General features: G+C 38.8%; 4 protein-coding genes across 7 annotated transcripts; 3 read left to right on the top strand and 1 right to left on the bottom strand.

The window, feature by feature from the left end:
* Window positions 1-13,222: 13,222 nt before the first annotated feature.
* psmg3 (proteasome (prosome, macropain) assembly chaperone 3) lies at window positions 13,223-15,773 on the top strand. Its single transcript, XM_083931643.1, is given in 4 exon segments — window positions 13,223-13,328; window positions 13,911-14,139; window positions 15,278-15,415; window positions 15,417-15,773. Coding segments are annotated over 4 exon segments (492 nt in total). The 5' UTR covers window positions 13,223-13,239; the 3' UTR covers window positions 15,453-15,773.
* Window positions 15,774-16,673: 900 nt separating this feature from the next.
* On the top strand, window positions 16,674-33,742 carry tmem184a (transmembrane protein 184a). Its single transcript, XM_083931618.1, has 9 exons — window positions 16,674-17,017; window positions 17,389-17,610; window positions 21,701-21,866; window positions 23,210-23,300; window positions 24,855-24,930; window positions 28,489-28,580; window positions 29,929-30,098; window positions 30,175-30,372; window positions 32,265-33,742. Exons 2-9 carry the CDS (start codon window positions 17,389-17,391, stop codon window positions 32,492-32,494), a joined length of 1,245 nt encoding a protein of 414 aa, XP_083787744.1. The 5' UTR covers window positions 16,674-17,017; the 3' UTR covers window positions 32,495-33,742.
* Window positions 33,743-33,864: 122 nt separating this feature from the next.
* mafk (v-maf avian musculoaponeurotic fibrosarcoma oncogene homolog K) lies at window positions 33,865-45,239 on the bottom strand. The gene is made up of 3 exons (XM_083931619.1): window positions 45,123-45,239; window positions 38,596-38,674; window positions 33,865-38,511 (listed from the first exon to the last, which is right to left on the bottom strand). The coding sequence occupies exons 2-3, from the start codon at window positions 38,638-38,640 to the stop codon at window positions 38,065-38,067; spliced, it is 492 nt and encodes a 163-aa protein (XP_083787745.1). The 5' UTR covers window positions 38,641-38,674; window positions 45,123-45,239; the 3' UTR covers window positions 33,865-38,064.
* A 5,956-nt stretch (window positions 45,240-51,195) lies between these two features.
* Window positions 51,196-68,787, top strand: ints1 (integrator complex subunit 1). 4 transcript variants are annotated; one of them, XM_083931633.1, is made up of 48 exons: window positions 51,196-51,332; window positions 51,824-51,944; window positions 52,049-52,339; window positions 52,462-52,658; window positions 52,771-52,908; window positions 53,018-53,177; window positions 53,286-53,391; window positions 53,615-53,801; window positions 54,185-54,330; window positions 54,413-54,554; window positions 54,685-54,861; window positions 54,955-55,063; window positions 55,142-55,262; window positions 55,360-55,437; window positions 55,543-55,700; window positions 55,994-56,090; window positions 56,171-56,262; window positions 56,358-56,418; window positions 56,502-56,699; window positions 56,977-57,106; window positions 57,446-57,625; window positions 57,830-57,979; window positions 58,062-58,241; window positions 58,361-58,465; window positions 58,579-58,746; window positions 59,147-59,258; window positions 59,343-59,501; window positions 59,592-59,738; window positions 59,833-59,931; window positions 60,171-60,295; window positions 60,442-60,696; window positions 60,783-60,942; window positions 61,027-61,158; window positions 61,611-61,779; window positions 62,373-62,496; window positions 62,605-62,720; window positions 62,845-62,932; window positions 63,054-63,304; window positions 65,233-65,362; window positions 65,809-65,942; window positions 66,026-66,218; window positions 66,350-66,474; window positions 66,784-66,893; window positions 67,032-67,145; window positions 67,234-67,304; window positions 67,398-67,489; window positions 67,634-67,743; window positions 67,923-68,787. In XM_083931633.1, the coding sequence occupies exons 2-48, from the start codon at window positions 51,890-51,892 to the stop codon at window positions 68,033-68,035; spliced, it is 6,555 nt and encodes a 2,184-aa protein (XP_083787759.1). In that variant the 5' UTR covers window positions 51,196-51,332; window positions 51,824-51,889; the 3' UTR covers window positions 68,036-68,787. The 4 variants fall into 4 exon arrangements, with proteins under 4 accessions (XP_083787759.1, XP_083787758.1, XP_083787757.1 ...); XM_083931632.1 differs by having other exon boundaries at window positions 62,370-62,496; XM_083931631.1 differs by having other exon boundaries at window positions 55,970-56,090.
* Window positions 68,788-72,089: the final 3,302 nt, after the last annotated feature.

The raw sequence follows: 72,089 nt of genomic DNA, 5'->3' as shown, positions 1-72,089 counted from the left end.
TACCCAATCTTAAACAATTAATCAGTTGGTCAATAAACAGAAAATTAATCAAAAAGTAAGCATCAGGAACATGCATCATTTTCGATGCCATAAAAGAAATCTGCAGTTAGACAATGCGTTGAGTTATAGAAGCTAGTGGACTAGAGGCTAACCTGGAGGTGACGTCAGGACTTTGACTGTCTATACAGAAACAGAATTACAAGTAAACATGTCATACATTCTGATCTGAGCCACTGAGCAGTGATTGCAAAATCTTGTGAATCATTTAGAACTCTTCTTTTTTCATCAAGGACTTCACCATCATTCCAGAGCAAAAACCAATAAAATCATGAATTTCACTTCAAGCATTATAAATTATCAATAAAATGAATTAGTAATAGAGTTGAACCGTGGTGTTATGTGATCACAAATGTACTTTCCTTCTATTAATTACACTGAGGAGGTAAAACAAAGAATTCGTTTAAACATGGAAAACAACCCAGACCAGATTAATGTAACATCATCAATATTCTTGGCCTAAATCAGAGCCTATAGTTCACAACAGCCCTCCAGTGTGTCAGACTGGGTAACATATTGTGGTAACAAAGACCGGTAATAGGATAGAGAGGCAATTTGCCACAGTTCTCCATTTTTCTCTGTGACCTTTTCTCAGGTGTTTGCAATGTATCTGTGTGCCTCCTGCTGTTCTAAACAATGCCCAGGCAGAATCACAGACTTGCCTCCATACCTTCACTCTGGCTTCGCAAAATGCCACCAAGACATCCAACACACTGACCCAGATTGATGAATAAATTTAGGGTGGTCCGCCTCCAAAGACATTGCCCTGTCACTGTAAAATATTGTGTCCATTATGTCTCATGAAAAACAATAGCCAAATGGTCCCATGTTTTCATCAAAGTAAGTGAATACCAGCCAAATGTGGGCAAAACGTAAAAGGCGAAATAAAGGCTGGTATTTGGAAATCAGAATATTTATTTAAAATTAGCATCAATGTCACATATTGAAGGAGTAAGCCCATTTCAGTTCATTTTTCCTTAGCATGTTTTCAGTCAAGTCCTGGCACCATTTTCAGTGTGTGTAAGTAGTCATCTCACTGGTGATAAATCATGCAAAAATGACACACGAGCAGCACTGACACACCCACCACAACTGCAAAAATGGAAACCAGCTCTCAAAGCAAGGTCTGCACTAACATGAAGAATGCATTTTGCGACTGCTTGTAGATTACAGATTTAATTTCCCTTGCTCAGCCCAAAATCTATTCAGAGTTTTCCCACCTTTAAGAATATTACATGAGGACATGCAGCGACCCAAACGTTATGAACCATGCTGCTATTGCTCTCGATTGAGACCACATCTGTGATTAAAAGGTTTCTTTGTCTGCTGACAAAACCTTTCGCAGTTGCTCTCCCATCAAACACAAAGACAGGCAACAGACAACAGAGCTCCCCGTGACAAGCGTCCTCCCAGGCAGCAATATGTTACTGGAAAACAAAGTGCTGTGCAGAGGCTGATCTGGGCTCGAAAATTAAAAGCCCCCATTCTCACAGAAGCCACGAGTGCTGTTTTATTCATTGATTGTTTTGAGGTTCAACTCATGCTGGCTGAACCTTCGGGCTGCATCAAGCTAAAAGTACATTGGACTCACAAATAGGATCACCTCATCACATGACATATTCAAATGTAAATTACCTCTCAACTGTAATGCATGAGTGACAGCTTTCAGCTCTCTAAAGTATGTGTATCATATATGTGTTGATTCGACATTAAAATACTACCCCTTCCCCATGCCTAAATGAGAGATCTTACAAACTACAGTATCTTGTATTATGTGCTTTATCACCTGAATAATGCTTCTTTTTTGTGTTTGTTTGCAGGGAGTTAAGTGAATTAATCACAAGGAATTATCCTTTCTAGTGTTAGAGGAGAAAGTAGAGAGTTTCACACCACTCTACAATTTAAAGCTCCTCTTTGGAGACTTGAAACTGCGACCAAGTCATTAAATATGTAGTTACATCCGTACTGTACTGCTCTACTGAGCTGCTTTGGATTCACTTGGCGTTTCAGTGGACAACTCAAAGCACTTAGTTCCTTAATTCAGAGATCCAGAATCTAAAACAGTTTTGACAAAACTATTACAAGTAAATTAGCCTTTGGATAATTGTGCCTCTGCTTAGAAATGTAGACTAGGAAGTTCTAGCAGTCACAACTAAATCAACAAAAATAGAATATAATGTGTTCAATACCTTAAGGATAATTCTAAGAAAGCATCATGGGTATACTACTATTCTAGACTTTTTCACTGCTCTAGGCATTCAAACAAAGTAAAAACCTGGTGTCAAAGGTAAAGCATGCTCTGAAATCCTCCAATCGAAGGTGAGAAAGTCACCACAGCTTTCAAGCAAGTTTTCTCTGTGACCATTGACTTCCAACATCACCAAAGAGGTATTTTGTAATGCCACATACAGAGAGAGCACAATATAACTGCAAAATATTCATCAAAGCTTCAACATTGACCATTAATTTTAGTTTATTTAGTTTATTTAGTATTTATTGCATTTATTTATTCACATTATTTCCCAAGTTATGGCATTGTTTTAAAAAACAATGTTGTGTTCAGTTTAAACGTCCATCCATTGACCTTAAGTGACAGCCAGGGTTTAGAAAGACAACACAACTGAATATAATAAAACCTCCTCCTCAATTGTACTCCTTAAGAAGATAGTTGTTATTGGGTGACTTTTGGTGTTTGAAACAGTTAACTCAGATTCACCAAGTCACACAATAACACAGAGAGCAGAAACTCCTGTGTGCTGTGAGGTAAAATGTTTTTGTCAAAGGAGTCTGGTGGCCTTGAAGAGACCATATAGCAGCTTTAGTTCCTTGTCAGAAAGGATATTCAGTGAAAATATTCTAAATGTAGCATACACTTAAACTGATACTGATTTTTTTTTTTTAGGCAAGCCTTTTCTTTGTTTTGCTGTGTGGCCCCATTTACAGCAGTAAAAATATTTAGCTTCTGTAACGGTACTCCTGCTTCTCCAAACCGGAGCGTACTGATGGCCATCTACTGTAGCTAATACACTGTACACTATGAATAAGTACTGTACCTCATACAGCCCCACTTTGGAAAATCCAAACTATCCATTCAAAGTAGATATTTGCTGATTTTAATCCTGGTCCGTGTCACGGCAATGTGTTCAGCAGAGTGTGATGACACACAATGATGCATTTCAGCAGATTTCCAATGCTCTGTTCCGCAGGCAAGTCATTAAAATTAAAGTCTTACTTATAATGGCAGCTTGACAATAGGCAAATCCTCTTGAGGATGTAAAAGGTAGGGGCTAAAGAAAAAAGTGCATGTTTGCAACATGCATGTATAATGTGTATAATGAAAAATTCATTAGAATAATAAGGTATGTGTTGGTCTTAACCATTATGGCTTAAAAACAATTTCTAGTATATTTTCTACTCAGCCCTCCCTGATGCATGTTGTGAAGAGTTGGCAGCAGTGTGTACATATTCTCACAAGTAGAGTTTGTTTTTCAAACTGCAGACAGATGCACTCCATTCTTTGCATACTGTTTTACCAGGAGGCCTTGAGTGTCTTGGTATCAATGGAGTTTGAAGGTGTGCGGTGAATTCTTCTTGGGAATACTCAGAGACAGTGTAGAAAACAAATGGATGCCATTTGAGGCCAGTTCCTGAGCCTTCAAGGAAAAGTCTTTCCCGTTACCATCTGTGAAAATAAATTTGATGTATTCATACCCTGAATTTGTCTTTGCAGCTTCACCATTTTCATTCAAGAAGTGCACTGAACTTAATTTTTACATTTGATAATTGCATTAGGGATTATATTTTTGCACATCATGCTGTTGAATATCAATAATAGTTTGGAATATATAATTTCTCAGCTAGACTGCTATGAATGCCTTCTGGCTGTACTGATCTAATGAGGTGCTGCATCACAGACCAGGCAGATAATCAGTGGCACAAATTAACAAAGTTATTTGAATTAATCAGGTGATACATTTGTGGGAAAATTTAAACAACACTAAAGGGCAAACTACTCATGTTTCATTTACATGCACGTGTCAAGAGGCATTTGAAACTGATTACCGTTAATGAACTCATCAACCAAATAAATTCAACTATTTAGACGTGTTGGAGAAAGCCATCAATATCTCCTGACCGGTGACGTTAATTTCATCTTGTATTAACTATTATATTTTCATAATTGGCTAAGTCTGGCTCTCAGTTTGCACAGCAAACATGCATGGACATAGATAAACAAAGTTAGGACCTAATGGAGGTCATTAGTAATGATTAATGGCCACAAATACAAGATTGAGGACCAAATATTGCTGCTTAATGTGTGAGAAAAAATTTAAATGCGAAGTACTTAATATCTTAAGTACCACTGAGATGAGAGCAATTTGTTTAAAGCAAGTATTCTTTGCTTCTAATTATTCAAATATTCTTGCTGAAAAGGTCTTTCCACTCTAAATATAACAATATTGCAGAGGAGACTAACAAGGAGGTTCTGAAGTGTGTTCTAAACACAAGGACGAGCAAAGTAAACATCCACAGCTGATCTGAATACTGAGGAATCTGAAGGTTATCACTTATATAACACTTTGCAACTTGCATCCGAAGGACAAGGTTTCACTTTCAAGATGAAAATATTAATAGTGCACATTTTGCAGAGTAGGATATATTCTGGCCTTCCTTTCAATTTGGATATTTCATAAGCTGATCCCACAAACAGTTATATTCACTGCATGGAACAGATATTATTCAGTAATTATTGTATAGGCCTATACATTCTATCATCAAATCAGCATTTTTGTTCCAGGGCCTTTGCTTTACTGTACATTGGAGATCAAAATTAGAGAACGACTAATGAATACTTGATTTATTCTGAAATACAGTTATTTTTTTAGTGTTCAGAATTTAATAAGGATATCCGCTGTGTCTATATCACTGCTGTACCAGTATGTTTTTTTTTTTTTTAAATAACCAGCACTTCAACAAAAACCTTAATTTTGTGAAAAAAGCAGTGGGCAAAATTAGAAAACAGTAACCATTGTGTCAGAAGAGAAGATTTCAACGATGTTTTCTTAGGGCTATAGGATTCAAAAATGGCTATAGGGCTATATGATTGTTATATTGCCTTAAAAACATGCTAGTACAGCAGGGGTATAGCCACAGCTGATATTCTATCAAATTATGGACAGTAAAAACCAACAGTATTTCAGAATAAATCAAGTATTTTGTTAGTTGTTCTCTAATTTTTATCTCCAATGTATATTTCATGGAGTTAACAGGATAATGATATGCTATCTCTCCCATTTCCACATCTCCATTACAGATTACACTAAAAATCCTATTTAAGAAACACAAATATATATATAAACTTTTATCCTTTCTTTAAAACAAGAGTTGGTATGTACCGTCTCAGAACTTAACAAAATCCTCATGAAATGGGGCCATTGTTGGTTCCATTTAGAAAAGTTGTCTGTATATTGTACTACTACATTAAACTTCTTGACCATATATATTATACTGTACATATGAATACATATATAGTATATACATATATGTATATATACAGTGTATCGGTCCCAAACTGTAATTGGATCCTAGTTGGATTAAAAGATTATCTCAGCGTGTTACATTTGTTTCTTTCAATGACTTAACATTATTACACCCTGAAGTACTTATGGCTGCCTCTGCATCAGTCCACTATGATAAACCAAGTTGAACACATGACCCTTAACTATACAAAACACATTGAAAGAAAATAAAAGAAAGAAATTTCTGACTCTCTTATGCTATGAATGGACATTAAGATTGCAAAGACACTTAAATCAGATATTAGTTATATAGAATTGATTTGAGGGGCATGGATTCATTTTTCAAAGCATTCAAACATGAAGCCAAAAACCTTCCCTGTCTGAAATGTGTGATGTTCCAGTCACGATTTTGTGCATTTCTGAAACACTGTGAAGAGCTGAGAGGAGACAGGGCGGGGCGTGTCTCTGCTGCTTCTCTGATTTCTGTTTTCCTCTCTCAAAATATTTGGCTGCCTTCTGTCAGTCACAAAGTATTCAAGCCAGCAGACAATGGAAACATGGGGCCTCTGACTATGGTTTGTGAAACACAAGAAATTGGTAACCTCTTCTGCTGTGTATTATTCTGGAATAAAAGGGCTTTGTCATGTGCATTTGGGGCATGAAATGTCTTACATTTTCTCAGCACTTGCTTGTTTTAACATCCTCCATTGTTGAGAAGTTGAAAATAAATGGAAAGTAGATAGGAGAATGGTTAAGCATTATGCAGATTATGATCATACTCTGATTCTACACGGATTACAAATTGTCGGTTATTCATACTGATTTATTTTTTTTATCATTTGATTTAATACCTCAAACTGACTTAATATACCAAATTCAAAGAAATCATAAAACCATACTAAAAGCAATATTGTAACACGGTGGTCTGCAGGCAGAAAAGCTAAATCACAGTCTATCAGGGCTTTCTAACAAATGCCCTGAACATGTTTTTCCCCCCTTTGGCTGTCTTTGCCCGCATTTCAAAAAACACTTAATGGAAACTAACCCCAGGGTTAATCCCATGTGAGTGCAACTTTCAAATGTCAAGTCGCTTTTGGACTCTATCTGTAATACAGCACAGCACTCTAGTGGCCACAAGGGTAATAATTGTCTATGTGTGCGTATGTGTGTGAGTGTGACAATGTGTTACTATGGAATATACCGAGGTATGAAGATGCCATTTTCCCCAATCCACCAAAGTGGGCATCTCTGATTTTACAAAAGTAGGTGTAAGGAAAATGTTTTAATACCACTTTGGCAGATGTTATCACTGATGACTTCATACGGAGGTAGTTATTATTCAAAAGGTGTAAGGAGACAAAAAATAGCTTGCATGATAGGTATTCAGTGCGTACCAAAGAGACTTGATGAGACAAATAAATTTGAATGTGAAGGTGAAATGCAGCACGCTGATGGGCACAAAAGGCCTCTCCTGGAAAATTTGTTATTTTTATGTAAATGACATTTTGACACAGAAGTTCGTGTGTGAGGCAAAAAGAGACAGGGAAAATGCTTGACTAGTCATACAGACACAGAGACAGGATTTTGTAAAATTGAGAACCCTTAAGCACCATCACCTCTTTTGCAAATATGTGACAGTCAACATCTCTCTTAACTTTTGAGATACAGCTGGCATTTGTAGCATTTTTATAGCCCAAAGAAAGATCATGCAACACTTTAAGATGTCTTCCAAGACAGTTTAAAAGTGCATCTTGTTTTCTAGATTTGACATGTCGAAGTGTCATCCAGAGTGGATGCTGATGAGTACAAATCTATTTACATAACCAACAACTAAAATTAAAGTCCTGCGCTCCTTTGATATGTTATTATTTTGATTTCAAGGCCATCAAATCCATGTGCATTTACTGTAGCTTCAAGGTTGCTATTGCTAACAATTGTTGTCATTCCTATGTTTATTGCTCTTTCTTGTGAAACACTTTGGTGCGGCTCAGCTGTCTGTAAATGTGCTATAGAAATAAAATTTGACTTGCCTTGACTAACACGTCAAATGATTTGGAAAAGGTTGGGGTAGCAGGAAAAGGATTGGAAAGAAGGAAAATTACAAATCCTCTGATTTGAAACACATCAAAAACAAATCTAAAATATAATACTGTGGTAGACTGATGTGTAAGGTAAAACAGGTAATAAAAAAAAGTAGTATGAAGGTAAAGTATACAGAGCAGTGTTAATGTATTTGAGAGCTCAAGAGTTAAAAAGTTGTATGGCCTGCGGGATGAAGCTGTCCCTGAGCCTGGTTGTGCGGGACCCGGTGCTGCAGTACCATCTGCCAGACAGCAGCAGGAAGAACAGTCTGTGGCTGGGGGGGATTTGGGTCTCTGATGATCCTTTTGGGTAAGAGGTCCTCAATGGATGGCGGCTCTGTCCTGGTGATGTGCTGAACAGTTTTCACCACCCTCTTGAGAGCCTCAAAGTGAGGCCTGTGCTACTGCTGTACCGGCATACTCTCGATGGTGCACCTGTAGGAGTTTCAAAGTGTCCCAGAACCTCAAGAGGAAGAGTTTGCTGTCTTGGTGATGGTATCTTTGAGTCCAGTCTCTTCACACATTTACAGCACAGCATTCTTCACACATTTACAGCACAGCATTCTTCACACATTTACAGCACAGCATTCTTCACATATTTACATTAGCTTTCAATTTTTTTTTTCTTCTATTCAGTTTTTCACTTATAATTCAGATGTGTTTAAGTGTATGTATTTCAAATATGGACAACAATATTGATAAAACATTTGCTTAATGTATACCATGACAGTCTGTGAACCTCCAGTACAAAAATGGTGACATTCTTCAGCTTCTTCCCTGGAGTTGTTTGTGTTTTGTCGTCTCGCAGGTCTCTGATCAGACGTGGTCCTGCATGACCCTACCTGCTTCTATTATTACTATTACGCATATATACTCTCATTACTTTTATAAATTCTAAAATTTGTAGCCATAAAAACATAATCAGTAATATATTCATTGTATCACAGCTGTTATTACCACTACTTATCATTGATCATATTTACCACCATAATTATTATCATTGTCATATTCTGTCACCTTAGTTGTAGTTGTTTCTACTATTCTACTTTATTAACTGTCATAACATATAAGTCATACTCACATTACTATAGATATTATTATAGTTATTGTTACTTTTGTTGTTGCTTGCATCTCTGGGACTGTCTCTCTGTCTGTCTTTGTGTCTGTTTGTCTCTCTCTGTCCATCCGTCCGGCTTTTCTCTCTTTCTCTCTCCTTTTCTTCCTCCCCAACCGGTCAAGACAGATGTCCGGTCTCCATAGAGCTGGATCTGTTCCATGTTCATGTCTGTTAAAGGGAAGGTTTCTGTTGCCACTGTGTGCTCATGAGGGAATTGTTGGGTCTATGTAAACCATAAATAAGTCATAGAGTGTGGTCTTTACCTACTCTGTATGGTGTCTTGAGATAACTTTTGTTATGAATTGGCACTGTTAATAAAGTTGAATTGAATTGAATTGATCAGTGTTTCCAGACATACGATCACGCAGATACTGTCCTTTTCGGAGAAGCCAACATTTTCACCATTTTAGATCCAAACGTCTACCAAATGAACTAATTGTGCAGTAAAATATTTCTGTACAACCATCGAGACAAAAACATGATTGTAGTTCTCGGGTTGGGGTTACTTTTGTGAGCCTTAGTTCCTCTTCTTCATCTGCATATCACATAATCACATAATTCATTAAACTACTTTACATTTTTCCTGGAAACAGCTCAAGGACCCATGAACCCCTGAAACTGCTACTGTGACCATTATTGTGAACTACTGTAATGCATTATGCAAAACAAGTCCTTAGTAATTCACAAAGCAATATTACACATAATGTGTAATATGGAACTAATTACATATTCTCTACCGTAAACCCCTACTCATGACCCACTGGATAAACCTGGTATGAGCTATGTTTCTGAGTTCCTGTACAGCAGCTGCCATTTTGTGAATTTGGCGATGTTCAGCCAAAAGCAGATATATGGAAAACGAAGAAAAGAAAACAGCTTTATTATGTGTCTGTGTTCAACTTTTTATGCCATAGCTGATGATAATGAATAACAAAGGCCATGAGGGCATTTGATAGGGAGAGGTACTGGTGAGGTATTTCCTTCACTTAACTGTAAAGTGTCAATACTTCCACAGAGGAAACAAATGTATCTGTGGTGTAAATGATCTTATCGTGATCGAAGTCGGTTTTTGATTAGTCGTTTGCCTGTAGTTTCTTTGGCAACTGTCAAACATTTGCTCCCAAATGTGTGGTTTCAATGATTTTCCTTATCCTATAGTAAACTAATATGACAGTACATTTTGGGTTTTGCCTTTGGGCTCTCTGTGTGTGTGTGTGTTTGTGTGTGTGTGTGTGTGACCTTTTATAGTCAAAAGTACTAATCAAATAAATTCTGAATCTTTTTATGCCATAGCTGCTGATAATGAATAACAAAGGCCATGAGGGCATTTGATACCAATTGGTACGAACAAAATCTCCATGACTATGTCTTTTAACTTTTATGAAACTGTTCTGGTGTTTTGAATTATAGTGCTTTCTATTTGTACGTGACAATTTTTTTTGCGAGGCTTACAATGTCATCATCACTGAACATCTGTGCTGTGGACTTTTTCTTTGCATTGCCATCTCGCATGAACATCCTATCACATGTTCAGTGACAGTGCATTACACAAGCAGTGCTGAAATATTGTGTATTGATGTTTGCATTACAATTTTGTTTACGTCAAAATGATCAGTCAAGGACACAGATGGTCATCCAGGGAGTATAGGGAGCGGTCCAACCAATTTCATACCTACTGCTGCCTACTCAGAGTGCATAACAATTCCGCTGAGCCGACTCTATTTGACATTGTCAGTGTGTCATGTTCATAGGGATGGCTCCTTTTGGATCAGCCTGATGCAGCACTTGCAGACTTCAGTGTAGCCTCACATCCACCTGACAAAAAAAATGTATTGCAAGCACTTTTGCTTACAGTGAAAATTCTTCCACTGCTCGCCTCTTTTGTGGGTGTAAATGCAGATGTGACTTCACGATGTAGTTGGCCATGTGTAGCCAAAATGGAAAAGTTCTAGTAAACTGGCGTTGCATGGCCTACACATGGGTCAAAAACCACTGCTGGGCTGCACTATTCAACAAGACACCCTTCTTTCTATTCTTTCTAAGTCACATTTTACAATTCTCAGTAAACATAGAATTTATTTATTCTGGGGTAAATTGCTTCTGTTTAATAAAACTCACTGCCAAAAACTAAAAAAGAATAAAAATGAAAAGCAAGACTTTATCTACTCCTAAAAAGTAAAGCTCCATTGACAGTTAATTAAAAAGCATCTTTCCTCTGTGGTTTCTTGTTTTGGAAGAGTTGTTTCTGTTACTTAATATTGATTGAAATGTACCAGGGCAGAGAATCGGCTTAATTTTAAACTTTAAAAAAATGTACTCTTGATGATACTTCATTAAAGTTCAGTTAAATCATCCGCATCACAGTAATTTCTGGGAAAATCACTATGCAGATTAAGTATAATCATGCTTTGTGAAATTGCTGGAACCTTGAATATTATTTATTTGAAAAACAAAGAGAAACACAAAGTGCATTTAAATCTGTTGCTCTTCAAGTTTTCCGGCAAATGTCTGGCAAAACTTCCTCTCCTAATGAATTTTATTCCTGTGAATTTGTGGTGTAAGTAATGGTTATTGTGAGGACAATGCCAAGGACAAAAAACAACAATGAAAAGATTATGCAAAACAATTAGCAAATCCTTAAGGGATAGTTTTATTGTTTTTTCAACTTAACAAAGACCATGTTTTTGTTCTGAGACCCACTCTACAGCACGTCCCTCAGGGATTTTAACATTTATTATTTGTGCAGAACTTTCAAAATAGATCATTATGAAAATATGAATGATATAGGCTAACCATTGTTGCTATGATTTTGGAAGGCCAACAATTATTTTCAACTTTCATTCCATATTCTTATTTTTTCATTCATCCAGACATAAGTCTACTTACTGCAGGGTGTCACTGTGACTGTAGGTCATTATACATTCATCATCACAAAGCCCTTTGCATAAATCTGGAAAAAATGATTGCAAAACTATTTGCCAAGTTATCAGTTGCTAAATGAGTCAGATTTAGTCAAAAACAATACAGTCTTAACCACCTAAAAGCCTCATGGGAGCTGTAGTTGGATCTTAACATATTAATCTGAAACACATTTAAATTATTTGCCAATCATGTCGACACATGCAACCCCAAATAGTTTTCGTGATGAAAGAATGATTCATTCTAAATCCATTTTAAACCATGGTTGTTTTTTTATTAACTTTATTGCACAAAAAAATTCAAAAATGCATACATCTTATTCAAGACCATACAAGTTGTATACAACATAAACAACCAAGCGAGTGACATAGATATAAGATAAATAAAATAAAAATAAATAAAATCCTAGACAAAACTGAAAAATAACAAACAGGTAAAAAACAAGAGGTCAGTCGGAAAATAAGTGCTTATATATGGCTTTTGCAACTTTACAACATTTTATATAGTTTTTGTAGAATTTCATCTAATTTATAAATACATCAAAAATAGGCGACAGTTTGAATCGAGAAAGCCAGAAACTACCCCCTTTTTTTATTTAACAATTTAAATGTACAAAAATACAAGGTATACAATAAACAGCACATTGGCGACATAATTAATAAATAAATCAAAGAGAGAACAACAAAACAGACAATTAAATGAATAACACTAACTAAAAATAAATAAATATAAAATAGATGGTTCAAACAGGGGCTTCAGGGGAAAACTTTCCATAATGACTCAGTAAGGTATTACTATTTTTTGTTATTACCAAGATCAGAGATTTAAACAAAGAGGTCACTTCTAGAAGGAAAGTAGCAATTTAGGTACAGATTTTACAATTTTTTGTTTGTGAATAAAGAATTTAGCGTATAGGATAACAAAGTTCATCAGGTGTTCAAGAGTATTATCTTCTGGGTTAACACGGAGAGTAGACAGAGTCAGCAGCATCAAAAAAATGAGATTCAACATCACTCCAAAACGTCTTAGATATACCACGATGAAAAAACAGATGTGGCATTGTTTCTATATTAATTTCACAAAAAGTGCAGGAATCATCAACATCTATAAACTTAGCAATGATACTACTAACTGGGTATAGTATGGTATGCGGTATTTTAAAATGTACTTCTTTAGCCTTGTTAGATATACAATATTTGTAGTGTAGAAGCCGAACTCTAATTAAATTTAATTAAATTAAATTCAATTCAATTTTATTTATAGTGCCAAATCATAATAAAAGTTATCTCAGGACACTTTACAAAGACCACACTCTATGACTTATTTATGATTTACAAATGTGTATGTATATGCTATGTCCTCTATTAAGGTAAAACTTTCCTCTCAGGACAACTCTATTCATCCTTTGAAAACACTGGCGTATGTGTTTATTAATACACTTTCTATCTGAAACCAACTACCTCGAAGTCAGGCGTGACTTCAGCTACGTCATCACGTAAGGATCGCTTACGCTCGTCCAAACTGCGCACGCACGCTGGATTTGTGAATGGTGACCGAGAGCGCTACTGAAGTTGCTCAAAGTGAAGTGTCTCAGCGCAGAAGAAGCTTTACTCTTTGCACAGACGAAGACACGGGGTGAGGGTTATTTCATTTTAAACAGACGTTGAAGATTCTGTTTATTGTAAACGTCAACTGTGAAAATTAAAAACTGGAGCTAGCAGTAGCTGTTAAGCTAACGTTAGCCTCTGCATGTCAGTCACTTCCCCGTAGCCGAGCATCACCTGCGCGGAGCCTTTCTTTCTCGACCGACCAGCTGGAAAGTAACGGTATAAAACGTCTCTGCAGATGTTGAGATGGGAGGACGACAGTCTCAAATACTTCAGTCGTTTGCTTTCTGCCGCTAACAATGTGCTAAATCCGAGTCAGAAACCCCCCTCTTGTTTGAATCTTATCATCTTTGAAGACTATTTCCACCTGTTTTTACAAATAACAGAGGTTTTTATGTGTAAATGCAACGTATTATATTGTGTGTGTGTGTGTGTGTGTGTCTGTGTGTGTGTCTGTGTGTGTGTGACCTTTTTATAGTCAAAAGTACTAATCAAATAAATTATGAATCGAGAAAATAATTGGCAGAATAACCGATAGTGAAAAACCTCTTAAACTGCAGCCTTACAAATCCTTTCCATGTACCATTTCCTGTTTCTTTTTCTTCCCCAGGATTAACAAAATGTCATCGATGGAGCCCGTCATCAAATCGAGACAGGCAGAGAAAGAAGTTGATGGAATTTCAACACAGGTCGTCTGTACGGAGTTCAGCAATTACATATTCGTCGTTCTCACTCAGTATGGCAAAATGGGGACATTGATATCTGTCACACCTGACTCCACATCTAATGATATCACCACCCCAACGTTCTCCACCAAAGTACTGCTGGGCAAAGACGAGGTACACTGGATGAAATTGCTCAGATTAATATTGTATCAGCGTGTTATAGACTTGTTCCCAGGACATCAGACAGACTTGTTGCAACACAGGGTAACTAATTTCATGCTGCAAAAGGGCAGATACGATTGGTTGTGGTAGATGGGGAGAAATTAGATGTGTGCAGGCGGAGTTCAGTGATCTGTTAACATTTCATAAGAAAACCTATTCCAGCTCTGCATTGGCATGCAATTTTCTAACTACATACCGGGCAAGACATGGATCGTCAATAGAGAAATGGAGTATAATAATGTTTACTTGGGGAGTTGACGAGAGTTTTTGTTTTTCACTCCTGTGGTCTTTTTAAAAAGACAATACTTACAATTCTTGTAAAGTATGAGATTTTCGAGTCACATAGAAATGCAGTGTTGAAGCACAGTCACACAGACTGAATGAATGACTGTGATTGAATACTGGTATGTAATGAAGTTAAGCATTATGTCAACAGCCGAGTCTCCATCTCTGTTATTGTCAAGTTTACTGGATTACACAGCAGCCAGATAACCTGCTACGACCACATCAGGGGTTTCATTAAAATAGAATCAAGTCATATAGTGAGACCTGCAAATGCTTACTCTGGGAGAACTTCACAGAAATAAAATACTTTTCTTATGGCGTGTGTGGAATATAGTTCAATCAATAATGGCGCTAAAGGCAAGTTATAACTAGTTACCACATATTCAATGACAACAGCAGAATAGAATGTGATTGGAAACAAGTCGTCTTTTTTTTTCCTGGCGAACTTGTTCACAGTGTGAAATCATTTGGAAACTGCGTTAATTTGACACCTCAGTGTTTGGAGATATGGAAAAATTAATTTCTATACAAAAGAAACCCATTTTTTGTATTTAATAGAAATGATTATTGATAACTATGATATAAAACATATATTAAAGTGATAGATGTGTGTGTGTGAGGAAAGTTCTACAGATGTTATTTCTCAATTTTTATCAGTGAGGTTTCACAAGCCAGGCTGTTCTACTTACAAGGATTATTGAAGTCATTCATTTCCATTAATTCATGTTCTGCTGACATTGACATGTTACATTGCAACATTGCTGTGTGCAATGATCTGAGACCTGATTTCTGTTTCTATTTTCAGCCACTGACTCATGTCTGTGGGAAAAACTTGGCAACTTTTGTGTCGCAAGAAGCCGGCAACAGGCCTGTCTTACTGGGACTGTCACTCAAGGATTCCTCCATAGATGCAATAAAACAAATGAAAGAGATGATCAAAAGTTGTCAAGTCTGGTAGGAAGTCATCACAATGGACCTGAGCCCTGAAAGCTTGTTGAGATACAGGCCTTTTGGATGCACCCAATGTCACACTTTTCTTCTGCATCTTTTCAAACTGAAAGGATTCCACTATTTACTCAGTAATTAAATTATTAAAATAACAGGCGTGGGCTGAAAGACAAATGTGTAAATCAAATTTCAGTGACTGATCTATCTGACTTGTTAAAACGGTGAAGAATGACTTCTGGAAAAGAAGGATTTTCTGCAGTCCACTGCTCCAAAAAACGGAAGAATGTCCATTGACTAAAGTTGTAGTTTCCAAAATGATTTCAGTTCAGTTTCATCACTGTATGAAAAATGTATTGACCTTATTGTTTTTGTTGGTTTTGAACTGGTAATAGTTTATTTTTGTATTTTAGAATGAAAATGTTCTAAATTGTTTCATGAAGACAATTCCAAAATAAAACTACTAAAATGTTTTTCCTGTCTTTGAATCAAATGTAACTTTGATATCTCAGTTCCAGTCAAATATAGTTTATGCTTAGCACTGGATAAACATCCCCATCACACTGGACATTTGGGCTATGCCCCATGTAAGCTTTGCTATATTTATCAATCTTGGCTGTGTTAAACTGGTGAAAATGCAGAAAAACAGAATATTTGTGTGTGTGTGTGTGTGTATAAACAGTATATAGACAGTATATAAAATCGATCTTCATTTCCATGCTGGACTGTGTTGGAGAGGCGTTTATTCAACATTGTGCTTGGTTTTCTATTATTTCTGAGTTTTTTGAAGATTGGATTAGATTGCAGTAACCTAAATATGGAAATAAAAATATTAGATTTGCTATATTATAATATAGGTCACGCTGTACCTTTGGCTTAAAACATCTTTTAAACTTACAGAAAAAAACATACAAACGATGCAGACGTGCTCAACATAATGGTACAGAGAAAAAAATGATCTAAAAGAAAGTACACTTATATATATATATATATATATATATATGTTTGTGTGTGTATGTAAAGGTATGTATGTATGTCAATTTAAAATTGAATTAACTCTAAATATATTTGTAGTTGTACACAATATGATATATTAAATTCGATGTCAAATAGCAAGGCCTAAACTTAATATTTCCAAGATAGAGACAACGTGATGACGTCACACATGGATTTGTGGACACGTGACCCGTTCACCTGTGCCCAACCTGTTTATCTCTGCTGCTCCTCAGACTCGCGGCTCAGGGCTACATTCAAATCCTCGTCGTTTATAGGGGAAATCGGACTTTTCCGCAGGCTTCACAGAGTAAACGCTTCAGGCTACCGCAGTGTTTGTAATTTTCTGATTTACAAGTTTGAGTTTCTGAGTTTTTTACTCGCCGACTGTGGACTTCAACCTCGGCGAGGCACCTGTCTCAAACAAGGAAGTCCTGTCTGTTGAACCCGTCGTTGACAAAAGTCGACGGGCCGTTTTCTGAGTCAGTAAACGAGGCCGGTCGGTTGTTCTGAAAGTCGGTTTCGTTCTCCATGTTGATCCTATAACTTTGGCTTTGTGGACAGTACCATCCAAACAGGATAAAGCTTCCACCCTCCCCCGGACAAGGTGAGCTGTTTGTTGACGGTAAAGAAGGGGAATACCAATGCTCATTTGTCTTCCGCCTAACTCCTGCAGTTTATTTCTAATGCATTCATTCTTCTAGTCTCATAACAATACTTTCTATGTTCTGTTGTATTCACAGCAGGTGGCATGAAGTAATTGGGCAATATTCAGTCAAACCTAAAGGGCAGATTTGTGCTTATCTGTGTTTTTATGCTCATTGTTTAAAAAAAAGTGGTTTCTGCTATTCTTGACCATATTTCACTTGTAAAGAATTCTTAGATCCCAATGGAACAAATCTGGTAAAATAAGAAAAAAAAAATCTATGTTCTTACATCATTTTAGCCTTACACTGACTTTGCATCACTCCTTTTCAGATGAACATTTCTTTGGAAGCCATGGATTCATCAGCCGACAATATTTCTGTTATTCACCTGGACGCACCAATCCTCCCAGACAAGGCGCACATCTCCAATATGACCATTATTCAAACGAGCAACGGGACAATCATAGAAAACGATATGTTTTTAAACACAGTGACTGCTCAGGCCCTCACAGGGATATTTGTCTGGTCCGCCTTGCTCATAACATGCCACCAGGTGAGTTTGGGTCATTTCACAGAATGCCTTGACAAATAATATTCGATATACAAAAGCTAGGGGGAAAAAATCACTGCACCACATAACACCAGTGAGTAATGGAGCCTTAAAGCATTGCGCACTCTGTGATGTAAATGTGTAATCAGAGACGGTTGCAGAGTGACACATTGCACCACCCTTGCCAGAGGACAGAAACAAATTCTTATATCCATAAAGAATTATTACCTTACAGCACAGTGTCATGAATTCCGTGTCTCGGCTCACACCGCTTATTTTCATACTTACACCGGCACTTTGTCTTATCTAGTCATAAAGTATTCCAGGCAGGCAGGTATTATTCTTTCTTTGTCGTGCTTGCACTCTCTGTCTCGCTGCATTGTGGGAATGTTTTGCTTACTATCAGATTAAATGGATGAAAATCCTTTAGCTGATTAAAGCACAATAGATGCACGGCGCGCTCTCTCTATGTGGGATGGGGTGGTGGGGGGATCGGGAAGAACGAAATGGCTCAACACAGGGCACCTTTACCCAGAAACCCTTTCAGTACTGTTGTAAACATAATTGTGTGGGTGAGTACCCACTGTGCGCACATGATAGCTTATCATTATGGTTTTATCATTGGGAGAGAATGCAGTGGAGTGCAGTGTATTATCAGCAGGGAAATCAATTGATATTGAGATAACATTTACGGCGTTATTAAGGATGAGGGTGCTGTTTTCTTGTTCACTGGTTTTAATGTTGTGCAGCTGTAATAGTTCCCAGATTTAGTTGAGGATTATATAAGCCATGTCTTGAATATGCATCTACCGATATCCTCAGGCCGAAAGTCATACGCCTGTATCATATTTATTTTAACACGCATACATGTATATCCATAACAATAGCTGTTTTTAAGTGCTATTAATCTGATAGTTATTGTTTTTTAGCGACATTTCTTTGTAACATCCTCATGAAGCATCATCATGTTGCATCCTTTGGAAACAATCTTTGTTTAGGGATTTGTGATTCAATATCCAGCAAATTGCTTTCGAACTTTTTTTTTTAATATACTATTTGTTTGGCCAAACACAAGCCACAAGATTTTAATTGAACAAATAAATAGCAAGCGTACCGCAGGGAGAATGGAGCAGGTTTGCAACAAGCATCCCTTCTGTCACATAGGGAAAATAAAATGGTCTGCAGAACTAGCAATGCTGGTGGTGTTTCATCTGACTTGGCTCCAGAGGATTGCTATAGACTTCTAAACTCACATTCTGAATACTAAACACAGAAAGACAATGACCTTAGATCCTCTTTGCTGTAAAGTTGCCAATGCTTTTCAGGCTGGTAATCGGTGGAGTGTGGTTCCTTTTTCCTCTGTTGGCTTATTGGTCCGTTTGCAACGTGCAGCATTTGGGATTAAGAGCAGCAGACTGCACTTTAAGTGTGCTGTATGCCTGCGTCATGCTTTGCACATGTACTTCTAATTTAGTTACAGTATGTGCCACTTCTGTGCTAGGTTATATGTTTTACAAATGATGGTTCCCCTGCCCCTTACTCTATTGTCAGAAATACTTTCGAGCTTCACACATTATTCGGCATACAATAATGCATTACTGTCAGGTCAGGTAGGACAGGGTTTTCTGTCTTTTCAGGTAGGACAGGGTTTTCTGTCTTTTCAGGTAGGACAGGGTTTTCTGTCTTTTCAGGGAGATGGAAGACATCAGTCTACAGTTTGCTTCACTTTCAACATGTAGAGATGATGACCAAATGCATCACACCCCTACCCTCACTTTAATCAGGCTTTAATGTGCAGCCGCTAATGGACATTTAATCAAGCTGACTGTGTTGAGCAGAGTGAGATTTGGATGTTGCCTAGCATGCTCCTACACATGGAAGCTTTTAGAATTTAAAGTGTTCAGACCCACTGATGGCACATTTTGAATCAAAACAGTACAAAAAAATGTGAAGAAAATATTATTCAGCAAGTGAGCCCAAGTATGAGTGAAAATACTGTAGAGCTAAGTAGATGAATCGATTAGTAGATAGACAGAAAATAAATTGGCCATTATTTTCTAAATCAATTCATCTTTCAAGCAAAAATAAGCTGGTTAAAGCTTCTCAAATGTATGATTGATTTGCTGCTTTTCCGGGACATATCTGATTGTAAACTGAATATTTTTGTGTTGACTGTTGGTCAAATGAAACAGGCCATTTGAATACATCATCTTGGGCCTTGGGGAATCACTATTTTCTGACATTTTAATGACAAACTGATCAATTTAGAAGAACATCTGCAGCTGAATCAATAATAAGTTAGCTGCAGCCTTAAACTACTGTATGTGGTTATAATTTCAAAATGTAGACATCTTCCAAAGGTTTTAATTCAATAATTGTCACTTCCTTTTTCTCAGTGCACAGTGACATGCCTTCAAACATGCCCATTACTAAATACCAAAACGAAAATGATCAGAAACTAATGATAATTAATAATGATAATTAGTATATCAGATATTTTATAATACGTAGAAAGATTTTTCAGCATATCGCTGGTGTTTCCAACCTTATTGGTAATATCATTTTATAGACATTAGCAGCACTATTGTCATCTTTCTTTGTAAGATGAAGCCAATCTTTGGACCATTTCTTCCTCTCTGCCATGACTCTTTCTTGTGGCAAGTTTCCAGCAGCATAGAAGCATGAGTTTGATGTCATTGTTTTGCAATGTGCAACTGTCAGAAAACGTGCCAGCATTATTAAAAAAGGAATTGATAAGCTTGGAGGCATGAAATCTGGTCTCCACCGCCATCCCTACACATGGATATGGTAGTGGTGATGTGTTGGTTTTCTTTCCCTAGAGAGTTATTAGTTATTAATGGGTCATTAGAATCTTGGTCGCCTGAGAAAATTTTAGTTGGTTAGTCATTTTTTTTAAATGGTGTCTTTATGAAGAATGACTCATTAGTCATTACTAGAAACCAATTTCCTCATATGTGGTATTACACACACATTCCCTAATATGCTTTGCTCTGTAATAACATTTTAAGAGCTCTTTCTGCATGACTGCAGTCATTTGCAGAGGGACAATGATACTGGAGAAACCATATCTCCTATTAAATATGCTTATTGTTAAGATAAAGAAGTACTATGAGTATTAGTCGGATACAAATTCCTTTGTTTGAGGTTCAATCAAATTTGCAGTATTTTAAACTGTTGATGTAGTTGTATTCCATATTGTTTGTTGGTTCAGAGATGTTGATTGTTTTTGATTTGCCAACATTGGTGAGATTAGCCAACCTGCAGTCATCAGCCTGCATTACCTGAGAGCCCTGAGAGGGGTAGTTTAACTGCAATTTAATTACACTGTTGAAAACAAATACCTCCCTCTGCTGACATACAGATCATAAAGTGCTGTATTTGCTTGGGATCAGAATGGATAAGCCAACACTTAACTCACTACAGTGGCAAATTAGGCATTTCAGTAGGGATTCAAAAATGTAATTCATCATTTGGATGTGGCTCATGAGTGAAAAAAAGTATCAAATTAAAGGTCACTGGAAATGATGATAATCAGATTGTCTGCCATATGCTGCGTGTATTCCCATAAAACTTTTCCGCTGCACTAGATTATCTTTATGGAGGCCATATGGAGCTGTGGGTGTGTGTGTGTGTTTAAAAAGTAAAGGTTAAGACCTTTTATCAGCTCAGAAAAAAAAGTTTTATTCCCTGATCATATTGTCTGCTTCTGTATGTGAAGGTGTGGCCACTAAGTTCAAAGCTGGAATGTTTTGGGAGTTGGGTGATCTCTCTTTACTGTAGTCAACTGTAGTGGTGTTTCATAGTGACAGATATTATTTCTAGCTACATTTGTATCTTGCATTGACTGCTTTGTCCATGTAAAGATCATAGTTGCCTGTTTTTTCTGACAGCTCTCTGGTTGTTGACATATCACGTTGATCACATATGTGGTTAATATTGTTTATATATCACGCGTGGTTCATATTGCGTCAGGGTTAGTGCTTTGGGCAAACAATTTCATTTCATTTCAAACATAACCTTTTCTAGATTACTAATGTTTTTCATATGCTTTGTTTTTGCATTTCCGTTGTAGATCTATACACACCTTCGATCCTACACTGTCCCAAATGAACAGCGCTACATCATCCGCATCCTGTTTATCGTGCCAGTTTATGCCTTTGACTCTTGGCTCAGCCTGCTCTTTATCAGCAACGACCAGTACTATGTCTACTTCGATTCTGTTCGAGATTGCTACGAAGGTAAGTATCACAAGCACTCCCCTTTTTAAATGATCTGCCTGATAACATCCTTTCTGTACAGTCAGGTGTGCTCCCCTCCCTCATTTTTTAAATTGCCAGCCAGGAAAGGAAAGACGATGAACTGACCAAACTAGTTTTACACGACACCAGTCATTGTTCTCATGTAGATAGACCTCATTATTTGAGGTGTTACCTTTCTAGGAGGAGTAAGTAAAGGAGCATCCTTTTTTGTGAACTGGTTTCAGTGTTTGTAGATTAAAAACTACAGTGTACTTTTTTTTTAAGGTAGAATTATTTTTTTTTCAAATTTTTTTTTCAAATTTTGTTCTGCAGTGATTTCTTATTTTGCTGCTGTTGTATTCAAATATATAAACCCTGTTCTGTATATTGGAATTGACTTTTGTACAACTGTATTTGTTTTATAAGTTGAAAGAGCAAAGGTGAATCATATGCAAGATGGATTACAAGTAATTTAGGAAAGGGAAAAGTAGGAAATGCATTATTTAGGAGATTAGTTTCCAGTTTGCAGGCCAATTTTGTGGCTGACTGATAGTGTAGTGCATCAGAAAGCAGGGAGAAATACCACCAGCAGCTACGGCTAAAACATAATGAACCTTCTCTTGACTGGACACCATCTGCATTAGCTTCGTTTAATCCCTCCTTAAATAGCAACAAAGGATTAGGAAGGGATTTCCAAGACACTGAACCCTTGGAAGCTTCTTAATGTAAGGACTGAAACATTTATTGTTCCAAAATGAAGGACTAATTATTTTTTTTATCATGTGGCGCTTTTCTCTGCTAAAATGAATTGACCTTTTTAAATTAAGTTATACTTGAAGGTGATGAGAAATTGTTTTCCAGTTAAAATCATGCCATGTATGGTACAAGGTTATAAAGGTCTAATATTGTAAAAATGGAGGTTTCTGTCATTAGAAATCCGGTCAGAGTACTGTATAAATACTGTAAGTATCAAAACACACACTCAATCCATAGAGAAATGCACACAGCCCATATTCAAAAATTGTACCTTTCAACGTGTTTTCAGGACTTCTGTATGGTTCTAATGCTGCAATGATGGTGCAGAGACTCAGAGAGTGCAGTTGTGAAAAACGCAGAAACTCTGACCAATCAGAGTAGACTGGGCTTTTTTTTGGAGGGGGGCTTACATAGAGGCACCAAAGCAGAGTGTTTAAGTCAGAGGGCGAATACAGGTATAATCAGACAGACAGTAAAAATAATCAAAGCATGTTCCCATGTTCTAGTAGAAACCCAAAATACAATAATGAACCTGAAAATGAGCCATGTGGAACCTTAAAAAAGTAACTCTTCTCTTTCTCTTATAGCATTTGTCATTTACAATTTCCTGAGCCTGTCCTTCGAGTATCTGGGAGGAGAGAGTGCAATCATGTCAGAGATCCGAGGGAAGCCCATACAGTGAGTGTTCTCATTTCAATGACCTACATGTACAGACCGGTTTGTTTTGTTACTAGTTTGAAGATTTTTAAAATATTTTTCAAGTTGACGGAAGTATCACCTTCTTTTCAGCTCGACTTGGGTTATAGTCACAAAAAGGTACAATGTGCATGTTTCTGTCCTTGAATTAGCATTTAGTTTGAACAGCACAGTGAAAGAGCAGGTAATAAACTGCATTGGTAATCTGTGACACTTTGGTTTATCAAAAGCTCTGAGATAAAGGATAACACAGGCTGTGTTTTATAGCTGACTCAGCCACAGGGCAGCAGCTCTCTGCCAGGTTCTTAAGACAGTGGAGACACCAATGTTGAGCCCTGATAAATGGTTGCATTGCTCAACACCAGCCACTGAAAACAAAACATTTATTCTGTATCTTGTTCTGGAACAATTCACTGCACGTCCTTTTCGGATTTCCATGATGGTCAACAGATATTGTGGATAATACTGTTGCATGTTAAAATTTGAGTTGATTATGTTTTAATCATCAGCATGGCAGATTAATTAAGCACATCACATCATTTATGTATACACGCTATTACTGTACTATGCTCACAATCTATTTTTGCGTTAGCATTTTAGAAACTATTCTTATTAGTATTTTACATCAATATAAGATTCAGTTTTTTATGCAATGTCATTAATATACTATATTAGGTGTGAAGTGCTTAGATAATACACCTCAGATGTACACAGGTTCTGTGGGAATCAACACAGAGAGCAACAAATACTTGGACTACTTTCGCTCTGCAGGGAAATTCCAATTTGTTTCTCAAATTCAATTTGAATATCCATGCTCTCATTTGCAAGTGGTGACGATGCATTGAAGTATTTGGGCATCAGTAACTCATCTTCAAAGTGACAGATTAAAATAATTAAACAGTCTTTGAACAGTCCGATGGTTAGGAGCATGAAAAGCACCTAAAGCGCTCTGAGCAGCTATTCCAATGAAGCTGCAGAGCACCATGATTGTGAGCTCTTGTTTAAGGTGAGGCTGAGCTCAGACCTAGCCTTTCTCTCTGCTGCTTCCGGCCTCAGTCCTTCATCAGTCAGTTCCATCTCGCTCCCCACCTCCTAAACTACGCCCCAAACACCCCTGACTCACAGTAATAATACATTAAACTAAGAATAGTTACAAGAAATACAAGAAAACAACAATTATTATTATAATATTGATTGATCTGACATTTATTTTCTTAATGGATTGATTAGTCGTTTTGTCTATAAAAATATGCCCCTCATACTTTCCCAGAGCCCAATGTGATGTAATGATTTAAAGGTCCCGTTTTTGTCCACCAAACATCCAAAACTTAAAGATGTTCTGTTTACAGTTGCATAAAACCGATAAAAATCAGGTAATCCCAGCTCACATTAAAGAAACGTTACTCAAACGATAAATCAATTAGCTTTTGTATTACATGGTACATGTTTCTCTTTTACATGTCACTCTATCCATACTTTAACTTGTTCTTGTTGCTGGATGCTAAATATATGGTCATTTTCTTGCCATCTCCACAGGTCAAGTTGTCTGTATGGTACCTGCTGCCTCGGTGGAATGAGCTACTCCATCGGCTTTTTAAGATTCTGCAAACAGGTGAGCTTCAATCATCCCCTTATCTCTGCTCTTGAGATGCTCCTTTTGCACACATAGAAAATAAGAATACATCAGATTGAAAAAAGTAAACGTCCTTAAAATATACTAAGCAGTAAATTACCACTCTGCCCACATCTCCAGACTGCCTAAAAATGACAGCTGTTATAATTGGCTGTGTGCTTTTCAGAAGATAACATCCACTGATTAAAAAAAGAAGGAAACAAAAGCAATTGAGGCCAGGTGAAAGCAGCTTGATAATAAACACTGAGAGATGATATGAGCTGTCAGCACAGCGCTCCCTCAGTGTCTTCCCATGCTGCACAAGCTCCTAGCCTAACGCTGATGAAAATTGGAGCTGAGAGTTATGCCTTCAAAATAAAACATGTGGTTAAAGTGTGTTTTTTTGTTTTTTTACAAGGGGCAAGTGATGAACACTCAGTGTGCCTTCACAGGAATCCTTCGTGGGCGTTTTAATAGAAAATCTTGAAAATTTTCTCTCTGGTGAAATTAATCTGAATTAAATAATATTTCTCTGTGTGAGACCACAATTAAAGATCAGCACGGTAGCATTGTGCGAAATCACCCATCAGTTTTGTAGGAATTTGCTGGGTGTCAGTGCAGTGAAAGTATTGGCCTTGAGCAAAGGCTAAGCACTAATTTATCCTGCTTTTAAAATGGGTCAACCTCATTAACATTCATTGAACAGAGAATTTCATAAATCGATACATTGAACACTTTTAGAAATTATTATACGGTGTTTTACAGGTCAACCCCTACGAATTAAGTGACTAACTGGTTTCAAAGTAATGATAAACTGCTGTCGGACATTAATTCTAACTGCATTACTGAAGCACTCAATTATATTGATCATGCTGTGTTGACACTTGGAAAAAACACCAGAGATGAAACTTCAAGGTTAAAAAAAAAAAAAATCGCAACTGCTCATCAAAGTCAAATTCAAAAACTAGCAGCTAGGACCCTGGCAGAGTGCAAGATCTGAAAGGCCTTGATTTCTTTGGGTTGGGGATAAAAACATTGAAATTCTGTGCACATTTTGGGGAAGCTTCAGTGTGTGATTAGAAGAGGGGTGAACAAATGAATCACTGATATGGAAAAAGCGGCCTAAAGTAATTGTGGTTCTTAGAGATAAGGTTAGAGGATAAGCTGCTCTTGCATCCCAAACGGGTTTTTTTGACATTCTATTTGAAGTCCTTTTCTTATTTGATCAACACTTCAGGCTCTTATTTTCCTGGAACTTGGCAAAAGTGGAATCCTGTGGGGCCCAAGGGCAGCTGTTGTGCTGTTTAGGGCCATTGGGGAAAGAGAAAAAAATAGACTGCCATCTGATGAATGTGCAGTGCATTTGTTTTCTTTAGTTTGTGTTTCCTTAAAGGGAAGAACAGCAGAAAGAATAAACAAGCTTTTGATTAAAAAAAATGAAAATAATATATTGATGTCGGGCAGAGGCTTTATCAGAAAAGTCTCTGAAAGTTTCCTTCCAGAAATTAAAGATGCAGGAATGGAGCCGCCGGGAGAAGAGTGTGAGACAGCTTGACAATAAATACAATGGCCTTGTGGTTGATGCATAGGTTTCTTAATTAATCTGTTATCAATTTATAAGGATCAGGTTTGAGTGTCAGAATTGTAATACAGAAAGTATTGTTGATGTTTAATAGGACTCAGGAGAAATTTATAAGTCAGTTATGTTGATGGTTGCCACCAGTGAACTATTGATATGAATTCTGAAGTGTTAAAAATGATCACAGAAAGAAAATGCCTCAGGTCATTTCATGCTCTGCAGTCCCATAATTTAGTATTGAAATGGAAAACACCTAGTCTTGAAACCAGACCAATCTGCCAATCTGGTTGTCGATCATTTTTCGTTGTTTTTATTGGTTATATGTCAATAACCACTGCAGGTTGCTATGAAAAATGGGATGTGATGAATATAACCAATGTGCATGTTATCCTAAATTCACATAACCCTGCAAACCCAGTTTTAAATAGCGCTGTTATTGAAACCGGTGACAAATATGTAGAGTTAACATATCCTCTTATCGTGCAGTGTTCGCTGAAACACACATATAGCTTAGTATTAAAATGTTTTACTAGGTCTGTATAGGCTGTACACACAGATGCAGTGTTAAGAACTTAATTAATTTAAGCAGAACCCACATTTAGGACTTTGAATCCACTAGTATTATGAATGTGCGTTGTGTTTCATGTCAGGAAATAGCATGTAAAATGATTTGCTTTTAAGCTTTTTGTACTGACAGCCTTAACTTTCCCTATGCTTGTTCTCGTGCCAGTGTGTCACTCTGAATATCCTCAAAGCAAATCAGTAATATAAATGATTGTTGATGTCGTTTTGTAAAGCCCACCACCGAGTGTGGCCGTTCTAAAAAGCCTCCCTCTGGCTAATCAAGTTGAACACTCTTGGTCTGTTGCTTTCAAGCGCCAGACTGGTGATGGGAGTTTAGAGAAGCCTCTGTCAAATTGGTTGGTTCAGGCTTCAGTACACAACACAGAAGGACACTTGTTCTCCAGTCTTATATGGCATGCAGGTCTACATCCTCCAGCCAGTCCCTATCCACATCAGCATGAAGACATCAGTATCAGATAGTTTGCTCTCTAGAACTGAAGGAAAGACAACCCTAACAAAGGATGCATGCTGTGTGTTTTATGACCTTTTTTAGTTAAGGGAAGTCAATAGTGTTTGACATTAGGGGTGTCACAATATCGAGTTTAAAACAAAAGTCGACCGAAACGAGCTTCAATTAAAATTTTTGAGATCAAAAGCAGTATTGACGATGCTCCCAGAAATAAAATAACCCACTATAGATAGCTAACCGGCCAGTAGCACGCAGCTAAGAACACAGGGTAACGTAACCTTACCAGTCGCCTGCAGTTGCACTTTTCCAGATACTTTGGCCAGAGTTAGAGATGATGGAAAGGCAAAAAAAAAAAAACTGCTTCACTGAAACCCCTGTGTGGCAACAAACAATAAAAGGTGCAGGCTTACATTCAGGTGCATCTTGTAACCTCTCACTCTATTACGGCATTGCAGTCAGTGCTAAAAAAATAATAATGTTTGAATCAAACCATGATGCGTTCCTTGCTGGGAGTTAGATGAGAAGATCGTTACCACTCTTATATCTGTCTGTTGAATGTAAGCCCATCAACTGGTCAGCCTATCATAGCACTAAAACCAGAAATGGGGAAACGATGAGCCTAGCTTTATCTAAAAGTCCACCTTCTATTACCTCTAAAGCTCACTAATTAAAAGGTTATATATTGTACTAAAAACCAAAGTTTGATGCACTTTTAACACATAGCCGCTTGCAAACTAGAACACTTTTAGGTTGTATGGATTGAACAAACACAATATAACCTGTTGATGAGTGAGCTTTGTTTCTTGTCAGTGAGCAGCTACCAATATTTTTTCACATAATTAGATGAACAAACAAATCCTGACGTCCTTCTTCACCCTCCTCCACCTTCTTCATGGTGTCCTTACTTGTTTGGGTGTCTCATTCTGAATTGCAATGTGTTCTCCAGGCGACTCTCCAGTTCTGCGTTGTCAAACCCATCATGGCAGTCATCACCATCATCCTGCAGGCCTTTGGCAAATATCATGATGGAGATTTTAAGTGAGCAGCACCTCTCTTTTCATTTCATTCTTTATGTATCTTATGCCTCCCATGCCATTGCCAGCAGGCTGTTTGCTGTTTATGTGTACATGGAAATCATTTGCAGATAATTATATCGCCTCCTCACAGTTGGCATGATGGAGCTGGCTAGAATTAAAAGGTTTCATTTCAGGCAGAAAGTGTTAGGTTCAAACTTCTCTGTGAGAGTGTGCAGATGCTTTACTTCATGTTGTCCCAGCTGTGTCAGCCATAACCCCATCCTTTTGGGTACTGTTGGTATTGCAAAGAATAATTCACGGGTTTTTGATATATGAACTAAAGAAATTATGTCTTTTAAAAGCTTTCCCCAAGTGCAGTAAGTGTTCAGAAATGAAGACACTTACTTCTTATATGGTGTTGCACTCAGGGAAGCACAGTGTTATAAGGGGAGATGCATTGTTTCATTTCATACTTTCACTTTAGATGTGATACAAAGACGGGGGTAAATTGCAGACTTGTATTTTATTTCCAGTTGTACAAGATGAGCCAATAAGGGTCTCAACAAAATATGGAGAGGTTATAAATTCAATAAAATTGTCTTTAGTGTGTAATCAAAAGCTATAAAATCTGCAGCCTTATAAACTCTTTCTGGCTTTATTTCAGGTACTCTTCTCCACCTCTCAGCTCAGTGTCTCTTTGAAGATTCAGATGTGGCAATGCTTGTTTCTAAACTAGTCAGAACAAGAGCTTAAGACACTCCAATGAGCTTTATATCATTACCCTCTTACTGTCAAGTTAAAATATAGACATGATTAAAGTCTTTCTGCTTATTCCTTCATCTACTTCAACAGCAAAATTAGCAGGCAGAAACCTTTTTTCATGTCTTTCTTTGAGCTCTGTAGCGAGACCATGATGATTCAGAGATTGTTTACTTATACGCTTTCAGCCAACCATGCACTCTATACTGGATGGGAGTAATTAGTGTAGTCACAGCTGAGGTCTCAGAGAGGCTCTCTGGAATGCAAAGAGGGTAGCAATGCAGTCCGACAATGAAACACAGTCTATAAGTCTGCCTGCTTTATCAGATGCAACCTGAAATAAAAAGGACATGTACAAACAGATTTTATTAACCACTTTAACTACGAAGATGAAAGGGCTTTATTTCCAGCTGTATTTCCTGCAAGTTGGCTGAAGTAGTCTTTTTCATTGAGCCCAATGTGATAAATGGATTCAAAGCTTAGAGGAAGCTCGTAGAGGAAGTCACTGTACACAGGCTTGTCATATGATCACAGATGAAAAAAATGGCATGGTTATACATTCTACAAATTTTTTAATAATGTTTTCTTTTCCCTTCTCTGTTTCTGTGCAGCATAAACGGAGGATACCTGTATATCACAATCATCTACAACTTCTCAGTCAGCCTGTCTCTGTACGCTCTCTTCCTCTTCTTCTTCGCAACAAGTGACCTGCTCAGGCCGTTCGAACCAGTGCTGAAATTCCTCACAATCAAATCTGTCATCTTCTTATCCTTCTGGCAAGGTTAGTTCCCCATCAACCCTTTCTGTATCGGTACATAAAAGAATGAATTGCTGATGAAGTTGTTGCTGTTTTGTAGGAATGGTCCTTGCCATCCTGGAGCGCTGCGGTGTCATACCCAACGCGCTCTTCATCGATGGACATGAGGTCGGCGCCGGCACCGTGGCAGCAGGCTGGCAGAACTTTATCATCTGCATTGAAATGTTCTTCGCTGCTATTGCCCTCCGATATGCCTTCACCTGCACCGTCTACCAGGAGAAAAAAAATGAAGTGCCAGGTGAGCGCTGTTGCCTGCCCATCACTACCTCTTGCCCTCCCCTTGAAAATATGTTGCCATGTTCAGAGACTAATTTTCCTTCTCCCACGCAGAATGAGGACTGATGCAGGCTTGAAAGTGTTAGCAGTAACTGTAACTGCATTTCTCTGTGCTTTTTGCAGCCTTTTAGTCCAGTCAGACTAGCTTTTAAAGTTAGATTTCACATTAATTCCCGCCATTTAACTGGTACACAGGCTGTAATGTCTGCATATTTACAAATGTGTATTGAAATAAATGTAGTGCTGTTGTGATCAGTGTGTCAAACCGATGAAACCTGCTGACTTCCAACCTGACTAGGGGCACAAATTGTTAGTCTTGGCTCAGAGGACAGTTGCCAGTAAAACAATGTAGAGGAAGATGAAGAGGGATTCAATAGCCACAGTACAGTAACAAGCAGGGAGGGAGCGCCACCTCTTTGTCATTGCTGCTTGAAAGTAAGTAAAAGACGAATGGAAGCCATGGGAAATGTCTTCTGCAGCCAAATCAATCATTTTGCCTTTTTCCTGCTATAGGAAACCCTCTTGAGCTGCTTAACAATCACACGTACTTGAGGTGATGATGAAATCTGAAACTTTACTGTATTAATGTGGTACGATCTTTTTTCTTTTTAATCAAGATAAAAATCAACGACGGTAATGGGATAATATTAATGGTTTTCATCTTTACAGTTCTTCCTGCCCATATGGAAAGGCATCCATTATTCATCTTGATGTCCAGTTAAAGTAGAACAATGGTGATGCTCCAGAGTGTATGACAGCTGATTACATATACCATACTGTCCCCTCCTACATTAATATTAGCACTCTAGTTCTGCTGGTGCACACCCACCCTCAGGTGCTTATGTATGTGACTGCCACGCCCTCGATTTGCCATTCCTCTGCTTCAGCCCTGTGGAGCAGTAAGGAGAAACTCAGCAGACCGTGCCTGAACTGACCTATACCCCCACCCAACGGTCAATCTGATCCAAACAGCAATGCCAGTGACCCTGCAGTAGAAAGCTGTGGATGTGTGCCAGCTCATTTTTGCCTTGAACACCCCTTTAGTTCTGGGATAAATTCAACCTGGCTCACAGCTGGGTGCCAAGGGACCATCAGTAGAGACGGTGGCTGTGACTGAATTGTGTTCAGTCCTTTTATAGACTGCGGCCTGTACAAATGTCATGATGAAAGAAAGAAATCATGCCTATTTCATTTTTTTTTTCTAACGGATAAATATTACTGCTATAATGTTGCAAAGTGATGAGTTTATTTTACCGATTAAACAAATAGGTAATCGGTCAATGGACAAAATGAGTTCGACACACCATTGAGTCATTTATGCACTTAAAATAATCTTTTTTTTGTTATTCTGACTTCTGGAATATGAGGATTTGTTGCATTTCTGTTTTGTATGATTGTAAATGTGATACGGTATGAAGATTTTTGAGAACACCATTTTATTTTTTTACATAGCGCTCTTAATTTCCTGCGATTCACACCCCTTATTTATAATGTCTCTACAAAAAATAGATCCAGCAGCAAGTTTGCTTAAATTAGCTTAAAGATGAAACTATAAACAACTAAACTGGCTCTGGTATTAAAAATATCCAAATCTACACCTCTAAATCAGCACTTTAAGTTACACGTTAAATAGCATGTGTTTAACTTATTCAAAACTGAAATTAAAACAACATGTCAGAGTTTTACAGGAAGAACAGTCTATTTCTTGGCTAGGAGCAGTTGCCGGGCAACCAAAGGAGACTCCACAAAGTTACTGTCAAACTATTGAGTAATTTAAAGCTGTAACAGTGCAGTCAAGTATGATCATCTAACTGTTCATCTCCCAATGTCCTTGTTCCTATGTTGTTCCTACAGAAAACAACCCTCCTATGCACAGCATCTCCAGCGGTCTGAAGGAGACCATAAACCCGGGAGACATGGTACAGGATGCCATCCACAACTTCTCCCCAGCCTACCAGCAGTACACTCAGCAGTCCACACAGGAAGTGGTCCAGCCCAGCGTGAATGGAAAAGTGGCCACAGGCAACAAGAGCTCCCGCAAGTCTGACAAAATCATGCTGATTACCTCTGATGATGAGTTCTAGGCATTTTCCCAGCAAGATCCAGGTGTTAGTGTCTTTGCCCCTCTCGGAGAAACGGCTGTATTACATATCGCACAGAGCTGGATTGAATCCAGGTGTTTAATTTTCATCATCCCAGTATTTTAGATGGACTGCTTGCTTCTGTCGTGTTTTTAATGAATAATTTAAGCACCAAGAGGAGGATGAATTAATAGTTGTTTATAAAATTGATAGCTCAATGACCAGAGAACCGAGCTGTCTTCATCTCTGCAGTAATAATCCCAGGAAAATGACATGTGACCTTCACTGTATCGGAGACATCTGGAGCTGTGCGTTCTCTTTAAATCAAGCCGCTGGATGTTGAGCACTGTCCCTGATCCTGAATCTGTTTCGTTCATTATATCAGTGCTGGCTTTCTGGCTGTCTGAAGTGCGTTCCCTCTGATTCATGTCAGTTTCAAAGAGGAGATGATTAATATGTGACTCCAGGAGGGAAGCAGGGAAACCAGTGATGGCTGGCATTGACACTTTATGGACCGTCTCTCGCATCTGCTTGTTTGAAGTATTTTCTGAGCATTCCTCTGCATGGTTTCCTGACAAATGGAAAAATGTGTTCAGAGACACATTCGTTTTGGAGCAGGTACTTCAAACTGCAGACTATTGCACTTCGCAAATCCTTTGTATTTATCGTCGCATGGACAAATTCGATAAATCTATCTCCTACAAAGTGGGAGTTGTATTTTTCTCATTAATTTCCCCAGCATGCTGAAGAGTTTAATTCTGTGCAACTAGACAGCCTTCAACAGACACTAATGTATTGTAAATGGTTTTGGCAGAATCCTTTTATGTTTGACGTGTTCACATCACTATTTATGTTTTAATTCCATGTACCAGGGATACTATACTATGAAATATGCACAACATTCGATTGGTGTAAATTTTGGTGTTAAATATGTTCAATTTGTGCAGAAAAATATTTGGATAATTGGTAAGATTTAAATGTGTGTACTTCAGGTGTAGTCAGACCAAACTGAATTCTGTGTGAGGGAAAAGAGACAAACCAATGCTGTGTGCTTTAAGAGATTTTGTCATTTATTCTCCCACTCTATTCTTCTCTAGAAATGATGTTTGTCACAAGAAACATAATGCTGTCTATTAGTTATTGCAAACCAATTTTGTGTATGAAGTCCTTGGTTTTAATTTTCATACCCTCTTGTGCCAATTCTAGTTGTCTTTCTGGGAAAGCAGAAATATTTTAACAGTTGGGTACAAAGTAATATTAGAAAGTATGAGAACTCGTTGACTTGTGTGTCTTAGTCCTGTGTGGCACCTGTAGGAAATTAAACGATTGTTTTTGCATGTGTAACTTGAACTGAGTGAATCTGCACTTTTCGATGAGGAAAAAAAAGCTTTATTTGAAGGTACAAAAACAGACACAGCAGACTTATTTATAGAAATAATTTACCATACTTTAAATCAGAGAAGAACAATACAGACTTTATTTGTACATGAGGGTAGTTCATTGAAAAGAAAAAAAAACATGTCAATAAATGTAATGTAAAATAAAAATAATTTAGGTGTTTTTTCATAACATTACACAATTCAATGAAATAAATATAAAATCTATATGAGCAGAGTAATGACAAGTTGCGATGGGTAGATACTTATGCTGCCTTGTTACTGCCCTCGTTTAGCCTCGACATGTTGCTACGAGACCGGAACAAAAAAATCCATTAACTTCTAAAGTACAAACTTAACATAGAAACTGCTGCTGTTGAACAAACATTTAAAGTATTTCACCCACAACCCTATCATCAATATACGTGCTCCTTTCCTTCTATTATGGAGCGTTTTCTGAATTAATAGTCAAAACGTCTTCGATCTACAATACTAAAATGGACTTTCTACATGTCTAAAGTTAAATACTGTAGCTTGTAGGACTGGCAAAGCTTGGGTGTGACAGCTTATTTAATCAAAGACATGTTTTCAGGAAGTACTTTAAAATTAGAACCTTGAATACCAAGATATACATGAAACCTCATTTCCATACATACATTTGCATTGTTATGGTTCATATAGAATGTAAAATAACCACTGCTATCATAGACAGTTCCATTACAGCTCCTTGGTACTATATAAAAAGCTGCAGTCGCTTTAACTGTAGGAAGAAAGAAACATCCATGGTATGTAATGTGTATGCCTCTTTACACCCAAAAGCCTGTTTTCATTTTAACAAAAAAGTGGCTTGTAAAATATGTAAATAATATTTGAAAATATTTGCTTTTGGTAAGCTAACCTAAGAGCAAGACATATTCGAGAGCTTGAATGGACTAACAACAAAGTACTTAATTGAACTGGAGAGAGGTTAGTCTTTTATTATGGCATGTTATGGATATGTATACTTTTTACGTTTTTTGAAACATTTTTAGAGTATTGTTTTTAAGGTGGGCTGCCAAAAAAACAACCACCTCAGATCCAAATACAGTAAAATGTGCTAAAATTAAACAATGTCTTATTTTACAGCAATTTGTTTTGAAACTTGACCACAAGAGGTAATTGTAAATGCTTCAAGTTGTAATGTCTTGTAAAAGGACGTGCCGAAAAAGGACCTATGTAAACATGTAAAGTGTATCTATAAATTCCTCTGACTCAATCTTGACTAACAGACCGTAAACATAAAGAGGTCTGGTTGGACAGTCTTCAGCAGCTTTGGAATTATTTTCCGGTAAGGTATCTTAGAGCTTACAAAAGCATTACCATCATCATCGTCATCATTTGAAACTGTCAACTAAATCAATTGGCATCTTGAGAAAAGTATGTCGTCTTTGAGTCCAGAATAATTGACTAGGTTTACATGCAGGTTAATACTCCAAAATAAGAGCATTTTCTGAATAAAATATTCACATTTATTCTTAAACTAATGGAGCCCAGAAGGCCCACGTTAGAATTTAACATTTGGTCAATATCAGGCATTTTTAAATCCGATCACATCAGACCAGTATACAATGGTTTTGAATATTTGAGATCATTGATTCTTGACCGTTACAGATGATTAGCTGCTGCCTGTATGTAACCCTAGTCACGGTCTGTTCAATTGGATAATCAGACAAATATTAAATGTTCTGAGAAGACTTATTCATGGGGTATAAATACTCACAAAGAAGATTTAAGTTATGAATAGTTTTCTCATTGTAAATGTGAATACAACTTTTTCAGAAAGTATCGACATAATTTGACTGATTAAGAATGATTACATAATCACACCACTCCCAGGATAGTAAAATACATAAATATAGAAAAATATGTTATATATATATATATTTATATACTGTATATGCATATAAAACTAGGTATCAGAAAGAGGACATAAGATGTATCAACATAGAAACCAACTGAAAATACAAAATAGTAAGAACACAGCATTGCCCCTGCTTAAAATCACAGCAGGTTGTACAGCAGCAAAGTTCCCCAAACTGTTCTTTGCAGCTATGGAACAGGGGAAAAACAGTCATGTCCTCTTAGCTAAGAGAAAATCCTGACATGAACAATCTCTGTTGACTTCACTCCAAATTAGGAATGGATCCTCTGTAAGAACGGCTTGATTTCAAGTTAATTTCATATTTAAATATCTCAAAGCGTACAACAGGAGGAAGGTGTTTACTGCATTTCATTGTTATGACACCTCTGTTTCTAGAGATGGGTGTCAGGAGTTCTCTTGCAGAAGAGTGTGTCAAAAGCAAGGTTAATCGCTACTGTTTCAGAGTTACCAACACCAGCAGCAGCACTTCTTGTGACCTAGCAGTAGGAATGATTTCTATTTGGACGGAGTTCTTAATGTAAAGTGACAACGGAGACAGTGGGAGCGTTATCATTTCGGTAGTCTGTAATATACAGGAAGTAAGTTGAATTGCATTTCACTTGTTAGGACCGCTCTCATTATCACTATATCCAATATGGATTACCTACCAAAGAGTGGCATATAAAGGAAAGAGGCAAAACATCAGCCAGTGAGTGCTGTAGCATACATCAGAGTATATCATAGTTACATTAGGCTTGACCTTGCAGTAGGTGGTCACACCACATTTAATCATCATACAAATAAGCCCAACTAACTTCAGAGAATAGCTTCTGTCTGTCATCTTCTCAAATTCTAGGAATCAGTTGACCTGTGAAACGTTTTCTTTTATACTGCTTCAACAGTTTCTTTTAAGTGCTATATAATGATACCTACTGGACAATGTCAGATCTTCAGAATCCAAACAAATCTGGCCCAAAATTCACTTTCCAATTCTTCATTTTACTCTTCCCATATCTATGTTTTCACCTCTTTTGCATTTCAAAAATGTTGGAGCAGAAATTGTGAATACTTTTAAGTCAAAGGGCCACAAAGATACCAACAGATTCACTTGCAGCACTTGCCCAACACCCTCCAATGTCTTAAACAACGTAGCTAACTGCACAACACTTCCCCAATGACAAATCGTACAATTTCTCAACCAAACTACTAGCCCGTGTCAAGCATTCCACGGATGAGCTCTAATGACAGCAAATCCAAGGTATATCAGATATGCCTCTTTACAGTTGCCAATAGGAGAAAAGGCACAAATGGCCATCTTTAATACAATCTGCAAGGAGAATCAATATAATCCATTAAAGGCTTGCAAAAATATTCTGGTGAAATGATAGAGTTTGAAACTTTTCAAACACAAATGATACCACCATCAGCACTGAAAGCCTTTACTAGAGTATACCAACGGCTGTTCTCTACTTTTCCTACATACTAAATAGGCTATTTGGCATGACCACCGAGCAAAACTTTGTATAACCAAGCCAGAAATATAAACAATGGTCAGTTATCATCAAACTGCATAATGCAGTGCTCTCCAAACGGGCCATTGAGTAGGCAGGTTATAACAACAGGTGATTTTACTGCTTAGCACCTTCCAAAAGAGAAGAGGAGCTTATCAGTGAAAACGTCTGTTGTTTTTGGCTGGCTCTTCAAAAATGGATGGAGACCACTGGTAACTGGCTACAAAGCTGGAACGATAAATCCTCTACGTGTAAGTATTCTATAATGATTTATATTGATCACTTATAGTTCCTTTTTATGTATTAGCTTCAAAGTTTCAATTTACATTGAGACAACTCTACGTAAAGAAAATGTGATTTGGCATAGGCTTTACAAATAGCTTCACGGTCACGTGTGTGCTACTTTAATTTCTCAAGTTTTATGCTTAATAGCATAAGAGCAGGTCAATGCTGCCACATTAAGGCATGTCAAATACTTTTTCACACTGGAGTAAAAAGCAAATCTCTCCTAACAGTCTTGAAGGACGGGTCACAGAGGACCAGTACCCTGCCGGTGCTGGGGGGGTCAGGAAGGGCGGGGGTTGCACAGTGCACAGACAATTTAGATTGTGTAAGAGAGAGAAGGAGAGACACAAAGTTTTGAATGCAGCATAACATCACATAGAGCTTGCCACCCCATTCCATCCTTCAGTCTAACTACTGAGCGTCCGCTCAGTACAGGATCAGTGGGTTCAGGCTGGGTCAGAACCAGGAAGGACCAGGCAGGAGAAGGAAAGCCCAGTCCTGTCAACACTGGGAGAGAGTTGAGAACGGGGTCGGGCTGGAGTTGGTGTTGTGGTTGGTGGACTTGACGATGGTGATGACGCTGGTGGTGTTCATCTTGCCTGGCGAGAGGGGCCCGCGGGTCACAGAGCGGGCAAAACACTGCAGAGCCTCATACTTGGCTCGCAGGGCATCCAGCTCCAACCTCATGCTGGCATTCTCACGGGCCAGCTTGTCCACCTCATGCTGCAGCTCTATCTTTTGTCTCTCCAGCTCCTCCTTCTGGGTGACACGTTTGATGCGGCAGCTGGCGGCGTAGCCCCGGTTTTTCAGGGTCCGTCGCCGCTGCTTCAACTTCGCAACATCATCCTTGGTCAGCCCACGCAGGTGCTGGTTGAGCTCCCGCACAGACATGGCCACCAACTCATCGTCGCTGACCGCCGGGGCATTTTCACCCACCTCCTTCTTGACCTGCAGGACATGAGCAGTGGATGAAGTACAGGACCATGTCTGAATATTAACAAAATCCACATTTCTCAATGGTCTCATGCTTACCCTTAAAGCTTTACTCGTCTTAAAATGAGTCGTCATTCCCTGCATGCAGACAACTGGCCAGAATCTCACAGAAGACACACTGAGAAGTGAAAAGAGAAAAGAAAGAATGTTACTTAAATGAAGTGAAACAACATGTTCATTCATCAGTGGTAGAAAGTGACAAAGTAGTCAAGTACTGTACTAGATACTGGCACATTTGGCAAATTTATCCACAAGTATGGCTGCAGGAGTTCACTTTTTTTTTTAAAAACAATCTTGGGTGGCGCTAAGCCCAGGATGCAGCGACAGTGCAAAAGAGATGGAGGAGATAGTGGAAGGGGAGAAAAATGGGTCTGAAATTGGCGGCCATTGGCAGGCTTTATCCCAACAGTCTTCATCTGGTTAGTCAGACTACAGACAAAAAGCTGATGTTTAAAGGATCTTCCTTATCAGTCGCAACATCAAAATGCATCAGTAATGATAATTCAATAATGTCATGGCACTTACAATCTCTGTTCAAACACCTTTTGCATTATATTGTTTCTAAATTTAGAAGTGAATTGGGAAAGAAAGCACTTAGGTTTTCTGCACCTGCTGTAAGGAACAAGCTTCAAAAGATAGTAACACTGAATGAGTTTAAAACTACGGTGATCTATGATCTCAATGGGACAAACCTAGTTAAATAGAGGCTAAATTTAAACAAAACCCACAAATAATAATAAAAAAAATCACTTGATGTTTGAAATACAATTTTGCTGAGATTACTTCAGTACTTTTGAATACAGTAGTGAGTAATGAAGTCTTTTTATGTTATTGGCACTGCTCCCTCTCTAGAATTTCACTCCACAACAACATCCCATGGTTACGTCATGTGTCAATATTTATGTTTGCGTGTTAAAGCCACATATGCCAGCAGAGGGCACCATGACACCATTAAACACGAGAACTGGAGCGTGCCTATATTTACTTGTAAGAGAAGGGGGGCCCTGGCAATGTAGTTCACTAGACCAAGCAAGATTAGAAACAGGCAACCTCTCACCCTCTCTTCATACAACTTTGCATTGAAGCGCTCTGGGACAAGGCAGTTTTTCAAAAAGCCTCTCTGTGCTCATTACAGTGAGGCACATGCTTTCCGGACTGCTGCCATGGCCAAAAAAAGCGAGAGCGCTGAGCTGTGATCCTGTGAGAGGCACACATCCCCCAAGGCTCCATTTCAGGACCTGCAGACCAGCCTGACTACAAGTGCACTGTTCCATGCTCGACTGCTGCCATGGAAACGCCCTGCATATGGGCGTGAGAGTGTGAGTCACATGGTCACCAAAAGGGTAAACAAGTCTCATTCATAACCACAGCCTATTCATAGTACAAATAAGAAGCATTAACTTGTGCTGATAAACTTAAGAGGCATCATGTGCACAAAATTCCTCAATTTGTCTTTCTCTTTATCTTGTTATAGCCCTTAAATACGGGCTGTTGTTGATGTTTTATTCCCATAATGTGATGTCGCAGTGTCTAAAAGGTACGCCACTCTGCCTTCTCATTGCACATTAAAACAGATCATCACATCAGCATGACATTTACAGTCATGCTGAACTTTACAGGGTCTTAGATACGCATGTGGAAAATTCCTGGAGATAGAGTGTCACACAGAAATACTTTCCTTTATAGTCACTGATGTATTTTTGCTGAGACAATGTAGTCTATCGATTTAGGCCTGTGTCTCGCTGGATGGATCCTCTTACACTGGGCTTTCCTTAGCTGCTCTATGCCCTTATTTAACTCTGGCAGATATATTTAGCCCACAGTGCTGACACAAATTTTTGCCAACTAAACAATTTAAGTGAGCATACGATAAGTGATACCTCAGTAAGAGGGCAAATATTCTCTGCAGTCCAGTGAGCTGCAGCTTTCATAGGAGAAAGTACTCTGGGTGTGGCTGCTCTTTTTGGGATGTTTACATGTTTTCCTATCATATGGCTGTATTTCTAATACAAGATTTACAGACAGTTTATGATCACAAGAAACAGAGACATGTAAAACAATGTTGCTATGTGTCCGTCTTTGATGGGACCTGAACATTAGTCATTGTTCTTAAAATAGCTTAAATTCAGCTTTGCTGTCTACAGAATGTTTCTAGTGTTTTTGTCACAAACAGATGACCCTCAAAGGGTTTTCCTGACTTGAAAAGTAAACAGATGAGAAATACATGTACCAACCAAACACCACCCAGAGCCATATAAACTCATGTGTAGACATTTATTTTTAGAGAACATCTGCTGCTCTCTCTGGTGTCCTCTACTAGTTTTACAAACAAACATGCAGCAAAAGATTGCATTATTGAGGTTTCAGAAGCATAAAATAAAGATGAAGAACTAAAATACAACATTCCTCGACAGTAAGTTGGCCCAAACAGTCTGATTTAAGTGGTATTGCATCAGAGAGGGGTCCCTGGGTATATTCCTCACAAAGATCATGGAAAAGTGGTGTGGGGCCTCCCTCTCTTCATACAAGAGGCCTCCAGCTTGAACCAAGAGGCCAGGTTGTTTCCCTGAAATTCTTTAGGCATGTGCTTATGTTTTTGCAACTAAGAGAAAGACAATGTCCTGCTCAAGATGTCAGAGTTTCCTCAAAGGAAACATAGCAATTATATTGAACAGCCAAATCCGCTCTTTATGATTTTGCCAACCTGACAAGACTATTTCACAACAAATGTTCCTGCTATAGTCAAGAACTCATATTAGGTTTTTCATAACTGTAAGAAAAGGAGTCTGGGAAAATACCCCAAAGAAAAGCCACAGATGGCGGATAAAGAACAAAACCACATTCCTGAGTGAACACACATGTGCAAACCCTCAAATGCACAGTGCAGGCAAATCTTCACTGAATATGTCCTGCGATGCACTCAGCTATGGGGGTGGAATTCAGACAATCCCCGCTTGTAAAGCCACGGGTGCAAAATTCACAAAATGTCTGGAATTCAAAGGTGGCTCACATCTTTCACTTGTCCAAACAAATCAAAGGCAGCCTGAAATCCTTTCTCTTTCATTTCCTTAACTTTCGAATACAACAGGTCATAATGTTTTATATCTCAAGATGATCCTCTGCTGACTTATAACCAAAAATATATCTATCTATCTATTTTCCCAGAAACAACGTTATCACTAATTTATGACAGGGCAGACGTGAGAATAACTTCTGAAGAAACTGTCCATTACAAACCCCATAAAACATTTCATGGCTATTTTATGTGTTAAGCATGATTTACAGCAATTATTTGATGTGGAAAACAGAATGATTTCTGGTGAACCTGCTACTTGGTTCTTAGGGTGTACACAATGCTTCATTTTGTCATTTTCCAGTATGAGGAAAATTATGTGTTTTTCAACATTAAAGCATGAGAACATGTTCTAATAAAAATCCAAAACAAAAGTATGAATCTAGGTGAACATAATATAGGACCTTTAAAGAGCAACTGCATGTGTATACACTAAAGTCTATATTTCAGACAAAGCTAGTTTAATAAACATATGCACCATTTGTTCACTGATGCCGAATGTTTATGTTTTTAAAGTCAGGCATCTGGTCAAGTTCAAGGCTGCACTTTAGTGACAGCAGGTAACAGTGGGGCCCAGCCTCCTCCTAAAATAAACAGTATATCAAAGACGTATGCGCTCATGCTGCAGTGATAAATGCAGAGCTGGCTCTTTGTTTATCTTTTTGCTTTAATTTGGAAGTAGGTTAAGCAGAAAGCAGACCTGTTGCTTCCCTTGACAGCCTGATACACTCCTGAGAAAGCTCTTGCTTTTCCTGCATTTTTCTCAAAGAGGTGGAGAGATTTCCCTACAGACTGGTGAGCGCAGCACTCTGCTCTTTCTCCAGCGCAGCACATTTGGTGGGATATTATGTGAAGGAAATGGAGAGCATAGCTGAACAGTGAGTCATGCTGTTTACTGGTAAAATCGACGACCAGCGGCAGGGAATCACACCCTCCCGATCTGACGTTTCCTGGAAAATCCTGTTGTTTCACTGGGAGGAAGGAAAAGTACAGAGAACCTTGGAAATGGTTGGCATGAACGCCAAGACTTTCGTGCGGAAAGGGAGGAGAACTCACAGAATATCTGAGCAAGATATTTTCCCAACCAGGGCTTGAAATAAATGTCAAGAATGCAAAAAACAGGACGTAAATCTACCACTTTTTACTATGGAAACCAACAATGTGTGAATAACAGGACAATATTAATATTATGTTTCCTCACTTTTCAACAAGATATAGGTCTACCAAAGCAAAACAAGGCTCTTCAGTTGAAAATACGTTAAACAATAATCCAGTACTCTCCATATTCCAGTGCCTCTCCTTCAAAATAAAAGCTAAGTCTCAAGAACAGAAAGAATGTGACAGCGTAGCATACACACTGAATGCGGCAGGGCTATGAAGTGTCTGTTTGTGCTGCTGCCAATATGCAATTTGATTCACGGTGGAATCAGGAAGTTGCCAAGGAAAAAGATCAACAATTGAACTAGCAAGTCAGCTCCAGTTAGAAGAACCAACAAGGGATTCCCAATAACAGGACAATCCCATAAAATAAATTATTTTGACACTAGCCACACCTCTGAGCATAATGAGGCAAAAGCGCTGGGTTGAGATTCAGTCACTGGCAGAAAAGGACAGGATGCAAATCACTGTGGGTGGCAGAGTGAGCTGTCTCAGAGTCTATATAACTGTCAGGGAGCCCCTTCGGATGGATGCACCACAGGCCTGTTCACACATTCGCCTATTATTGCCTGTATACACTCTGTTTGGCATGTTCAGCCGTGGATAAAATCACTGGCTCCTAAAGTCAATAATCAAAACTCAACATTTTTTCCAGTAAGAGGAGCAAAACACATCATGGCCAACGCGTTCCCTGTGAGTCATAGCATTGCAAACCACAGCTATTTCACTTTCACAACACTCCACCACAAAAACGTTTTGCATGGTTCTGTTACGCTTTCATCCAGCGCTACTGACCAGCAAAAAGAAATCCTATACATCTGACGACAATGACACTATACCCTGTGTTTTCAGGGGGGATATCACCAGATGTGCCTTGTCACCATCACAGAATTGTGGTGGTAAAAGGAGTCAGCCACTGTTACTTCTCCATGCAAAGAGGACATCATCACTTTGGTGACTGAACCACATGTTAACCTCATGACAGAGGAGTGCACCCGCTCCCACTGCCTATCTGAAATCAACAGACAATGTGCACCCACAAGAATTAACGGTGAATCAAAAAGGTCAAATCTAAGATACGAATCTAGTTACTTAATATTTGTTCCATTCATTAATTATAATGGTCGTAAAATGTCAAACATGTGAGTATACAAGAAAGTCAAACAAGGTTATTTCTGAGGTAAAATGTGTTATTATAAAGTAATTCTAAAAAAACAAAAGCAGGACACAGTTCCCCTATCTTTACCCTGAGTCATAAAGATTGATGTAGACCAGAGATGAAAGCTAAACAAAAAGATAGGAACGAGCCTGTTCTTCCTGAGTGATTTATTGTTTGTGGAAATATGCGCTCCTCCTGCTGTTTGGTGACTGCTTGTTTCTCCTTTGGAGGCCAGTCAGCCCTGGTGGTCTAACTTCACATCGTGCCCTTTGTCCCACATGTCTAAAATGCAGACCACGTGTTGTTTCCAATGTCAAAGGTAGGCTGGTATTTTGCATTATAGCAGCCAAAAATAAATACCGCGTAGAAATGAACAAGAGAGCCAGAGATGGGAGGGGGGAGCGAGAATGTTTCTATGAATTACTTTAAACGGGACAGTAAGTGCGTTTATTTCTCATTTTACCCGAAAAGCATTCGAGGGACAGAAAGAAGGCTACAAATAAACAAAACTCACTTTCTTTCTTATCTTATAATAACCCAGTTAAAGTCCACATATTCATGGGCGAGTTGTAAAAGTGACTTGAACAACATTAAGTGACACTGTAACCGTTACATTAACACGAATATACGGCAAAACAGTGTGAGATTTCTATTCATATCATTTCTTCAATTAACGTGTTGAACACTTCCATTTCTCGGAGTTCATAGAAATATGATAACTTCAATAAAAGTGTATATATATAACCTTGAAGATGGGCTACCACTCACTGAGAAAGTTAATTATTACAAATGTAAGTAAAATTAAAAAAATGCCAGGCTAATTCAAACAATTGAAACTCGGTTAAAAAAAAGAGTATAAATAAAGAAGAAACAAAATAAACTGTTCTACCAAATAATTATTAGACTTTTTTTTTTACGGTTTTGCCCACTTCTTTCTTTTCGGGCATTGTGTTATGTTACTCTCCAACACGTGTCGAAGCGACTGAAACGCTCTACGGAGTCAACATCAACTTTTAAAAAGTGGGACCAAAAACTTCAACTACATGGCGGGCGCGTGTGGCCACCACAGCCCAAGTCTCCATGTGTGCCAATGTTAGGCTACCGTGACAACTTGAGAAATTTAAGAAAGAGATGTCAAAACATCTTCCCCCTTAAAAAAAGAAAACACAACCTCACCTCTGTGGACGCGGATATCTGTGGACCGTGATGCGTAAAAAGTGGCGGAGTAGGTTTCCGATCCAGGCGGCAAAGTAACTTGACGCAGTCGGTGTGGAGCGTCCAGCGGCAGCCGGGCAGCGGTGTATCCTCGTACTAAATTAACTACAAAACAACAACAATGTACCAACATTCCACGCTCTGCTTCCGCAAGCACTCACGTCACCGATTCCTCGTGACCGCCCCCTCCATTCATGAAAATAACTTTCTGCTGACGTCAGTCTGGGAGGAGGGAGGGGGGGGGTGCAGGGGGGGAGTCCATAAATAGAAGGTAGATAGCTGGCGACTGCTTTTGCTTACTTTACAAAACTGATCTGTACAAAGTCAGCTCTATAAGCCAATCTTGAAAACTTGGAAGTTTCAGGAAGAAGTCGTAAGCTCTCTCAGTCCTCACTCCCCCTCCCTGTAAGTGGACCTCCTTTATGGTCAGGTCTACACTACAAGGTATTCAGAAATGTGCATAAACTGAGAGAAAACAGCGGCCTCCTCCCTCTGTCTGTCTTGGGAGCAGCGGCAGCATTCCTTTCCTGAGGAAAGTATGTGGCGTAGTAACCCAGCAGTCACAGGATTTCTCTTATTTTAACTGCTGCCAGTAACGTCACAGGTTATTCTGGGTAATTAAGTACTAGATGTAAATATGTTAAGTCAGTAGCCTTTTAAGGGCTGCTGCACTCTTGTGTTAATCCACTGTTTATTTATCTGATATAAGAAGACCTCAGTTTTGAGGTTATTTCGGACTTGTTAAAAACAGATGCATTGTGTTTACACTATAAACACTGTGGGCTGCTACATAGTTCAAACTAGTAAAATGCCTTTTCAGTGTTTTTCTGCTGACCACTATGACTTGGAGTGAATTGTCAAGAACTAAAATGATCCTGTGGTACCCGCACGTTTCTCACAGGATATACTGCCTGGTAAATCCCAGTATATATGAGTAACACTCTTGTCCATCCTTTACATGTGTTGATTCTATGCGGAATTTGCAGAAATGTAAAACACATTTTGAAAACCGTTTCGATCACGGGGCAAGGCAAACATCTGGAGCCTGTGTGGCAGAAATTATTAAATTAGACGGAATCTGGTCCGCTTTATAAAGAGCCATTTACATTATCAAATCCAGCAATAGCAAATTCCCTCTTTCGAAAGTATAACATGTCAGAACAATGCCATCATCATGAACAGCAATGGCCCATTTGCCAGATATAGACAAACATCAAGTTGATCACAGTCGTTGAAGAGTTTTTAATTGTCCATTTCAGGCTAAAGGAGCTTCGTCATTGAATCATTTGTGCTCCATATTGATTTCCGTTTAATGGTGCTATGTTTAGCCACTGGAGAGACAAAAGAGGAAGCAGAGAGAGACACAAATAAAAGGCACACACATTGTTTTGGATGCATGATGTGAATGTGACCTTAGAAACTTGTGACCATCAGATGAATAGTAAATACATGAGAAAGGCCGGTGTTGCTATAGTGACAAAATAAATAATAAGAATAATAATAAAAAGTATTGGGGAAGATGTCCCTCTCTACTTTTACAGTTCTTCCGAAACACTGTGTATAAACAAATACAACACTGAATATTGACTTTTCTGAGTCACAATACAAATCACACTTCCAGTGAAACTGACTAACTCCTTACAAATCCTCTTTTACCTCGATTTTTGGCCAAATACCAAGATTGGCGTAGATGTTGCGTTACTGCCATAATATACGGTAAGTGACTCAACAGATCGAGCTCTTCTGCTTAATCCCATGTGGAATCAATTACTAACTAGAATGGCCTGATTCGTTCATCTGCACTGGAGCGTGTTTCGAATAAAAAGCAAATGAACTTTGTCAGATGAGGAACTAACTTTGTGTTCTGGTTGGTTTGTGTCACCTTCATGTTGGCCACAAACAACAACACACCATTTCCTTTGTGTGGTCTTCCTGTAATGTTGAGAACAAGCACCATTTGTTGAAACAGTTCCCTTTTGCTTCTGTGTCTTCTAGGTTAAATGAAATGGATTTGTAATGCACCAAGGCAGAATCCTGACATGAGGTCATGTGAGATGGTTTATTTAGTGTTTGTAGCAAAACCCTTATTTACACCACCTGTCCACAGTAGGTCTATTCTGTAGAAATGGTTTTAGATTACACTAGATTAGAGATGAGAGAGACTGGACTGCATGGAATTAGAATAGAGGTGATAATATATGAGATGGTTGGATAAGACTACATTAAAGGTCCAATATTCTACTAATTTTCAAGTTCATACTTGTATTTTGGGTTTCTACTAGAACATGTTTACCTGCTTTAATGTTAAAAATGCACATTATTTTTCTCATACTATCTGTCTGAATATACTGCTATTTACCCTCTGTCTGAAATGCTCTGATTTAGCACCTGTCGCTTTAAGACTACTTCCTGAAAAAGTCCATGGTCATGGTTCCTGGGTCTTTTGCATCTGCCCTCTCAGTGTCTCTACACAGTCATTGCAGCCGGGAAATGAATGTAACAACACTGTAGTGGCACTTTCTACCTATATATAGTATATCTGTGACATCACAACGGTACAGAAGTCCTGACGGCTCATTTAGAGGCACAGTTCCTGAATATGGGGCTGTTTGCATTTCTCTGTGGACTGAACGTTTTGATACTTTCACAGTATTTATATAGCAACTCGACATGCTTTATAATTTTAAAAAAAGAAATGGAAATGTCACTTTTTACAATACGGGACCTCTAAATTTCTAGACGAGATGCATGTAATAAGATTATATGGCAATACATAAGAATAGATCATATTACATTATGGATGAATGAATTTAACTTAAACTGGGATGAGATGAGATAGAAACAAATGGGATTACATTTTATTAGAGTAGATGTGAGATGAGATAACATGAGACTGTATGAATAAACGACATGAGTGGTGGCTCTGCGGAGACTTAGTCGTATAGACTTAGAATTAGACTTTTTTAGTCATAGTGGTGTTTCTATTCTATATTTTAAGCCTTTTATCCCGTCCCAGATCATTTAATCTCATATCATTCTAATAATTGAATCTCTTGTCTAAATCAATTTAATGGAATCTTCCCATTTTACCTCTATCTCATCCAATGTAATCTGATATTCTTGTCAAACATTCAGCTGCATAGTCAACACCACACCACCCAATTACGGTCCATCTGGAAACGGTGTAAACAGATGACCTGAAGCACACCCGAGGTGTGTAACAAAATAAAAACAGCGGACCATGTGCGGCAGACTTGTCGGGGTTTTTGTTAGATCGCCATGCTGTGAGGTCTGAGTTCTTACAGGCAGTTTTGGATTACAGGAAGTAACATTGAGTCACTAATCTTGCCTCTTTGTGACTCAAACCGTTGAACTCAGAAATGTGATCTGGCACAAAGAGGCCCCCTGTTGTAAGGGGATCATTTTTTTCTTCCAAATGCTCCAAATTATTAGTGACTAAAAAGCTGATATTGACAATGCTGATTTTTTAAAGTAAATCACACTGGATAAGAACATTACATTATAAGAAGAAGAAGAAGAAGAAGAATTACTTTATTGATCCCGCAACGGGGAAATTCAATGAATTAATCATGTTTTCTTCCTCCAAGTGTTCTCATATTGTTCAGGAGCATAGCTTACTTGAGGATCTGCCTCTGGCACAATTAGACTGTACGTCATTTCAGAAGTAAAAGACTTGTTTTTGCAGATTTGTAGACTTCCCTTATGACACAAGATTTAATTTGGAACACTGACTGGACATTCCACTGACTTCACCAAAATGTGTTTCATATGAAAACACTTTACGTAACCGGCTGGCAGCTTAGAGCTGCATGGAAACGAACATGGTGAGGTTACAGTAGGCTAGTACTGGTGGCAGCAGCAGAGGCAGGCCCTGTCGGACTGTGTTGAATCTTAATAGTTCATTATGTTAAACCTGAAAACTCTTTGCTTATCAAAATAAAAAGTCTGGGGATTTTGAGGACAGGAAGCAAGAATAGTGCAGCTTGTACACATAATAGTTAGTTTAGAGCGCTTAGTAATGTTTAAGGAATGAACAAAGCTGCCGCTGACCGTGGGTGGGACTAAATATGGACATTATTAAGGCTGGTAAAGCTTTGATGCTCAGACTTGTTCTCCTCAAGGCATGGACGTTTTTAAAGAATCAAAACAGATGTTGGGATGATGATTTGCATACTGTAATTTCTCAGCTTGCATCCACGTTGCTTCACGGCATGACTCACCATCACTTAGACTTAAACTTTCTTGATGACTTAAAACTGAAAAAAATCTGCCTATTGTTCCTTTAGGATGTGACCTACTTTGGTGACTGCTGTGTTGTGTTGTTGAATGGCATTTTTAATCTTTTGTGTTATCTGTATTGAAATATGGAAAGTTATGATAAAGTTGCTTTCATTCTTCTTTTCAGGTGTATGGTCCTTGATAATGTCCTCGCAAAAGGCTGTTATTTTATCATGGATGATTATTCTGTTCAGATTTAAGTCTTGTTCTGTTTTCATTTATCTTCATGTATTCACGCACATGATAAACCTCCCACCCTCCACATTCATTTGACCATTTTAGTGCAGTAGAATGGAGAGTCCTGCCCCCCTGTGTTGAATCAGTGGTATTTAAAGGAAGCATGAAAAACTAACAATATCTATTTTGTTTTTCTAGGCGAGAAAGTGTATTCATATGAAAAGAAAGTGAATCTGTGCTACTCATGAAAAAATAAAGTGAAGTGTATTATGAAATAGAAAGTTAATCTAGTGTACTAATATGAAACAAAAGAGAAATATAAATATAAAATTCCCTACATAACTTTTGCTGTTTTTTTTCTTCTTCTTTTCTTCCCAGAGATTATTTCCTCGATATCAGAATCAGATTACTTGATAAGGTTTAAGCTCCCAAACTGTCGGTGCAATAAATGGTTATAATTTTATTTTGGTAAAAGGTAGCTTGCACTTTTTCTTGCAGGAGGACTATATCCAATGCAATTAGAAAAAAAATCTCTGTATACCTCACGGATTGTCATCTGTGCCAAAAGCAATTGTCGCAAGGAAATATTGCGTTATCAACCATTATATTTGTTAAGATTATTTCCCACACACTGACTGGATGGATTAAAGTCATTGTGCTTAAAATGATTCATTGTTTTGAAGCAGTTGACAAAGTCAAAACTGTTACAAAAAAAATGGTAAAAAATATTATTTTTAAAATAAAAACAATTATGCTGGAAAATTATTTGGTACTTTCTTGGTAGACATGGATTAAATGCAATAATGTAGAAAAACACTGTATACACACATATATATGTAAACCCACTGTTGTCATCCATCATGTTTTCTTTGAGGGTCATATTCTTTTTGAAATGTAATTACTTTTAATAATATGGTTTGGTATATGCCTTGTATCATCGGTTTTGATTGTACATAATATTATATGTAGTGCACAGTAAAAAAAAAAAAAAAGGGAGTCTTTAATGTCCCCCAGTGGGCGTAACTACTGTATATCTACGTGTTTCTAATGTTTTACTTTGAAAGCATTAACCGGAAGCTTCCCTACCCTATTGGGTCTAACTTGATGTTGCAGTTACTCACTGTGACCACCTGACGACAAACGCACATTATACCAGCGCCATAGACTTACACTGTAGATGCTACTGCGGCTAATGTGTGTGTGTGTGTGTGTGTGTGTGTGTGTGTGTGTGTGTGTGTGTGTGTGTGTTTGTGAGTTTTCCTGCCCCCTGGTGGTCACATCGAGTCACTACCGCACTCCTCTAGTGTTAAATTAGACACAATCATGAACACACACGGATTTACTGACATGTTATAAAACAAGAAGATTTTCGTAAACGAATTGTTTTGGTTAGTGCCTTATTAAGTAGTTTTAAATTTGATATTGTTTCAAAATGTTTATTTTTATGAAGTACAACTACATCTGCTGTGAAGAAGACACTTCCTGACACTAGGCCAGGAAACTCTAGGTGGCGGTATTCTTGACTATGTCTGTCAGCGAACAACATGGATACAGAGGAGGAGCAGAAGAAGAAGAAGAAGGAAAAACCGTCATGGCTCGGACTGTGTCATAGCTTTTGAGTCTTTTAACGATCATTTCTGTTCAAAGTGTATCGTTTCGGCTTTGCCACGACGTTTTATGAGTCAGAATAACTACGTGAGCCCTTTTTAATTGAATTTTGCAAGTTAACTAACGTTAGTTCACTGTCGGTGCTGCGCTTGACACCGTTATGCTAAGCTAAAGTTGCTAACGGTAGCTTTAGCCGTGTTTGTTGTCATTAGCCTGGCAGTTTTTACCAGATGAGTACAGATGAGATGTAATAAACAGCATATAAACACTCTGTTACAAATTAAATTCCCGCCTTCAAAATGTTACTTGTAAAAATAAAAAAGTAGTAGCATCAAAATGTACTTAAAGTACAAAAAGTAAAAGCACAATTGCAGAATTTCCTGTTTCAGAATAATCTATAATGGAATATAATTATTGAGAGATTATTGTTTTTATCTAATAAAGGTGGGACTATTTTTAATTCGTTAATAGACAGAATAAATTGACTTAGTTACTTTCCACCACTGGTAACTGAACTTGTCATTTTAGCTATGTTTACCTGTGCTAATCATGTGTTTATTCTTGTATTTCTCACACAGAGACTACAAGCTAAGTAATGTCACCTGCTTAACCTGCTGTGAATTTGGTCCTTGACTTTAGCCAAGATGAATCGTCCAAAGCCTGCAGCCCTCAGGCGCCCCAGTGCTGCAAAACCATCAGGTATAAAAGCGAAGCTCAGTGTTATGGTGTTGTTTTACTTATCTTGTGTTTAAGATGGTGAGCAGCAGAAAATCACAATCTATTATGACGTCTGCTTCTCCCAGGTCACCCTCCACCAGGAGATTTCATTGCTCTCGGTTCAAAGAGTCAGGGTGGAGAGCCCAAAGCCCCCGCTGTCCTGTTGAAGCCAGCATCCACGAGTTTACCTGCTGACCGCAAGAGAGAGACTGCCTCCACTCTGCCCTCCTCATCGGGTCTGTCAAGCCTCACCAAGCGGCCCAAACTATCCACCACCCCTCCAGTCAGTGCTCTGGGACGACTCGCTGATGTCGCTGCTGTGGACAAGAGGGCAATATCACCCTCAATAAAGGAGCCATCAGTGATACCTATCGAAGGTAAATCAATGGATTTGTGCCTGTTAAGCTGACATAGAAATGGCTATAAAATGTATATTGTAAATCTTGCAAGGTCATATTAGCAGTTAGTAGCCAGTTAAAACTCCTCATTTTATTTCTAGTGTCACCAGCAGTGCTGCTGGATGAGATTGAAGCTGCGGAGTCTGAAGGAAATGATGATCGCATTGAGGGACTGCTGTGTGGAGCAGTGAAACAACTCAAGTTGAACAGAGCTAAGCCTGACATAACACTGTACCTCAGTCTCATGTTCCTGGCCAAAATTAAGCCCAACGTTTTTGCTACTGAAGGAATTATTGAGGTAAGATTTCTCTTTGTCATAGTGTTGGTCTTGTAAAGATATCTTCCCTAAATTGAACATCACAGGTGTTGGAATTTGACTGGACATTCGTTACTTTACTTCCTTTCACAAGGCCTTGTGCAGCCTCCTGCGTCGGGATGCTTCTATCAATTTTAAAGCAAAGGGGAACAGCCTTGTGTCTGTCCTTGCTTGCAACCTGCTGATGGCAGCCTATGAGGAGGACGAGAACTGGCCAGAGATCTTTGTAAAAGTGAGAATCTTGTAAACACTCAAAACGGTTTTATAAATTCCTGTTTTACAATGTTTTGCTTATTCACGTAGGAACTCTTGCAGTTTGTAAATCTAAAATGCATTTTCAGGTGTACATTGAGGACTCTCTGGGGGAAAGAATCTGGGTGGACAGTTCTCACTGTAAGAATTTTGTCGACAACATCCAAACTGCTTTTGGGACAAAGATGCCCCCTAAGAGTATGCTGCTGCAAGCTGACACTGGCCGCTCTGGTGGAGATCTCAGTGCAGGTACAGTTACATTGAGAAAACCCACACTGGCTTGTTGGGTGTTAGGATTGCTGATGCAGGAAACGAGTGCTGATTGATTGTGCTGCTTTTTTGTTTGTTTGTTTCTAGGTAGCAGCCCTCATCCCTCAACCCCTGATGAGGACGACAGCCAGACTGAATTGCTGATAGCTGAAGAAAAACTAAGCCCTGAGGATGAAGGGCAGATTATGCCGAGGTATGAAAACTAGCTTTACAGATGTCTGAGATGCTACAGTGATCAGTCCAACAGACACCACTGGAAATTGTCAGATTTGTGTGTGGATACAATTTCTCATTTAAATCTATTTCTCTAGATAGTAAGATTTTGAAAAAATATTTATGTATTACAATGACATTATTTATACTGATTCTTGTTCCTGGACTTTTTGTTTATTGTCTCGTCCTCATGCATACTGTAGGTATGAGGAACTGGCGGAGAGCGTGGAGGACTATGTGCTTGACGTCCTAAGGGATCAGTTGAACCGCAGACAGCCGATGGACAACGTGTCCCGAAACCTGCTTCGTCTGCTGACGGCCACGTGTGGCTATAAAGAGGCACGGCTCATGGCTGTGCAGAGGCTGGAGATGTGGCTGCAGAACCCAAAGGTGAGTAACAAATAACCTGGGATAAACCACTTTTAATGCTTATTTTCCCAGTAACTCATTGACAGTTTTATCTGTCCGCAACCTGTGGTAAAATACTGCATTTGGTGAGTGAATGCATAGGATTTGTCACAATATCTAAAGGTAAAGGTAAAATGTAGTTCATAATATTAAATTCAAAAAGCACTAAGAAGTCAATACAGTGGTATTATTGTGGTACATTCTCTTGCAATATTGGTACCAGTGTATTTATTGTTAAAGATGCAACAATGTACTACAATATTGCAGTATCTAATATCTTTAGATAAGTTTTATTCTTCAAGGAAAATCATGAATATGAATGTTGACCGCTTGAGTATTAACTCTTTGTTTCTGTGTGTGCACAGCTGACTCGACCAGCTCAGGACCTCCTCATGTCGTTGTGTATGAACTGCAACACCCAAGGAGCAGATGACATGGAGGTGATCTCCAACCTGATCAAGATCAGACTCAAACCTAAAGTCCTCCTCAACCACTACATGCTGTGTGTCAGGTCTGTGGAATCTTTTTTGGTCTTACTTCTAACTTCTGTGCAGTGACTTCCACTAACTGGTGCTCTGGCTGTGATTCTCCAGGGAGCTGCTAAATGCTAACCGAGACAACCTGGGCACGACGGTGAAGCTGGTGATCTTTAATGAGCTTTCCAATGCCAGGAATCCTAACAACATGCAAGTCCTCCACACAGTGCTACAGCACAGCCCAGAACAGGCTCCAAAGGTGAAACTAGAGACTTTGTTTAAACAAATAGGGGTTTGGAGATAATCTTACTATTTTAGTTAGTATCTGTGTATAAATTCTATGATTTTCTCTAAATCAGCCTTCTCTCTGTCTTCCCTTGTGTCTGTAGTTCTTGGCGATGGTGTTCCAAGACCTTCTAACCAATAAGGATGACTACCTCCGTGCCTCCCGAGCATTGCTGAGAGAGATCATCAAACAGACCAAGCATGAGATAAACTTCCAGTCCTTCTGCTTTGGTTTAATGCAGGAGAGAAAGGAGACCAGCTATGTGGACATGGAGTTCAAAGTATGTATATGTGAAAATCCATCAGTCATTTTATCTTTAATCTTCTACTATTTACACTGCACTTTGAACTGTTTATCTTTGTCTCTCCCATAGGAGCGTTTTGTTATCCAGGTGACAGATTTACTGACTGTCTCCATGATGTTGGGCATCACTGCTCAGGTCAAAGAAGCCGGCATTGCGTGGGACAAAGGAGAGAAGAAGAGTGAGCACTGTGTATTTTTTTTAATGATGTATTTATTAGCCCTAATATGATGTGCTTTAAATATATGTCATATTTCAGATTTGGAGAGCCTGAGGTCGTTTCAGAATCAGATAGCAGCCATCCAGAGAGATGCTGTGTGGTGGCTCCACACAGTGGTTCCTACCATCAGCAAAACTGGTGCAAAAGACTATGTCCACTGGTCAGTAACTGCATGTATCTGATGTGTTTATTGTTCAAACTGCACAGGCTAATCATGTTTTCATCGACGTTATTCATGAATTATATCTTCTCCACAGCCTTCACAAAGTGCTGTTCACAGAGCAACCTGAGACATACTACAAGTGGGACAACTGGCCACCGGAGAGTGACAGAAAGTGAGTTTTCCTCTCATTATTTAAAATGTATCATATTTTCTTTCTCTAACTGTATCTAGCACAGTCAACTTACTAAGCCTTTTTTTTTTTTTTATTACTCCTCAGTTTCTTCCTTCGCCTCTGCTCTGAGGTGCCTCTGTTGGAGGACACGCTGATGCGCATTCTGGTGATCGGGCTGTCACGTGATTTGCCCCTGGGCCCAGCCGACGCCATGGAGCTTGCAGACCACCTGGTTAAAAGGGCTGCTGGAGTTCAGTCTGATGGTGTGTGAAGACCCACTTAGGCTGTAACCGTTAATTATCACAGTTAAAGCTGTGTATATTGCTCTCTGGCAGAATATTTGGACATTTGGTAAACATTTGGTGTGCCTTAGTTTCATGAACAGCCTGCTTTCAAACTCCTTATTCACGTCTTGTCCTCACAAATTAGCAAAATACATGTTAGGAAACTATGAACAAAGGAAATATGGTTTTCATTATAATTGTTTGAATACTTCTTGCCATGATTTCTGACATTGAGTTTGAATCCATAGATCTGACCGACTGTTTTAAAACAGATTTGGAGGTCCTGAAAGTGGAGAGGATCCAACTTATAGATGCAGTACTGAATCTGTGTACATACCACCACCCAGAGAACATTCAGATGCCTGCAGGGTACTATAACTGTCTTTTAAAAACACTTTCAGGTCATACAGTTTACAGTCAAAAATAACAAATGACTCTTAATGTTTAAGGTACCAACCGCCAAATTTGGCAATATCCGCACTGTATTGGAAGGCATGGCTGCTGCTGCTAGTTGTGGCTGCATTTAATCCTCAGAAAATAGGTACAATTCTCTGTTTTCTATGGTGCACACATAAGAGTAGCTAATTTTGCAAATAAATATCCTTATTAATATATTGGCTGACATTTTTCTTTTAGGTTTGGCTGCCTGGGATGGCTATCCTACACTGAAAATGCTCATGGAGATGGTTATGACAAAGTAGGTGAAGGTTATCATTTAGATTACAACAGTTGCAGCATAACATTGCTGAACAACTAACCCAGACCTCTATGTTTCTGTAGTAACTATTCCTACCCTCCATGCACAATTGCGGATGAGGACACAAAGACTGAGATGATCAACAGGGAGCTGCAGATCTCCCAGAGAGAGAAACAAGAGATCCTAGCCTTTGAGAGCCACTTGGCAGCAGCCTCCACCAAGCAGACCATCACAGAGAGCAACAGCTTGCTGTTGTCTCAGCTTACCAGTCTGGATCCACAGTAAGAGACTGAGACAATTCACCCTATACACTCTGTAACTACAACTTTGACAACTTGTATTCTTAAAGAAAACGCATCAGTAATGAGGTGAATAAGTTACTTCAATTGGATCTCAAGGCCATAAGAGTCAAATCCTCCACTTTCGTTAGATATGATGGAGGAGTGTGAACTTACACCATCCTACTGTTTATACACTTGAACCTTTATATTTCTTGATGAAAGTGTTGTGACAGCAGTGTGACTGGTAGATGGATTCACAGTTTTTGTTTGTGTTCAGGGGTCCTCCTCGTCGACCTCCTCCTCCCATCCAAGAGCAGGTAAAAAGCCTGAACCAGTCTCTGCGTCTGGGTCATCTCCTTTGCCGCAGCCGCAACCCAGACTTTCTCCTCAATATCATCCAGAGACAGGTAATGGCCATGGACACTCTACTACATGCTACTCTACTGGCCAAAACTTACTGTAACACTTTGATACTTCTGACAGTATAAGATTTGCCTGTCCCAAAATGGCAAATTGTATGTCTGACTAACTAAAAACTTAACAGCTCATAATTTGTGTAAAATACTATCTTGGACTTGGTTTAGAATCTGGGATCTTTGGTATAGTAAACCAGTTTTTCCATCAAAGCCGGACCTTGGTATTGAGTGATTTGTTGGCAGTATAAACAAGATTAAAAATCAAGCCTGACTTAAATTACACATTATTCTGTTCTGCAACTGTGGTACATTTTCAATCTTTCTTAACAGGCTTCCTCTCAGTCCATGCCATGGTTGGCTGATTTGGTCCAGTCCAGTGAGGGGTCCCTGGATGTGCTTCCCGTGCAGTGTCTGTGTGAATTCCTTCTGCATGATGCTGCTGATGACAGTCTGCCAATAGAGGATGATGAAGAGGGAGAGAGCAAAGAGCAGAAAGCCAAGAAGAAACAAGTATGTTAATTATAACACCATGTCTTACTGTTGGCAGGCAGCAACTACTGACATTGTCCTGTTTTGAATTTTTTTAATGATTCGTCTTAATTTGACTTTCTGTCTCAAACTAACATGCTAAATTTATACCTGAATATTCATACTTATGCGCAGCTTATCACTGACTCTTGAATAATCCTGAATTATTATCTCTCTTCTTGTTAGAGACAGCAAAAGCAAAGGCAGCTACTTGGACGGCTCCAGGATCTTTTGTTAGGTCCAAAGGCTGATGAACAGACAACATGTGAAGTCCTGGACTATTTTCTGCGCCGTCTCAGCTCTTCTCAGGTGGCATCGAGGGTCCTTGCAATGAAGGTACGATATTGGAAGCAGAACATCTCTAGTAGCATTGTGTTACTGTTTAAACATGGTTCCATTTTCATATATTTGTATGTAGGGTTTGTCATTGGTGCTGAGTGAAGGAGGCTTGAAAGATGGAGACGAGCGGGATCAGCCCATGGAAGAAGACTCTGCAGATGCTGAGCTCTTGCCAGGGTACCAGTGGCTGCTACAAGACCTCCCAAAGCTCCCCTTGTTTGACAGCGTCAGAGGCATGACGTCTACTGCTCTGCAGCAGGTAAGTGTATTTCTGACTCGACAGTAAACTCTTAATAACTGGAAATAAATGTGAACCTTTGAGGAGGATTAATGACAAAGACTTCTACGGGTATTTATTGTCTGTCTGCTTTCTTGAAGGCTATTCACATGGAGACAGATCCACAGACGATCAGTGCCTATCTCATCTACCTATCCCAGCATGCCCCAGTGGAAGAGCAGGCTTCTCATAATGACCTGGCCCTGGTAATCACGGCGAGTTGCTTAAATTCATTGCGTTACAATATATTTCATGCTTTTCTGTTTTGTTCACATTGAGCAGAGCTGACATGCATCTGATCCTCAATCACTCTCTGTAGGACGTTGCCCGGCTAATCGTTGAGCGTTCCACCATCATGAACAGCCTGTTCTCCAAACATTCCTGCAGACCTGAGTCTGATGCTGTGCTCAGCGCTTTCCTTACCATCTTCTCTACATACATCAAGAGGATGAGGAAGACAAAAGAGGGCGAGGATCTTTACAGCTGGGTGAGCACTAGCAAGAATTGTTTCTAACTGAACTGAACTTTGTCTTTATTTACATTATTGCTAGCTATTAATTGATCCCCTCAGTGGCTCAAGTAGAATAACTGAGAATAAGCTGCAACTTCCATATCCCCTTGCAAAAAAAAAAGGTTTTTAGACTCGTGACCTGACAATTTTCTTGTGATCTTGATAGCAGTTTTACTTAATGAATCCCAGAGGAAAAATCCTTTTTCTCACTTTATTTATTACATATTACACACACACACACACACACACACACACACACACCTAAAATACACACATGCACACCTAAAATACACACATGCACACATCTATACATGCTCAGGAGGCAAACTGGCACCTCTTCAGCAACTTATGCTTGACAAACTTTTTTTTTCTCCAGTCAGAATCTCAGGACCAGGTGTTTCTGCGTTGGACCACAGGAGAAACTGCTACAATGCACATTCTTGTAGTCCATGCCATGGTTATCCTGCTGACTCTGGGACCTCCGAAAGGTAGTTCTCACATTACAGTTGTTTGCAATGTTTGAAATGTTAAAGTGGATGTAAGAACATGTTAATCATTGTGGATTTTTACAGGAGAGAGTGATTTCTATGCTCTTTTGGACATTTGGTTTCCTGACAAGAAACCTCTACCCACTGCCTTCCTGGTTGACACCTCAGAAGAGGCCCTTCTGCTGCCTGATTGGTTAAAACTGAGGATGATCCGATCGGAGGTTTCTCGATTGGTTGATGCAGGTACAACTTGTCATAGTACACAAAAATATGTTGTTCACCATGTAAATACGTTTTTACTTTTTAACGGAACAATACACGTTTTTCCCTCAGCTTTGCAAGACTTGGAGTCTCAGCAGCTGCTGTTGTTTGTACAATCCTTTGGCATTCCTGTATCCAGCATGAGTAAACTGTTGCAGTACTTGGATCAGGCTGTCTCTCATGATACACAGACACTGGAGGAGAACATCATGGACAAGCGTAAAATATCCTACTTTTGAAATGGCTTGAGATTTTAGGGTTATAGTCGTCAGATATTTATGATTTATCTCCTTTTGTATTTATCCTGCAATAGACTACATGGCCCACCTGGTTGAAGTGCAGCATGAGCGAGGTGCCACTGGGGGGCACACTTTCCATTCACTACTTAGCTCCTCTCTTCCTCCACTTAGAGGTTGGTTACTTTGACCTCCAAATGAATGCTTTTTCAGGTTATATTATGACATTTTACCTTTAAATCATTTTCAATTTACTGTCAATAAAAGCGGTTATTACTTACAATATTTTATATGTGTTTAACAACACTGATTTTTGTTCTACTATTATCTTAGATGACATAGGACTTTAATCTGACAAAACTATCAGAAAATGTATAACAATAATCTGAGTCCATGTCTACTTCCCTCATGACAGATTCTGCCGAATCAAGTAAGGCCAAAGTTACCATGGAAACGCCCCATAGCTCTGTTAAGATGAGAGCAGCTAGTCAGCTTCCTGAAGTCGGGCCTGACGACGATCTCACTGGCATGTTGCTTCAGGTGGGATTATTTGTCTGTTTTTATCCTCATTTCTTTGAGATGAGTATGATTTTCTTTTTTTTAACTTTAACTTTTTGGAAAACATTGTCTTAGAACACACAATTCCCTTTTTTTAAAATTCCAAGCCGTTATTCCCATGCTTTCAGATATTTCCCTTAAAAGTGGATCCTCGCTGGCACGGCCCTCCACCCAGCCAGCTCTCGCTGGCCTTGCAGCAGGCCCTGGCTAAAGAGCTGATGCGGGCCAAGCAGGGCCAAATTCAGCAGGGTGGGTTGGCATTTCGGCTCCTACAGGCCATTGCAGCTCTACTCACGTCTGCTCACACAGGTCCTATTGTCATACCAATGCACCACAGCCATGCCCTCTCTTGTCCTCTCATGCGCCAGCTTCACCTCTACCAGGTAAGGCTTGCTGATGAGCTCTGCATAATTCCATGTATATTCCTAAAACACTGGAATATAAGACTTTTTTTTCTTGTTTCTTTCAGCGTCTCGTATCCCAGGACATGGCTTTCTCCTCACTATTCCTGAAGGTTATTGTTGAGATGTTGATCTGGTTAGACAACCCAACTGTGGAGGCGGGACCATTAAAGACTCTGCTCAAATCCTTTGCTGGTCAGAACTCTCACAAACACAGGCACAATGATGGTGAGCACCTCAACTCTTTATCTTTTCAAATGATAAAGTCATTGTATATAAGCAGTGAGTGACAGTGGCGTCTCTGCCCTTCAGTGCGTACAGGTTTCCTCCACCTGGCTGAGGCTTTAGCATATCGCAGAGATACTGAAGTGCCTTTGATGGCCATCATTGCAATGCTGAAAGCTGGAGACAGATGCAATGCAGAAGCAGAGATCATTGGGAAAGGTATTAATACAATCATTGTGTAGATGTGTCTGTGCATTGAATTAGAACTGAGCACCAGATTTCAAACTTTAGACAAGTAGCTGATTGACATAAAATTAATTTATCAGTCTTGAATGACATGAATTATCAGGTAAAAAGGTGTTTTCCGTAAAGCAAAAGTTCCATTTTCAAGTTTTTACAACCATTTTTTATAAAAGGTTACATTTTGACACGTAAAAAGTAAAATATGGTTCTCTCCCAGAACCATTTTAAATGTTTCAGAGCAGTATGTATAAGACAAAACCAAAAAATGCTTTTTCACTAAAAAGGAAAATTGGTGACAAAAACAGTAGCTCTGTTGTTTGATAGCTCATGTTACCTGAATCAAAAGCCTCATACCGAAAGATTGTTTTGTTACGTAAGGACACATAATGGCAGTTCAAACTAAGCATGCTGTTTTAATCATATTCAAGTGTTGCGAGGGCTGATGGAGGTGAGGTCGCCGTATTTGGAGGAGCTACTGTCTCTGTTGATGACTGTTGGTACACAGAACGGGACAGCAGGCCCTGTTGCCACAGTGATTTCCTTGCTGCTTCAGGAAAGTGAGGAGCGAGCTGTGAAAAAGGAAGTGGATTCTAACAAGTAAGCGCTGCAATTCTATTTCCCTCTCAAGTCATGCATTTATATTTGACAGGACTAAATGACAAACACAGCTGACTGTGACAAAAAATATCAAATCTGCGCTCGCTGTCTGTGGCCTCTGCACACTTGCAAACTGGATTTGGTTCAGAAAGGTTTAATTGGTTTTGCAGCTTTGCATTGGCTTTACAAATTCACTTGTTGTGAAAATCATAGAACACTTTACAGAATCAGTGCCAGTGAGGCAGGTACTAACTTAAAAGCTATACATTGACACATGCCCAGTCTTGTCCAATGAGTGTAGAAATAGGTGTGATGATTTTATTCGTAGAATACCGTCTGTGTATTGTTAGAAAAAGGAGTGTATTGCTTGTGTCATGTTACCACTGTGTGAAATATTTTGTATCATCAAGACATGTTAAAAGTGAATGGTAAAATATTTGATTTCAGTTGGTTGTTATAAACCAGCACATGGACATTCTGCACACGTATTCTGGCTGTATTACACACATCGTTTGATTAAGACTATAGGAATTAAATGGGTGTTCAGTCACCTCTCCATAGAGGTAACCTTTCATTTTCACTTTTGCCAGCAGCTCTGAGGTGACAAAGTCAGGACTGAACTCTGGGCTGCTGGTTGATTGGCTGGAGCATCTCGACCCTGAGGTCACTTCAGTGTGTCCAGACCTTCAACAGAAACTACTGTTTGCCCTCAACAAGGTAAGATTAGCATTGCCTGCAGATAATCTTCTCTTGTTTTATCTTACTGGAGTTAAGTGTTGGCTTGGTGTTCCTGATGCACCCTTTCCTACTATTTCTGTATTTCAGGCAAGAGGAACCCCTGCCTACAGACCTTATCTTTTGGCCTTGCTTACACATCAGTCAAACTGGTCCACACTCCTGCAGTGTATCAGTGCTCTTCTCAGCAAGCGCAGAGACTACAAGTAAACCCATTTTTTTAAATCATTTTGTCACCCAGCAATAAAAAAAAATTCTGGTTTAGATGATTGAGCGTTATTGTTCCTTGTAGTGAGAGATTATGTGAAGTGTCTGTGTAACGTTTTTCAGACTTGACCCATCATCAGCCCTGGATTTCCTGTGGGCGTGCAGCCACATCCCGCGTATCTGGCAAGGACGGGACCAGAAGATCCCTCAAGTGAGATGAAAGTCCATAGTTGTCACCCCTTTTTTTCTGTAATTGTATTGAGACCCAAAGTCAGAGAGAGTTCATTCTGCTGGAGCTGATGACTCATGTATTCTTCTCTTTTTCTGTGCAGAAGAAAACGGAGAAGTTTGTGCTACGACTCAGTTCAGAGGAGCTCATCAGTCTGGTGGACCTGATCTTGTCAGAGTCAGAGCTCAACAGTCGCGACACACTCAATGATGACAAAAGCCGCTTGGACCAGGCCTCCTGCTCCCTCATCCAGTCCAGGCTGCCCCTCCTTCACTCATACTGCAGTGGAGAGCTAGAAAACATCAAGAAAGTCTCAGAGTACCTCATCAACTGCACAAAGAAATGGGAGGACAGGTATGGTAGACACTCACGGGCCACTTTATTAGGTGCACCTGTCCAACTGCTCGTTAATGCAATTTCTAATAAGTCAATCACATGGCAGCAACTCAATGCATTTAGGCATGTAGACATGGTCAAGGCGATCTTCAGTTCAAACAGAGCCTCAGAATGGGGAAGAAAGGTGATTTAAGTGACTTTGAACGTGGCGTGGTTGTTTGTGCCAGACGGGCTGGTCTGAGTATTTTAGAGACTGCTGATCTACTGGGATTTTCACGCACAACCATCTCTAGGGTTTACAGAGAATGGTCCGAAAAAGAGAAAATATCCAGTGAGCGGCAGTTCTGTGGGCGCAAATGTCTTGTTGATGCCAGAGGTCAGAGGAGAATGGCCAGACTGGTTGGAGCTGATAGAAAAGCAACAGTAACTCAAATATCCACTGGTTAAAACAGAGGAATGCAGTAGAGCATCTGTGAACACACATCACCTACTTTCTAGCGGGTGGGGAACAGCAGCAGAAGACCACACTGACACTTTAAGCACCAGGTATGCCTAATAAAGTGGTTGAGTGTATATCAGCTGCATATTTTAAGAACAATTATGCTCATCACCTTTTGTCGTAAGAGGTTCACCAAAGTGCTCAGCCCAACCATTTCGACACTTTGTATTGTTCTTTCTAATTAGCCCAAATACAGAAAGTCATTTTTTTCCTATTATGGTGTGCTGATAAACTCTGGGTAAATCACACTAGATTTTCCTTCTCAGTGCAGATTAACTTTTCAGACTTCCTCTGTCAGCCACAATGCTGTGGACCAGGGAAAACTCGATAATTAGGTCTATTGGTGTGAAATTAAAACCAGCAGAAGTCGTCTGTACTGTGATCTCTTTAAAAGCTCAGTGTATTATAATGAAGCCAAGAGGATTAAGGCTGAAGCTCTAAACTTGCCTGTGTTGTGAATTCCTGCTCTGACTTGGCTGTCAGAGATCAGGGTGCAACTCTTTGTGGAGGCAAACCCTCCTTTCATGAATATGTCTCTGGTTATTAAACCACTTTAATGAGGAAACTTTGGCCAAGGTCAAGCAAAATTAGCTTCAGAATTACAGTATTTTAAGTACAGCTAAGCTGCCTGGTAAAATTGTTGCTCGTGAAAAATTTGGCAGGATAAAAACATGTTGAAAGTAAAGGGTTTTGGCCTTGTATTGAATAAACACTTGATTATATGTTGAGCATTCTTCTTGGGAAACCTCACTGTCAGATAAGCTGGTGTTTATTCCAATTACACACCAGCTATTAAACAACAGGCAGACTCTTTTACGCTTGGTCAAGGTCGCTCTGATTTATAGCTGTAATAAACTCATCAGTTAGAAGCGAGTACATCATTTGAGTCTGAAAAGAGCCTTAGAGGATTTTAGAAATCACAGTGACTTAAAGGCAAATGCCTCAGAATTACATTATACTATTCATGTGCCTAGTTTGTATCAGTGTACGTTAATTATTGTTGCTTGTCAAAGACACAATAGAAAGTGCTTTATAGTGCTCTAATCTGTGCTCTCATCATCTCTATTCATAATCCTTTGAAAGAGATGGAGAAAGTTAATTTGACAAAACCAAGGTAGTTTTCCTGTAAATCTGGAAACATTGTTTACTTTATAATGTTAGTCCCACGGAAGAGTGAGTCTCACTCGAGTTGAAAAGCTGCAACAAACTCTGTGGCTGCACAAAATTTGTCAACCAGTCGCTGTCAAGTAAATAGCTTCAAGCTACACAACTCAATAACTTTAGGGATTACAGTCTTGATTATTTTATTACTAAGCTTTACCATGGACAGTTGAACTGTACTGAAAAAAATGTATTTCCCATAAAGTGAATGACACATCCCTGCAGTTGGTGCTTTGCCTCTAAACCATAGTATACCACATCTCATTTTGTTTATTTTGTCTTTCAGTGCGATGAGTAAGCGGTGCCAGAACTTGCTGCTGCAGATCTATTTGCACTTCCCTGAGGTCATCCAGCACGTTACCCTGCCTGAAGGCACCTTCAGCAGTGGGGGTGCTGCAGACGGCAGCAGCTGCAAGGTAAAGATGTCTTGCCTGTATCATACAGTAGACAACATAGTTCTCAACATCTAAATGTGATGTTGTGACATTTGAATTTCTGCGCCCTGCTAACTTTGGTTTAGAGATATGTTTGTTTGTTTATTATTCTTCTTAGACCAGAGGCTTGTTCATATTGATTAAAATATCTGATTTGATTTTGTAGGAGCTTCCTAAATAACTGTGGATATTACAGAGTAAAAACAGGACAAGCAACAGTAGCAAATATACTGAAATCTTCCATAGCTTATCACAAAATAGGTCACAAGTCTTGACCTACAGCTTTCACTGAGCTCCATAAGCTGCACACTCCACAGAAAGCAATCATGATGCTTAAAATTGGGATCTGATGTAATGACTATCTTCTTTTTGGTTTGGATAATATACATTCATCACTTACAGTATGGTGTATATACTTGTTTTCCCAGCTTGATGTCCTGGTGCATCGCCTGGTGTCACTGCTTGCTGATATAGGGGACTCGAAGTCTGTTGAGGGCCGTGTGTCTGATGCCAACCTCGCATGCAGGAAGCTGGCTGTGTCACACCCCGTCCTTTTGCTCAGGTGAAAACAAAAACTAGGCGTTACTATTTTGGGATTTATTCTAAAAACAATGACGATAACACTTCCTTTCTTTTTTTCGCCAGACACCTGCCTATGATTGCAGGTCTCTTACACGGTCGCATTCACCTCAACATGCAGGAGTTTCGGCAGCAAAACCACATGACATTTTTCAGCAATGTGCTCGCCATCCTGGAACTGCTGCAGCCACTTGTTTTCCACACTGACCACCAGAGGGCACTTCAGGACTGCCTTCTGTCCTTTATGAAGGTCCTTCGGGTAGGTGGCTCACACTGTCAAATCTTTACCAAAGGATTAAGGCTTGAGATCAGACGTAACCACTTCTTCAATGAGCTGCAAATCAGAGTTTAACAATGTTCTTATGTGTTTGTGCGTTTTTCCGCTTGTAGAACTTTCAGAGGACTCGTTCTCCGTTGGTCTTCATCAACAAGTTTTTGCAGTTCACACAGAAGTACATCACCCACGATGCAGCAGCCGCCATTCCCTATTTACAGAAGCACTCTGACATCTTGCAGTAAGTGTACCTTGGCAGACATATCTTTCTGAATGATACAATTGGGACAGTTAAATGGCAATCCGTCACTGAGTTTGCCGTATTTACAGCAATGATGGCTTTGTTTGAGATTGAGTTTAGTTGGGAAGGTTTTCGTTGCCGCCATACTCAATGGGGGAATTGTTGGGTCGATGTAAATCACAAATAATTTATAGAGTGTGGTCTTTACCTACTCTGTAAAGTGTCCTGAGATAACTTTTGTTATGATTTGGCACTATAAATAAAATAAAATTGAATTGAATTGAATAGTTTTGCTGTTTCTCCTGGCAGGGTTCTGTGTGCAGAAAACCCAGACTTGGTCCAACTGAAATCTCTGCTGGCTGGACTCACTTTGCCGGTGAAAAGGTTGTCTGCAGAGGTGACGCCAGAAGAGAGAGATGGTGAGCACAGGAGCATCTTTGGAGTTTTTTTAGAGCCCACATTAATCTGAACCATATGAACGTTTCAAATATATTATCATAAGGAATATTATCATTATATAATATCTTCAATCAACAATCACTTTTGCTCTTTCCCAGACGACGTATCCACTGGTTCCCTGCCCCTTGTCAACATAGCTGCCTCCGTTTCATTGAGTGCGGCTGACATGACAATGTACCTGAAAAAGATGTCTAGAGGAGAGGCAGTCGAGGGTAACGTCATACTGCTGCAGCAATTTCACATGTATAAATCAACTATCATTATGAGTAATATGATATTTGCCTCCCCCGTCTGCTACAGATGTGTTGGAAGTGTTGACAGAGGTGGATGAGAAGTCGAGGAGGAGCCCAGAGATCATCCAGTACTTCATTGTGAGTCAAAAAACAACAAAGAAAAAAAAAGGTTGAGGGTAGTACCTGTCAGTGTGTATCACATGAATCACCACTTTGTTTCACTTTTTGTAGAATGATCTTCAGAGACTCATGTCGACGTCTGAGGAGCTGTGTCGGAACATGGCTTTCAGTCTGGCTCTACGCTGCATCCAGAATAATCCATGGTAAATTAACAGCATTGAGAGAGAATGTGGAGATAAATAAAGAAGGAAAGCCTATTAAAAAATAGTGATGTAGTGATAAATGTATATAAATCAATCTCCATTTACCTTTCACTATGTAAAAGTGTATTTTTTTCTCTGCTGCAGCCTGGCAACAGACTTCCTGCCAACTTTCATGTACTGCATGGGCAGTGGTAACTTCGACGTGGTACAGACGGCTCTCAGGAATCTTCCAGAATATGTGATTCTCTGTCAAGGTAAGAAGATACTCTTCAGTCAAATTTCTGTTTGCATCCTTATATAAAAAATCTTCTGCTTGAAAGGTATATAAAATCTTGTTTTATAGTCACATGAGCACATCATATTTTTAAGTAGTACATAAAGTGATTTAATGAAGCACCCATCTTACATCCATGTGTTTTTTTTCCCTTTGCAGAACACGCAGACATCTTGCTCCACAAGGCATTTTTAGTTGGCATCTACGGACAAATCGACACCAGTTCAATGATTGCCGAGTCTATGAAGGTCCTTCACATGGAAGCAACATAGCAACAAAGCGTACAACTCCTCGTCCAATTGTGTCATTCATTTACTGCATTCCAGAGCTGGATTTTTTTTCTATTGCCTTTAGTTGGAACATTGCTCTAATTTGATCATGACAGATTAACAGAGCCACAGATTAAAGGATCCACCAGTGAGCTGGTAGCAACCAGTAATGACTTCTGGATAATTTAGTGACTTCAAAGAATGCATTACAATTCCCTCTAAATGAATTGAAAATGTAATAATTAAATCTGTAAAACCGGTGTTATCGCCACAATTAGTACATTTATTACTTAAGGGATGTAGGTTATTTTTAACTGATGATGTAATGGTACATTAACCAATAATTAAACTAATGATTGCTAATAAGAATTGGAATATTATTAGGTGATATTATTATAAGATCAGTTAAAACTGACACATAATATACACAGTAGAAGTCATAGTCAACAATACTTATTAATTAATATTAATTATCTTAATTAGAATGGTTTACTTTAATTTAAATTAAATTAAGTTCCTTCTATTGCATTTTCAGACAATTTAGAGGGAGTTTTCGTTTTTGCAGTTATTAAATTACTAACATACATTAATGCAGAGCTCAATGTGTACGTGGAAAATGGCACACATATCTGGCTTAATATTTTCAGTAGTTTGAATAAGAAAGCAATGTTGTTGTACAATTAAAACTGACTATGTTCCATATGTAGCTGTTTTTAATAAACAACTTAAAAACAGAAATGCTTGTGGTCCAGCATCCAGTATTGAAACAGTTTGGTTGCAGCTTTGCACATGTAAACAAGTCAGATTTTGTCGGTTTATATTCAAATGAATAGGAATAAGAAGTCAAAATGTGTTATCTGAATACAATGTTCATTGTGATTTATTTAAATAGCTCAAAAGAACTGGTCAATTCTTTTTAATGCACGATGCTTTACTGTTACCCGTACATCATCTATGAGCCCCCTTGATGTGAACTGAATATAAATACCTTTTGGAATATGCCTTTTTTATTTGCTTTCCGCTCTACCTGATAGAAAGTGAATAGTGTAACATATTTCAGCAGTGCTGCAGTTCAGTTCAGGGAGACTTTTATCACTATTTAATTGGAAAGCAGTTTAATGTGGAAATTATTGTAACACAAATTTCACAAGAACCAATTATTACCTTTGAGAATAATATTTTAGCACCTCAGACAAGATGGAAGGGAAAAAATAAATGGTGCAAGGTTTGCGCCCTTCCATTTAATTCCAATAATTCTTGCATCCTGATAAAACTGGAAACAGCTGTCATAGGTACGCTTGCTCTTCATTGACGTGCAACAGACAAATTAACAGCGTGATGCACATGCTGTGATGGAAACCATTTTGCCATGAAAGTGCGAGTTGTTTTGCCCAGTGCCACTGACTTCATCTGAAAGCCTCTTGATGGAGTCAAAGGGATAACTTAAACAACTTGTAGGCATGCCGGTAAACTAGGAAAGTGGATGTCCCTATTGATAGTAAATTAACCATGGCGGTAATTGTTCAATCACAGACCAAAGGGTGCTTTGAAGACGTGATGGGGGTAGGCCATTTTACAGCACAGACTGCTGCTGGTGTTTTGTTACGTGAAGATGAAGCCGCAGCATGGTTAAGGATCCTCATTGAGGGTGAGACATGCCCACACTGGTGGGTCAGTGGAATCCGTCATTCAGAAATAACAGGCATTCAATGAGATACCCAGGCTGGCTGGCTAAAAGCAGGTTGTCTCAGACTACATTAAGGAGGGTGTCCACTGGGTCTTAAAAAGTATAACAAGTTCATGAATCAATTGAGCGACAATTAAAGACCTTAAAAAAGAATTAGATCAGCATAAGTCTTAAATCTTGAATTTAATCTTTGCGTTGGCATGTAGTATCCCATGTAGTGGGATTCAGTTTCGTTTTTATGGAATCCTGCAGGGGCAACAGGGTGGAGGTCACAGATTTTGAACCATGGCTGAGGCTTTTGTTGTATTTACATTACTATGACAAAGAATTCAATAATCTTTTTTGACACATTTTTATGACAAAACATACCATGACTTTTGAATACATTTTTTATGAAATACTATACCATGATTGTTTTATGAAATACTTTACTATTTTACTATACTACTTTTTTTGGCTTATTTTCGGACACACTTGTCTATGACTTTTCCTGACTTTTCTTTCAAGAAATTATGACACGACTGCTTTAGACTGGGTATCCTATGACTGTTTTAAGAAACTTTTGGACATATTACATTTTGACTTTTTTGGCTTATTTTTTGGACACACTTTCCTATGACTGACATAGGATACTATAACTTTTTTGACATACTATATCAGGACTTTTTTGAACATACTATACTATGACTTTGTTTCCTGACATACGATACTATAACTTTTTTAACATACTATACTATGACTTTTTTAACATACTATATCATGACTTTTTTTCGACACACTATATCATGACTTTTTTTTACTTGCAAAAAATGCATTCATGTCAGGAATGTCAGGAAAAAGTTTTTTCATATTTGGAATTTTTCATGACATACTATATTGTTACATCTTTTAAATGTACCACTAAGTAAGTTAAAGTGGGTAACTGAAACGGTTAGAACTCTGTGAGGTGATGATTAACATAAATAGAAAGTTTCTTAACAATAACAATAATACAATTTTCCCCAGGATTCCTGCATATACCCTGATTGATGCATCTTTTTCTTTTAAAATGTAACAAAGACTAGTCTAATTGTAAAATAATGACATAATGAAACCATGTTTTATTCATTCGTTGGGCAGCAACCATAGGCAGCAACATATAGACAGGTTGAGTTGTGACAACAAGCATGTATGGAATTAAAACCCAAGACATTGTGAATACATTATACATGTCCCCCTGTCTTCAGAAACCATGATGCCTCCAAATCCCCCTTAATGAATATGTATTCACACATCCATTCCTATAATTAACTTGTTCATATGGAAACTCAATTATGTTCTACCCATCAGGTCTCATACCTGCTGATCTCTCTGCTGGCTCTGTATGATGTGTTAATTGCACCTGTATGGTGTCCTATAACTAGCCGAAAGCTCTGTTTATGGTTATCTATCAACTTACAACTCAAGTCTTAACAGCCATGGGTTCTTGGTCCGGCGCCAGCATCCTACTGGCTGGGCAGCAGTGAGGCGGAACAGAGATGAATGACAGTTAACGAGGGAGAGGGGGCAGCCTGTTGCTGAATAGTCTGACGAACCACTGACAAGTTAACAGCCTCAGCTTTTTTTCACCATACCAGGCCGGATGCCCTGAAATGCAGCTGCTAAGAGCCAACTGCTCATTTGTCCGCGATGAACCTTTTGCTTCATGGTAATACAATATCTAGTACATATTTACTGAGGTAACCATGGGCAGTGGAGGAAAGTAACTGGTACAGTACACTCTGCAGAGCTGTAGTACTGAAGACTCAAACTCAAGACCACTTTTTTGAAGTCTTGAACTTGGAACTTGGTCTTGGACTAGTGCCACTGGACTCAGATTTGTCTTGGACTCTGCTATTGAGTATGTTTACATGCACATGAGTAACCCGTTTATGATTGGGTCATTGGGAGTATCCCGTTTATGCATTTGAGCATGTCATACCATATCTCAAATATGATCATAACCAGGATACACTTCATGAACCGCTTTATCATGTCCATGTAAATGCACTCATTGAGAATTGGCCAAGATATTTCTGGCTTCTGATTCAGGACCAGTTGTACAGACTAAATTCTAAATTCATTGATTCGTTTGATGATTGGGGATAGATAATCTTAATCACTATATCTGCATTGGAAAGACACTTTTGCCTGGTTAAGGTCTTGAACAGGACTCAATTTGCTACCTGCTATGAGTACTTTTAATTAAATTGTAATACTTTAAATTACTTTTTATACTTTAAGCATATTGTACACACATCTTGTAATTAAGTATTTTTACATTGTGATATTGGTTGTATTTTAACTTGAATACAGGATTCGGATATTGTATTTGTCGATCAAACCAGAATA

Source organism: Echiichthys vipera (assembly GCF_963691815.1).
Source record: "Echiichthys vipera genome assembly, chromosome: 17".
Classification (NCBI taxonomy): Eukaryota; Metazoa; Chordata; class Actinopteri; order Perciformes; family Trachinidae; genus Echiichthys; species Echiichthys vipera.
The sequence above is the reverse complement of the archived record's forward strand: the minus strand, read 5'-3'. Positions and strand labels throughout refer to the sequence as shown.

Bases quoted from the DNA above. Each gene is read 5' to 3' on its own strand.
- tmem184a (XM_083931618.1), top strand. From the start codon at position 17,389: ATGAACATTTCTTTGGAAGCCATGGATTCATCAGCCGACAATATTTCT. The intron at 23,301-24,854 runs GTGAGTGTTCTC...CCATCTCCACAG, and splicing joins ATCCGAGGGAAGCCCATACA to GTCAAGTTGTCTGTATGGTA. The intron at 30,373-32,264 runs GTGAGCGCTGTT...TTGTTCCTACAG, and splicing joins GAAAAAAAATGAAGTGCCAG to AAAACAACCCTCCTATGCAC.
- mafk (XM_083931619.1), bottom strand. From the start codon at position 38,640: ATGCAGGGAATGACGACTCATTTTAAGACGAGTAAAGCTTTAAGG. The intron at 38,512-38,595 runs GTAAGCATGAGA...CATGTCCTGCAG, and splicing joins AGACGAGTAAAGCTTTAAGG to GTCAAGAAGGAGGTGGGTGA.
- ints1 (XM_083931630.1), top strand. From the start codon at position 51,890: ATGAATCGTCCAAAGCCTGCAGCCCTCAGGCGCCCCAGTGCTGCAAAA. The intron at 55,438-55,542 runs GTGAGTTTTCCT...ATTACTCCTCAG, and splicing joins CCACCGGAGAGTGACAGAAA to TTTCTTCCTTCGCCTCTGCT. The intron at 66,475-66,783 runs GTAAGTGTACCT...TTCTCCTGGCAG, and splicing joins AAGCACTCTGACATCTTGCA to GGTTCTGTGTGCAGAAAACC.